The sequence below is a fragment of the Lycium barbarum genome, chromosome 11, assembly GCF_019175385.1.
Source record: "Lycium barbarum isolate Lr01 chromosome 11, ASM1917538v2, whole genome shotgun sequence".
In the NCBI taxonomy this organism is placed as follows: Eukaryota; Viridiplantae; Streptophyta; class Magnoliopsida; order Solanales; family Solanaceae; genus Lycium; species Lycium barbarum.
This window is the reverse complement of record NC_083347.1, coordinates 115,310,156-115,382,244: the sequence shown is the minus strand read 5'-3', so window position 1 is coordinate 115,382,244 and position 72,089 is coordinate 115,310,156. Positions and strand designations below refer to the sequence as shown.

Here is a 72,089-nt window from a genome sequence, read left to right as displayed (position 1 = left end):
TTGAAGCAAAAAAGGCCAAGAGATTACAAGCAGAGGAACAACATAATAAAAAGCAGACTAATGACAAAGGCAAACAAAAGCAAGAGGATGGAAACCAACAAGGATATGAAGGGAAAAAGAATTATGGAAAATACAATTATAGAGGATACAATAATTTATACAATTATTCTGCTAGAGTGTTGGCAGGTGGAAGAGTGTTAGGAAATTCGGGAAATTGGAATCCCATCAAAGACAACAGAAACTTCAATGCTGAGAAGGGAAGTGCAAATCATAGCAAACATAAAGAGACAACAGTCACTGCTACATGCAACAAATTTAACACCTTGGTGGACTTGGAGGAGGAACAAGAAAAACAAAATGAAACACAAGAAGGAAGCACACATAGTAGTAATCCTGTTAAAGAGACAGCTAGGCCATGGGTGGATGCTGCCTTTGGGAAACAAACAGAAAATAACAAAGTTATGAAAGAGCAGGGAAAGATAGATAGCAGACAAGAGCAAGATAATAAGAATGAGAAAGGGGTAGGGGATAATCAGTCAGAGGAGATAGCCATACAAGATTCAGAAAGAACAATTACAGATATCGTGGAAAATGATAACAAACAGATTACTGAAGGCCAAGACGTACTTCAACCCATAGAAGTACATGACAGTGTTAATTCAAGCTCATATCAGCAAGTGGAATCAGCTAGACAACAAGTGGATCAAATGAAGGACTTACCGGAAGAGCCTCCTCATACAAACAATATGGGTGAAGGAGATACAGCATCATCTACAAATAAGGAACAAAATAATGAAAGGGAAACACAAGCAAGGGATCAGAGAGATCAAAACAACAGAGATACAGCCATAGAAATGCAGGCAATTTCATGAAATCATAAGTATCAACTGGTAGCCAAAGATCATGAAAACACAACACAAGAAGAAGTGAATCAGAATAAAATAGATATTGGAGAGGAGGAAGCAGGTGAAACTATTAGTTCTGATTTAATGGAGGGCAACAATAAAGGAGATATTTCCCCTAAACACTTGACAAAAACTAAAAAAGGTCACAAGCCAAGAGATAAAAGTGTTCCTCCCAAGACAGTGGGAGGAGTACAAACAAGGATGGCATGTTCTAAAGGAGTTTCTCAATGAATAGCTCATTAATATGGAATATAAGGTCTGTAAACACTCAACAGGCCTTTGAGAGGGTAGTACTATTGCATATGTTGACACCCAGTTTTGTCCCGTCTCTCTGCCAAAATACCTATTTTTAAGCTTCTAATATTTTTTGAAAAAAATAAAAATATATATATTATGTTTACTAAATTATTAGCCTCTTATCAATACCGGCACTTTATTATTCTATTACAATTATTATTATTATTATTATTATTTATTACTATTGTTATAATTCATAATTTTTTATCATTTTGACATTTTACCAGCTTACGCACACACATCGCATCTATCTTTGCATAATTAAATAATAGCATTTTTGTTTCAGTGCGAATTTTTGAAATATTATTGCACGGCTATTACAACGCCATTTTTTTTTTATCCGAGCATTGATGATTGCATATTTTGTATTGAGCAGTATTTAACACAAATTGTTTAAACAGGTCTTTTATTTAAATTTAGAAGCCAAACTATTTTTTTTACACTCGGACCGTATTTTTGACTCACCGGACCCCAAATCAAAGTCCGATTAACTCCTAATATTTTTTTGATTAGCCCATATCGCTTATCTTAATTTTTAGACTAGTCCATATTTTAATTCACTAGTCCATTCTTTTAATACCCAATCTAAAAATTGACCCGGTCCGCAAATGGACCGGGTCCGATCCATTTTGCATCCAAATAAGGGAAACCCTTTTCAGGGTTTCCCATTTCACTTTCCTCTCCACCCATCTCCGCCTCCCTCTTCCCCTTTCCTCTTCTTCACCCGCCACCCATCGCCGTCTCCACCATCCCCTCCATCATCGCCTCCACCACACCACCATCTCCCCATCGTTCCCTTCCTCCCCTTCATCCTAAAACCTAGCCGCCACATCTCTCTGACACCACCCCCACTGCCACACCATTGATTCTCTCTCCACTCCTCACTGCCGCTCCACTATGTTTCTGACATCCCACTTCCTCCGCTCCACTCAACTTCACCACGTTACACCCACTCATCCTTGTTCCTCTGACACCTCCCGCGCCTCTCCCATACCGCTGCCATTTCCACTCACTTTGTCCCCCACGTTGACCACTGCCATCCACCACGCTTCTATTCCCTCCATCTTCGCTCGTCCCCGCCCCTCGCTCTCTCTCTTTCTTCAACACAAAACCTAAAAAATCCTATAAATAGTGGTGGAGTGGAATCGGGAGAGGGAGAGCAACGAAACCCCAAGAAAGTTCTTGAATCGCCAAATTTCCTCTAAAATATAGGTCTGTATTTGTTCCAGTTCCTCTTTTAAAAAACATCCGCTTTTAATTTTGCTATATATTGTCACAAAAATATTAGATCCCATTCTGTTTTTCTTCGAGTGTTCGTTCGAATTCGAGCACCCACGAGTTCGAATTTCAAAGTGTTTCGAGTAGATATCGAGACCTTCGCCTCATTTCGCTGCACCCCCAAAAGGTCAGTGATCCTCATTCTCCCTTTGCTTCGGTTCTGTTCTATGTAAACTTGTGTAGTCTGATTAGTTTAGTTTCGTATTGATTTCCGATTTAGCATGAGGATTAGTTATTTTGCTAAGTATGTTTACTGATTCAGTTTGCCCTAGATATAAGAATCATATCATGTGTAGTTTAATTTGCCTTAATAAAGTTATATGTGTTAGCTTATTTGATTGTTGAGCATAATCAGATAAATAATGCTCTCTACCTTATCTAGTAGTTAGACCTGTACGGTATTCCTGGATTAGCTTAAGATCAGTAGGTCCTATATGATCATTCCACTCCGCTAAGCATGATTATGCATTAGTTATCATAGTCTTCTTTGTTTGGAATGCTTAGGTGTGGGTTTGCTTAGTATGATTATCTGATAGCTGGGATTAATTATGTTCCAGCCAACATGTTCATGTTGGTTTAGTTTATTTTACACAGTCGAGATGATGTGACTTGAGAATCATCAATTTCCAGACCCTATTGCTAGCATATATTTAACTAAATTTCGTGTCTTGATTATCTGAAGTATATTCTACAAGATCTGGGTATGTTGTTAATTTATTCCTGTGGCAAATATTGGTCCTTATCATGTGTCAGTAGTATAATGAGGTTGTATGTATGAAGTCGAATTGGGGTTTAGATATGCATATAGGAGTTTGAATCAAAATTCCTACTTGGCCTTCCAACATGTTTAGCTCATTGTTTGACTCCATCATCAGATTAGTATTGCGTTACTTTCAAATTTCACTTCAGCCTTGCTCTACAAACTTGTTTGTTTTGTGTCTATATAATTTCCCATTTTTGGCATGGCTTGGTTCAATTTAAAACTTGTCCATGACTGCCTGTGTTGCTTGTTTATAAGTTTGTATTTAGCTTGTTTGAATATGGCTGAATATTCATTATGGTTCATGTGCTAATATTTTGCATATGGTGTTATTTGGCTTTAGCCCATGTTGAAACACTATTTGGTTGATAATTATAGGTGTCATTCTTATCTAATATAGACAAGTGATATTGGACATCGACATGTTTGTCTCTATTACTTAAGATAATCCTGTGGTATGAATGGTAATCTTGATACACATACACTTTGCCCAGATTTGTCAAATAAGATTATAATTGATCTCTGCTTCACTGCTTAGGACAGTGTCTGTTTTAAACTTTAATATATCGACTGGTTGTGTAATTAATTGGTCATCATATTGTGTTTGCTGAATGTTGAAGCTGATCATTTGTTTCTCTGGTAGTCATCAGTTGGTATGAATGAGAGTAAAGAGTAAATGGGTTTGTCTATCTGAATATGCAACATTACAAGATGAATATTTTCGGGTGTTCATTACTCATATGCTCCCCTCATCTCAAAATACCCAGAATCGACTGATCTGTTCTCTTAGGATATTGATTTGCTTAGGCTGTCTAAATGTTTAGTCCTCTTTATTGAGAAAGACGAAAGGATATGTTTGTCGGTCCTAATCGAAAACTACGAGATATACGTACAACCTGTTGGTTCTACCATTTGTGAATACCTTTTATTTCACCTTTGTTTTGGGTCATTATCTGGCAGAGGGATTCAGAATCCTGCCCTGCTCATTGTGGTGATATGTTCATATGTGATATTAGATGATTCGTAAATCATTCATAATTTGAAAATCCTCCGTTACTGCTACCGCGATGCAGATTCTTCGTCTTCGCGCATTTGTAGTTAGTTTTGCAGTGGTCATTGGCTGTTGTATGATTGATTGGAATATTCCCAATATACCTATAAGTGCCTTTTTTTATATATGTTCATTTTGTTAAGGCAGCGAGGTGGTATATCCATGTTTATGTGAAGTATATTCCAAATATACGTACAATCTACCTGCATGGCTAACTTGTTTGGGTATATCTAATGTGTTTGACCTCGTTTATTCGATTATATCCTAATCCTTTTCCTTTTATTTTTGCATGACTATCGCGTATGAGTCCAAGCGACTCGTCATCTCCCGCATTCAGCGTCGGGCCAAGGCCCAACAAACTCTCCTTCCGCGTCAGCCCAAATCTGCAGCCTGCAGGAATAAAAATGCATTGGGCCGAGGCCCAAACGACAGAATATATAGCAGCATATATTCAAAAGAAATAAATGAATTTTGGGCCAAAGCCCAATAGCGTGAACGGATCACAACAGCAGCATATATTCAAAAGAAATAAATGAATTTTGGGCCAAAGCCCAATAGCGTGAACGGATCACAACAGCCTGTCTTAAAATGGGCTGAGCCCCATTTAAATTATCTCTTCTTCTATTTTTCTTGTGCACTTAATTTATATCATGTAACTAACTCTTTTTTTATTAGTTTGGATAAATCGTGATTAATTAGTAGGTTTAGTTTTAGTCGCGGGTAGTTAATTTAAGTGAGGTATTAACATTAGTTTCATAAGTACCACTCCTTCCTTTTCATGTTAAAATCCCTTACAATGTCTAATATTTATTATGTTTTAAAAAATCAATTTACAAAATAGGATGGTTATATACATATATATATATATATATATATATATATATATATATATATATATATATATATATATATATATATATATATATATGTATGTATGTATGTATGTATGTATATATATATGTATGTATGTATGTATGTATATATATATATCCTTTTCATGTTAAAATCCCTTACAATGTCTAATATTTATTATGTTTTAAAAAATCAATTTACAAAATAGGATGGTTATATACATATATATATATATATATATATATATATATATATATATATATATGTATGTATGTATGTATGTATGTATGTATGTATATATATATGTATGTATGTATGTATGTATATATATATATGTATGTATGTATGTATGTATATCAAGTAAAGAGAATCATTTTATTCTTATTACCTAAACATTTCAAAACGTCGTCAATATGCAAATATAAATTCAAGTATATTTATAAACAACTCTTCAAATTTGGAGTCAATCATGCATACTTTTAACTGGGCATAATTAGTAAGAAAATTCACTTCCTTTTGAATCCTGTTATAAGTTCAGATTTTTTTTTTTTACTTTGCTACATTCACGTTATATTTTCTACAAGTCTTATTTTAAATAATAGTTACTATACTTCATATGAAATCTTAGCAACATTTTAAGCTTTATCTAAACAACATCTAAAATTCTCTTTTATGCAAACTATCTTTTCATAAGTTTTCATTTCCAAAATTAGCATTTCATTTAAAGCCGTAGTAATATTTATGAGTTTATTTAAAATAGCATTTAAAGTCCTCTTTTGTGTAAATCTTATTCCAACTAACATTATTTTCTTTCAAAAACTTCAGCAATATTTTAAAGTCATTTTCTAAATTTTATATTTAATTTTAATTAATTAACCTAAGTTGGTCGGATAACCGTAAGTTAACGGATTCTAAAGGATGCCTAACCCCTTCCCTTTAGGATAATATAGAGCCCTTACCTAGAATTACACTGGTTAAGCAGACTATTAACTGAGGTTTAGTTTTAACTTTGCCTTAGTTAACCTCTAGGTGTCCTAATTCACCGTTAAATTAATTAGGTGGCGACTCCTTAAAACAAAATAAACGGGAATCACCAATACGTCATACTCCTTAAATCAACCCGGTTAAAATGGGGTGTGACAGCATAGACAGAAACATTTTAATTATGTTGCCTTACTAGAGCCTTTCCAGCATGTTAGACATATTGACATGTACAAATTGTGGTTAAATATGGGGACATCATGGCATAATGTGAATGGGAAGATTTGGATTTTTGTGGATGCAGAAATTCAAGTAGAAATAATCAGAGATACAGAACAACTGTTATCCTGTAGATTCACTCATTTGGGTGATGGGCAAGAGTTGGTGCTTACAGTTGTTTATGCGAGTACTGATAGAAGTGGGAGAATAGCTCTATGGGAGGATCTATATGACATGTCTTCACACATCACCATCCCATGGCTTGTGGGTGGGGATTTTAATGTCATTACAGATGACATTGAGAAATTTGGGGGTCTTCCTGTACAGTTTGCAAAAACAGAGGATTTTAGACAATGTATAGACATTTGCCAACTGATGGATCTTGGTTTTACTGGAAGTATGTTCACATGGTGGAATGGGAGATCGGATGAGGCTTGTATATTTAAAAGACTGGACAGATGTTTGGGAAATCAGGCTCTGCAGAATTGTTTTCCTAATTTGGAGGTAGAGCATCTCATTAAACAAGGTTCTGACCACTCCCCCTTGCTGGTAAATATGAGAGCAGATAGTAGACCAATTAGGAAATCTTTCAGGTTTCTTAATTTTTGGGTGGAGCATGAATCTTTTCTAGATGTAATCAAAGAAAATTGGGTGGAATCTTATGGCTCAGACCCCTTCTTTAACTTTCATAATAAGTTAAAAAAGGTGGGAAGAGCTCTCTCTAAGTGGAGTAGGGACACTTATGGTGATATCTTCAAGCAAATTGCAACTCTAGAGGAAGTGGTGCAGGTGCATGAGCAAGAATTTGAACAGAATCCTACAGGGCTTAACAGGGAAAGGCTACAAAGGGTACAAGCTGATCTGATCAGGTTTTATGCTATTGAAGAAAAATTTTGGAGACAAAAAGCAGGGATGCTGTGGTTTCAGGATGGAGATAGGAACACAAAATTCTTTCATGCTCATGTCAATGGAAAGAGAAGAAAGCTACAATTACAGAGAATTCAAGATCATACAGGTACATGGCTGGACACTGAAGAGGAGATTGCACAGGAAGCAATCAGATTTTTCTCAGACCAATTCAAAGAGGAAAATATCCCTATAGATTTCTCTATGCTTGATAAGATTCCTAAAATGGTTACAGAAGAACAAAATCAACAACTCTATGAAATGCCAGATGAAGCAGAGGTGAAAAGAGCAGTTTTTGGTTTAAATGGAGACAGTGCAGGGGGTCCTGATGGTTTCACATGAAGATTTTTCCAAGCTTGTTGGGAAATTATTGCAAATGACTTGGTGACCATGGTGAGATCATTCTTCTGTGGGCATGAACTCCCAAGGTATGTAACTTGTACCAATTTGGTTTTGATACCAAAGAAGAAAGAAATTAATACATTTTCTGATATGAGGCCAATCAGCTTGAGTAACATCACTAGCAAAGTTATTTCAAGAATCATTCATGAAAGACTGATATATCTGCTACCTGAGATCATTTCACCTCAGCAATCAGGATTTGTTAAAGGCAGGAGTATTGTAGAAAACATTCTGTTGGCTCAGGAAATTGTACATGATATTAGGATTAGAGAAAAGCCTGCAAATGTTGTCATTAAGCTTGACATGGAAAAGGCTTATGACAGAGTATCATGGTTATTTCTAACTAAAGTCCTGAGGAGAATGGGGTTCGGTGAATTTACTATTGATCTGGTGTTTAGAGTTATCTCAAATAATTGGTATTCCATTCTGATTAATGGGCAACCTCATGGATTCTTCAAATCATCTAGAGGAGTAAAGCAAGGAGATCCACTGTCCCCTACTTTATTCATTTTGGCTGTAGAATGTTTGTCTAGGGCTCTCAATACACTGCATACTGAGGATGAGTACAAGGAATATGGGATGCCAAAATGGAGTCCATATGTCAATCATTTGGCATATGCAGATGATACTATCATTTTCACCTCTGCTAATGAACAGTATATGAGATTAGTGATGAAGACTTTGAGTAATTATGAGAAGGTGAGTGGTCAGAAGATCAACAAGCAGAAAAGTGTTGTTTATATGCATCATTTGACATCTCATAACATTAAGGAGCTGGTATTTTCTGTCACCCAGATTCCTAAAAAAGATTTTCCATTCACATATTTGGGTGTACCAATCTACTATGGGAGAAGAAGGAACATTCACTACAAGGAGATAATAGAAAAGATTCAGAATAGACTGAGCTCATGGACTGGTAAGCTGTTATCTATTGGAGGAAGGACAACACTGATTAAACATGTTTTACAGAGCATGCCTATACACCTACTATCCGCTTGTGACCCTCCTAGTGCTATACTTGCTCAGATTCATAGATTGTTTGCTAAGTTCTTTTGGAGCAACTCTGTGGGAAATTCAAGTAAGCACTGGGCAACTTGGACAACCTTATGTCACCCACAAGAAGAAGGTGGCATGGGGTTTAGAAGCCTACAAGATATATCTAAAGCCCTCTTTGCTAAACTGTGGTGGAACATGAGAACCAAACAATCCTTATGGAGAACTTTCATGAGTAATAAGTACTTAAAGAAGTTTCATGTTGTGATAGCCCCTAGCGGATCAGGTACTTATGTGTGGAAGAAGATGATTAAATACCGAGATGAGATGGAACATGAGATATGGTGGAAGCTTCAACAAGGTAATTCTTATTTTTGGTTTGATAATTGGACAGGACTGGGAGCCCTATACCATATTACTCCACCAGATTTTGAGTGTGATCCCACAATCATCCTTGTAAAAGAAACTGCAGAAGTGGGGCAATGGGATGAACAGTTGCTAAGAAGAATCCTTCCTGAGGATCTAGCATACCATATTGTGCAGCACATTAATCCACCAAATGAAAATGGCCAAGCAGATAAGGCTTTCTGGAAATTAGATTCGAGGGGGAAATTCACAATTGGGTCTGCATTTCAATTGCTCAGACAAAGAAAAGACCCCAGTAATTTGTATAAGCAGATGTGGATCAAAGGACTACCAATAAAGATATCTTTTTTTATGTGGAGATTTTGGAAGTTCAAGCTACCATTGGATGATAAGTTGAAGAAATGGGGACACCAATTCCCTTCCAGATGCTATTGTTGTCAACATCCAAAAGTGGAAGATACCTCCCATGTCTTTTTACACTCACCAACAGCTCAAGCCATCTGGAAGTATTTTTGTGGACCAGTGGAATTAAATACTGAGAATTTGCAAGTTACCCAAATAATTAACAGATGGTGGGATATGCCTAGTAGACTACATGCCAAATGCATCAACCAAGCTGTCCCTACTATTATTATTTGGGAACTCTGGAAGAGGAGAAACACTATGAGACATGAAGGGAAGGTGTCAATCACAAAACTCATTTACCAGGTGATGCATACTTTGATTCAATTCATGAAGGTGAGAAGGAGAAATTTTAGGTATGCACCATATAATTGGAGTGTGATTGTTGAGGCATTACAGAGATATTCTCCAAAGATAAGAGTAACACCAGTGACTTGGAGAACTCCAGATATTGGATGGATAAAAGTCAATACTGATGGAGCCTCAAGAGGAAACCCGGGTAGGAGTTCATGGGCCTTTTGTGTAAGGGATGAAAGGGGAGATGTGATACAAGCACAGGCCAGAGAAATAGAGGATCTTCAAAGCACCAACACCGAGGCAGAGGCCCTAGCCATTTTACAGGCTCTCAGGTATTTAAAAGACAGTCAATGGGATCAAATAAGGATAGAGACAGATTCACTTTTGCTGAAGAACTCTATTCAAAGGACATGGGAAATTCCTTGGCAAATCATTACTATGGTGGAAGAAATTTGGAGAATAAGTGAGGAAAAAGTGGTGGTGATAGAGCATATTTATAGGGAAGGAAATAAATTAGCAGATCACTTGGCTAATTTAGCTTTGGACACAGGGGACATACAATTCAATTCCTTTCATGACATGGAGAGCCACTGTAAAAGAATTGTGAACAGTGACAAATTACAGCTGCCCTGTCTAAGAATTAGATCATGTTAAGGAGACTGAATATAGGGGGAAGGTGGGATAAAAGGAGGTCCTCACACTCAAATCCTTTGGGAGGAGAATGTGAAGGATTTGGTTTACACTAACTGTTTGCTAATGGTTGCAGGTACACAAACTAACATAAATGGAGAATTTTAATTCAACAGGTACCACAGAACAACCACACTGAAGGAATACCAACAAGCAGCGAAACACAGTGTAATCAGGATGTTGAGAAGTTTTACCAGCATAAATTGCAACTGGTTGGAGGCACTTTTGACAAATGACATGAAGTGGAATTACTGCTCCAAATGATTGAGCACATGGAACACAACAGACCTCTTGAGTACACATGGGCATACAGTTTCTATTTAGTGGTTGTTTCTTAGTTGGTGGTATTAGCACCCCGGGATGCTCATCCTACTAAGAACTGGTCATTAGTTAGAAAATGTACTGCCTTGGTGCATATAGAGGGCCAAATATAGAGCATGTGAGATATAAAAACAGAAGTTCTTTATGGAGCAATTATTTCAAATTTCATTCTATTAGTAATTTTTTAACAATTTGTAATATCAAATTAAGACAAGTTATAAGTCTTAATTTGATCATTAGTTTAAATTTTGTATTTTCATTAGCCTTTTGGCTAGAGTTGTACAAACTTCTGGATTTTTTGATAAAATTTATAAAATTAGCCCTAGGCCAAAAGCCTAGTGGACTTTTATTAAAAAAAAAAAATGTTTCCCCTTGATATTTCAACTGTTGAATACTACCTTAGTTGTCAAAGGAAACAATGAGACTAATTTATGGCACTTACGTTTTGGACATTTGAATGTTAATGGGCTGAAACTTTTAGTTCAAAAAGATATGGTTGTTGGCTTGCCGAAAATTAGTGAACTTGACTTGTGTGAAGGATGTATTTATGGTAAGCAAACTAGAAGATCATTTCCAGTAGGAAGTCATGGAGGGCCACAACTTGTCATAAACTTGTGCATGCTGATTTGTGTGGGCCAATGAAACCAGAATCCCTCGGTGGAAGTCGGTATTTTTTGATGTTTACTGATGATTACAGCCGCTTCAGTTGGGTTTATTTCTTGAAATTCAAATCAGAAACCTTTGAGAATTTCAAGACATTTAAGGCATTTGTAGAGAATCAAAGCGACAACAAGATAAAATCACTTCGTATCGATAGAGGTGGTGAATTCTCGTCTAATGAATTTAATTTATTCTGTGATGAGAATGCAATTCGCGGGGAATTTACAGCGCCATACACACTGGAGCAGAATGGTGTCACTGAGCGGAAGAATAGGACGGTGGTAGAAATGGCTAGGATCTTACTAAAGCAAAGGGCCTACCAGATTACTTTTGGGGAGAAGCTGTTACAATCGCTGTTTATCTTCTAAATATCTCTCCAACAAAGGTTGTTTTGAACAGAACACCTCTTCAAGCCTGGAATGAGAAGAAGCCTCGGGTAAGCCACTTAAGAATCTTTGGTTGTATAGCATATGCTTTGGTTAATTTTCATTCTAAGCTTGATGAAAAATCTGAAAAAATGCATTTTCGTTGGCTATAGTCTTCAATCCAAAGCATATCGTCTATATAATCCCATAAGTGTGGGGTCCAGTCCCCTATCCCATATTTTAAGAAAGGAAGATTTTTCTTCCTTTGAAAAATTATACATTGGCAACAATTGTGGACTTGGCTAACAAGCCAATTTCTTTGTTTACATTTTCATGATGTAAGCGCTTACCTCATCATAATCGTGATGTAAGCGCTTACCTCACCATAGGAAATTCATTCCTATAAATAGGCAGCTTACGGTTCATTTGTAATATACCAAGATCATTTGCTATACACATCAAAAATCTCAGACAATACATCTGAGTGAGAGCAAAGTGAGGTATACCATAGACTATGTAAGAAAATAGTCTATGAAGAAAAATAGAGTGTGAGTGATATTGTAGTGAGGTGGGAAAATCAAAAGAGTGTTATTTCTTTTGAGGGTGTAGTGGTCTTAGGAGTATTTGTACTCGTTACTACACAGTGTAAAATTCCTCTATAGTGATATCAGCTGCTCCTCTTGGCCGTGGTTTTTCCCTTATTTAGAAGGGTTTCCACGTAAAATCTTGGTGTCGTTATTGCTGCATTTTATTCTTGCTGATTTAACCATAAGTTAGTGTTCCGCGTTTATCACTAATACCGTGAATATTATTTTTGCGGGTCTATTTTATTCCCATCAAGTGGTATCAGAGCCAAGGTTCTGTCTGAGTATGCTCTGTGGTTGCAGCACAGTCTGAACTTCCACATCAGAAAAGAATTACTTTGGTCTTCGAATAAAATAGTATTTGTATTTGTGATAAACAATGGAAGCCAACACTAGTAGAATGGTTACTTTGAGTGGCGTAAATTATGCCATTTGGAAGGGCAAAATGGAAGATTTGCTCTATGTCAAGAATTTTCATCAACCTGTCTTTGGAAATAAAAAGCCTGATAATAAATCAGATGAAGAGTGGAATTTGTTGCATCGGCAGGTTTGCGGCTTTATTAGACAGTGGGTTGACGATAATGCGTTGAACCATATTTCTGGAGAGACACATGCTCGGACCCTATGGGAGCATCTTGAAAGTTTGTATGCTCGAAAAACTGGTAACAACAAGATGTTTCTGATAAAGCAAATGCTGAGTTTAAAATACCACGATGGTTCCGCAATGACAGATCATCTGAATATTTTTCAGGGGATCATGAACCAGTTATCTGCTATGGGCATTAATTTTGATGAAGAAATTCAAGGCTTGTTTCTACTTGGTTCCCTACCAGATTCTTGGGAAATTATTAGAACTTCATTATCAAATTCTGCTCCGGATGGTGTGATCTCTATGGATCTTGCCAAGAGCAGTCTTTTAAATGAAGAGATGAGAAGAAAATCTCAAGGTTCCTCCTCATCAGATGTCTTGGTGACTGACACTAGGGGGAGAGGCAAGAATCGTGGTTCTCAAAATAGAGAACATCATAGAAGCAAATCCAGAAGCAGACTTAAAGATATATCATTGCGGGAAAAAAGGGCACACAAAGAAGTTCTGCCGGATTTTGAAAAAGGAAAATAGAGATAAGGAGGAAAAGAAAGAAGATGGCAATCGTGTTGCCGCTGTCACTACAGAAGATCTTGTTACTGTCCTTGATGCGGATCTGATAAACATTGCTTGTGATGAGTCAAGCTGGGTTGTGGACAGTGGTGCCGCATCTCATGTGACATCAAGGAAGGAATTTTTCTCATCCTATACTCCGGGTGACTTTGGAACTTTGAGTATGGGTAATGAGACTATATCTAGGGTGGCTGGTGTTGGAACGATTTGTTTGAAAACTAGTACTGGAACTAAACTAGTTTTAAACAATGTAAAGCATGCACCTGATGTTCGTTTGCACTTGATCTCTGTTGGTGTTTTGGATGATGAGGGATATGTCAGTACCAATGGTGCTGGAAAGTGGAAGCTTACTAAAGGTTCCATGATTGTGGCTCGTGGCGAAAAGCGTCGTGGTCTATACTGGACTACGGCCTCTACCTGTGTTGATATGGTGAATGCAGTTGAGAGCAATAGCTCTTCAACGTTATGGCATAAGAGGCTTAGCCACATTAGCGAGAAAGGACTAAATGTTCTGGCCAAAAAGAAATTATTGTCAAATTTTGAAAGTGCTAAATTAGAAAAGTGTGAGCACTGCTTGGCTGGAAAACAAAATAGAGTTTCTTTCAAATCTCATCCTCCTTCAAGAAAGACAGAGTTGCTTGAGTTGGTGCATTCAGATTTATGTGGTCCAATGAAGACAAGGACTTTGGGTGGTGCACTTTATTTTGCTACCTTTATTGATGATTGCTCAAGGAAACTTTGGGTCTACGTCTTAAAGACTAAAGACCAAGTGTTGGGTGTCTTTAAGCAGTTTCAGGCCTCAGTTGAAAGAGAAACTGGAAAGAAGCTGAAGTTCGTACTGATAACGGTGGTGAATATTGTGGACCGTTTGACGAATACTGCAAGAAACAGGGTATCAGACACCAGAAGACTCCTCCTAAGACTCCTCAGCTTAATGGTTTAGTAGAGAGGATGAACAGGACCTTGATGGAAAGAGTCAGATGTTTGCTTTCTGAAGCAAAGTTGCCGAATTCCTTTTGGGGTGAGGCTTTATTGACCGCTGCACATGTTATTAATCTATCCCCTGCGGTTGCTTTGCAAAGTGATGTTCCAAACAGAGTTTGGTATGGAAAGGATGTTTCCTATGACCACTTGAAAGTGTTTGGTTGTAAAGCTTTTGTACATGTGCCTAAAGATGAAAGGTCGAAATTAACTGCCAAGACAAGGCAGTGCATCTTCATTGGTTATGGCCTTGATGAGTTTGGTTACAGGCTATATGATCCAATTGAGAAGAAGGTTGTGAGAAGTCGTGATGTTATTTTCATGGAGGATCAAACCATTGAAGATATTAACAAAGCGGAGAAGATAAAATCTTCAAGTTCTGAAGGTTTAGTTAATCTTGATCAAGTTCCTCATACAAATGCTGATGAAGTTGGTGGGCTCGATGACGATGGTGATGCCCAGAATCATGTTCCAGATCAGCATGTTGATGATGATAACGATGCTGCTATTGATGAAGTAGATGCTCCTACTTATGAAGTCGTGGATGAGTCAGATATTCCACTTAGAAGGTCTACTAGACAGCATGTTCCTTCTTCCCGTTATTCACCTAATGAGTATGTATTACTTACTGATGGGGGAGAACTTGAATGTTATGAGGAGGCCATGGAAGATGAGCACAAGGATCAATGGATTGAAGCCATGCAAGATGAGATGAAATCTCTGCTTGAGAACTATACTTATGAGTTGGTGAACTTGCCTAAGGGCATGAGAGCTTTGAAAAACAAGTGGGTGTTCAAAGTTAAAGCCGAAGAACACAGCTTGAAGCCCAGATACAAAGCTAGATTGGTTGTTAAGGGATTTGGTCAAAGGAAAGGTATTGACTTTGACCAAATATTTTCTCCTGTCGTGAAAATGTCCTCCATTCGAACAGTTCTTGGTTTGACTACTAGTCTTGATTTGGAGATTGAGCAGATGGATGTGAAGACTGCTTTTCTTCACGGTGACTTAGAAGAGGAGATTTATATGAAACAACCTGAGGGCTTCAAGGCAAAAGGTAAAGAAAATCTTGTATGCAAACTCAAGAAGAGTCTATATGGATTGAAGCAAGCTCCCAGACAGTGGTACAAGAAGTTTGAGTCTGTTATGGGGGAGCAAGGCTACAAGAAGACTTCTTCAGATCACTGTGTGTTTGTACAAAGATTTTCTGATGATGACTTTATCATCCTTCTGCTATATGTGGATGATATGTTGATTGTAGGCAAAAATGCTTCCAGGATTGACGAGTTGAAGAAACAATTGAGTAAGTCTTTTGCAATGAAAGACTTGGGTCATGCTAAGCAGATTTTGGGCATGAGAATTACTCATTCGAGAGATGAAAAGAAGCTTTATTTGTCGCAGAAAAAGTACATAGAACGTGTACCAGAGCGCTTCAATATGAAGAGTGCTAAGTGGGTTAGCACACCTCTTCCTGGTCATCTGAAATTGAGCAAAAAGATGTGTCCTACAACAACAGAGGAAAAAGAGAGAATGGCCAAGATTCCTTATTCCTCTACCGTCGGAAGTTTAATGTATGCAATGGTATGCACTCGACCAGATATTGCTCATGCAGTCGGTGTTGTTAGCAGATTTCTCAAAAATCCAGGGAAAGAGCATTGGGAAGCTGTGAAGTGGATACTCAAGTATCTAAGAGGAAGCTCAGATGAATGCTTGTGTTTTGGAGAATCAAATCCAATTTTGAAGGGCTATACAGATTCTGATATGGCAGGTGACCTTGATAACAGAAAATCCACTACTGGATATTTGTTTACTTTTTCAGGGGGAGCTATATCATGGCAGTCAAAGTTGCAGAAGTGTGTCGCACTATCTACAACGGAAGCGGAGTATATTGCGGCTACTGAAGCTGGCAAAGAGATGATATGGCTCAAGAGATTCCTTCAAGAACTTGGATTGCAGCAAATGGAGTATGTTGTCTATTGTGACAGTCAGAGTGCAATAGACTTGAGCAAGAACTCCATGTACCATGCGAGAACAAAACACATTGATGTCAGATATCATTGGATTCGTGAGCAATTGGAAAGCGAATTGTTCCAAGTCAAGAAGATTCACACGAATGAAAATCCTGCAGATATGCTGACCAAGGCGGTACCGAGAGACAAGTTCGAATCGTGCAAAGAACTTGTCGGCATGCACTCAAATTAGAAGCCAGTGTACCCTCCTTCAGGTGAATGGGACTGGAGGGCGAGATTTGTGGGGTCCAGTCCCCTATCCCATATTTTAAGAAAGGAAGATTTTTCTTCATTTGACAAATTATACATTGGCAACAATTGTGGACTTGGCTAACAAGCCAATTTCTTTGTTCACATTTTCATGATGTAAGCGCTTACCTCATCATAATCGTGATGTAAGCGCTTACCTCACCATAGGAAATTCATTCCTATAAATAGGCAGCTTACGGTTCATTTGTAATATACCAAGATCATTTGCTATACACATCAAAAATCTCAGACAATACATCTGAGTGAGAGCAAAGTGAGGTATACCATAGACTATGTAAGAAAATAGTCTATGAAGAAAAATAGAGTGTGAGTGATATTGTAGTGAGGTGGGAAAATCAAAAGAGTGTTATTTCTTTTGAGGGTGTAGTGGTCTTAGGAGTATTTGTACTCGTTACTACACAGTGTAAAATTCCTCTATAGTGATATCAGCTGCTCCTCTTGGCCGTGGTTTTTCCCTTATTTAGAAGGGTTTCCACGTAAAATCTTGGTGTCGTTATTGCTGCATTTTATTCTTGCTGATTTAACCATAAGTTAGTGTTCCGCGTTTATCACTAATACCGTGAATATTATTTTTGCGGGTCTATTTTATTCCCATCAATAAGTGGCAAAGTGATTATAAGTATAAATGTTGTGTTTAATGAAGATGCAAGTTGGAACTTTAATTCTGGTAATGTGAGATCAGATATTCAATTATCATCTACTGATGAAGTTCTTGATGAAGAACCTGCAGCAGATCCTACTCCAGGAAACTCACCTGATTTTTCTCTTGTTAGCTTATCAATTGCACCGGCAACATGTGTACAGCTTAATGAGTCTTCAGTTGAGCCAATTCCACTAAGAAGATCAACAAGGGAAAAGAAACCAAATCCCAAATATTCTAAAAATGTAGATACTTCTTGTCAATTTGCTTTGCTTGTTTCAGATCCTGTTTGTTACGAAGAAGCAGCAGACCAATCTGAATGGAAGGATGCTATGATAGAAGAGATGCAAGCCATTGAAAGAAATTCTACATGGGATTTAGTTGATTTCCCTGAAGGAAAGAACGTAATAAGGCTCAAGTGGGTGTTTCGAACAAAGTACAATGCTGATGGAAGCATTCAAAAACACAAAGCTCGGCTCGTGGCGAAAGGATATTCACAGCAGCAAGGTATAGACTTTGAAGAAACTTTTTCTCCTGTTGCTTGATTTGAAACAGTGAGAGTTGTTTTGGCTTTGGCTGCGCAATTGTATTTGCCCGTGTATCAATTTGATATGAAGTCCGCATTCTTGAACGGCGATCTAGAAGCGGAAGTTTATGTTTCACAACCTCAAGGATTAGTTATTAATGGCAATGAGAACAAAGTCTACAGGTTAAGAAAAACTCTTTATGGGCTAACGCGTGCATGGCACAGCAAAATCGATTCATTCTTCCAAGATAGTAGATACACAAGAAGTGATAATGAGCCCACTTTGTACTTAAAGAAACAAGGTAATGGCGATTTTTTGATGGTTTGTCTCTACGCTGACGATATGATTTATATTGGTTCCTCATAGTCTTTGGTTGATGATTTTAAGTCGAGTATGATGAGAAACTTTGAGATGACAGATCTTGGCTTATTGAAATACTTTTTGGGGCTTGAGGTGAACCAAGATACAACAACAACAACAACAACCCAGTGAAATCCCACAACGTGGGGTCTGGGGAGGATAGAGTGTACGCAGACCTTACTCCTACCAAGGTAGGATGGCTGTTTCCGAGAGACCCTCGACTCAATAAAAACATAAAAAGAGGTCAGATACGGCTAAGAGATTCAAAGAGATATGGAAATGAAGTAACGCAAGCGACACAGATAACATAGAATAATCAAAGCACAGGAAATAACAGATAATAGCATAATAGCATAAATTAGAGCACAAGAAATTATACTACGATAATGCGACTATTAATAAGGCAGGGTAATGAGACTATCTACTAGCCTTCTACCCTAATATGGGTCCTCCAAACCCTCCTATCTAAGGTCATGTCCTCGGTAAGCTGTAACTGCGCCATGTCGTGTCTAATTACCTCTCCCCAATACTTCTTTGGCCTACCCCTACCTCGTCTGAAACCATCCATGGCCAACCTCTCACACCTCCGCACTGGGGCATCCGTGTCTCTCCTCTTCACATGCCCAAACCATCTCAATCTCGCTTCTCGCATCTTGTCTTCCACCGAGGCCATTGGAATTTTTATTTCTCGAAAGAAATATGCAGATGATCTTTTGAAAAAATTCCATATGATGAATTGTGAAGCAGCAGGTACACCTATGAATATCAATGAGAAGTTGCAGCGTGCAGATGGAACTGAGAAATCAAATTTGAGATTGTTTGGAAGTTTATTTGGTGGCTTAAATTATCTAATACACACTAGACCTGACATTGCTTTTTCTGTTAGTGTTGTGTCCAGATTTTTGCAAAGTCCATCAAAGCAACATTTTGGTGCTGCAAAAAGAATTCTTCGCTATGTTTTTGGAACACTAGACTTTGGTATTTGGTATTCTAAGAGTCAAATTTCAGATTGGTTGGCTTTACTGATAGCGATTATGCAAGCTGCTTGGATGATCGGAAGAGCACATCCGGTAGCTATTTCAGCTTTAGTTCTAGAGCTGTGACATGGAGTTCAAAGAAGCAGGAGATAGTAGCTTTGTCGTCATCGGAGGCGGAGTATATAGCAGCAACATTAGCAGCGCGTCAGGCTTTATGGCTCCGAAAACTTCTTGCAGATTTTAGTTACGAGCAAAAGGAGGCTACAAAGATTTTTTGTGATAACATATCAGCAATTGCTATGGCTGAGAATCCCTCTTTTCATGGAAGAACTAAGCATATTGATGTGCAATATCACTTCATTCGGAAGCTGGTAGCTGATGGAAGTATAGTGGTGAAGTTTTGTGGCACGAATGAGCAAGCAGCGGATATTTTTACGAAGTCTCTTCCTCAGGTGAAGTGTGAATTTTTCAGGTTGCAATTAGGAGTGTGTGATTTTGAATCAAGGGGGAGTGATAGTTGACTGATTCAAATCATCATGTCAGTATTTTTAGGAGCTTTTTATGTTTCTAGTTAACTAGCATTAGGAGTCCTAATTAGTTGATATAAGTAGTGGGTCAATTATCTAGCCAATATTTTAGGTCATGGGATAGTGTTAAACTAGTGCCCTATTTCTTCTCTAAGTTTGTTGCTATGCTAGTACTATTTCAGAAGCAATAAAAAAATTAAGTTTGTCTGCTTCTTCACATATTTCTTCTGTTTTGCCAACAGCATGTGTGTGTACATATTGGCCATTGCATTGCACGATATCCATCCCATTTGCATTGCATGTCTCATTATCACATCATACATCGATTTATTGTATTGTTGGCTATATTCGTGTTGTGGTTACTTTGAGAAATTATTAGGGACTTGGCAAACTTGTGGTGTAGGAGCTTCACCTTAGGCTTGACTTGGTTTTGTGATACCCTCTAACTCTTGATGGTTATTGTTGTCTATTTATTGACTTGTTGATTCTGTGTTTTCATATGTGTGAACTAAGCTTAGTCAGCCTATGATGCTCACTGATACATGTGTGTATTGATACTACTCTTGCTGCACTTTTTCTGAGTCCAGAGTTTGAGCCAGTATCTTCGTCGAGACCCCGATTCTAGCCTTGAGGTTGTTTCTGCAGAGATTCTGAGGGTGAGCTACCTGCCTGCCTGCAGCCCTAGAGTCTATCCTGATATTGTCTATTACCCATTTCATTAGACAGTGTTCCCTTATGTTTCAGACTTATGTATTATTCCTAGACATATTTGGATAGTTGTTCTTGTACTGTGATATATGGATAGTTGTTCTTGTATTGTGATATTTGGATAGTTGTTCTTGTACTATGACTTCAGTTCTTAGGGGATGTTTTATGACTTTGTATTTTCTGCACTTTCGTTATGTATGACATGACTTAGACTTATTAATGGTTGTTCTTATTATTTATGCTGATTCATAATTTGATTAAGTAAATGGCATAAGGAGATGGTACGCCTACCAGGGGGTTAGTGTGGGAGCCATCACGACTATGATATTTTGGGTCCAAATCAGGTGCTAGTTGATCACGAAGCTCACTTTTGACAAGCCCAATAAAATTCTTGCAAAATTCCACCCAAGATAGCCTTTTGAATTACCCAATTTGGCTTAAAATGAGAGCCTATACAGAACCTAAGAGTTTCTATAAGTTACTAAAGGATGCAGAAAAAAAGTTGTATCCAAATTGTGAAAAGTCCTCCAAAATCTTTGGGAAAGTTATCCAAACTCTCTTTTGTAATGCGTCTTTTCCAAATGAAGTGTACACATGGCTGGAGTAATACTTCATTTGACTCTTTGTTGAAATTATTGGGTGATGCTTTACCGAAAGAAAATGTGCTCCCGAATTCTATCTATGAAGTACAAAAGATAATAAAAGATTTGTGTTTAGATTATGTGAAGGTAGATGCATGTGTTAATAATTGCATCTTATATAGAAAGGAGCATGCAGATCTTGAGCAATGCCCTAAATGTGGTGAAAAAAGAAATGGACAACAAGAAAAAGAGAAGATGCTAATGATGAGGTTGCTTCAAGTAATTTGAATTAAAAAAAAAAAAAAAAAGGGAAAAGGCTCAAATATGCCATCAAACTATCAGAAATGACTCATTTACGCCACTCATCAATAGTTTAGCTCATCTATGGCATGACCCTCACCAAAATGGCTCATTTATGTCTCGTCGTTACCAAAATGGCTCATTCATGCCATTTTTCATTAACGCCGGATTAATAATACCAAATATGACACGTGGTCTCCAATTAGAGGTTCACATCGTTTAACTAAACCATCCCAATTTTAATTCCCAACTTAATAAAAATCCGACCCACACAGCCGACCCACCCAAATTCCTATTAACCCACAACCATAATCTTATTTCCCTCTCCCTCATTCATTATACGATTACAAAAACACCCTAATCTCACCCATCTCCTGATCCCTCTCCTTTTTCCACCGATTTCAAGACTCGTTTTTTAAGTCAATTATGGTTGTGGGTTAAAAGGAATTTGGATGAGTCGGGTGTATGGGTCGGATTTGTTTTATTAATTTGGGATTTAAAATTGGGCTAGTTTAGTTAAACGGTGTGGACCTCTAGTTGGAGACCACGTATTATATCTGGTATGTTAAAACCATCATTAATGAATCTGGTATGTTAAAACCATCATTAATGAAAAATGGCATAAATGACCGATTTTGGTAACAACGATGACATAAATGAGCCAAACTATTGACAAGTGCATAAATGAGCCAAACTATTGACAAGTGGCATAAATGAGCCATTTCCGATAGTTCGATGGCATATTTGAGCCTTTTTTTGTAAAAAAAAAATAAAGGAATTCCTAGAAAGATTCTTAGATACTTTCCTTTGATACCAAGATTACAATGATTGTTTATGACAAAACAAACGGCGGAAGAAATGATGGGGCATAAAAATAAGCGAGTTAATGGAGTGTTACGACACCCCCCTAACTTGTTGACATGGAAAAGTTTTTGATAAAAAAACATCTGAATTTTGCTTTAGATCCTTGTAATGTAAGACTTGGACTTGCTTCATATGGTTTTAATCCTTTTGGTTCGATGAGTAATGCCTATAGCATGTGGCCAGTAGTCTTGATTCCATATAACCCCCCCCCCCCCCCCCCCCCCTATGTATGAAACAGCCTAATCTTTTGTTGTCCTTTCTTACTCTTGGCCCAAAAGGCCCTGGTATGAATATTGATGTGTATCTCCAACCCTTGATTGATGATTTGAAAACCTTATGGGAGGATGGAATTGAGACTTATGATGCTTTTATGAAACAAAATCTTCACTTACGTGCTTTTTATTGTGGACAATTAATGACTTTCCAGCTTATGGCATTTTGTCTGGTTGGACAACTAAAGGTAAATTAACATGTCCAGTTTGTCATGTACATACTTGTTCCATTTACTTGAACATGGTCGAAAGCAATGCTATATGGGTCATGGTAGGTTCTTGGAGATAAATCATCCCTATCATTGAAATAAAAGTGCTTTTGATAACACAAAGGAAGAAAGACTAGCACCACAAGCTGAGTGGAGAAGATGTGCTTGTGCAACTTCATACATCCTCACAAGGGTCAGTTGATGGCAGCACACGAAAAAAGAAAAAGAGATACCAAAAGACGAGACAATTGGAAGAAGAAAAATATATTCTTTGAACTCCCATATTGGAGGAAGTGCGTTTACAATTTAGTTGACAGTCTTGAAGGTCTTTTTCTATGTTTCAAGAAGCCTCTTTTGGGATTTCCTTAGAATATCTGATATTTCTGGTTTATTAGTACATCTGCTAAGATTACCAGTTATATTTTGCCTCAGTTTGAGATATACATGCATCTAAATCTTAGTTTTGTTGGAGTTACTGATCTTGAAAAGTGATGTTCTGGTGTCCTTGTAATTAGCAGTCTTTCTAGACTTGGTTGTAGAATATATTTAGTTGACAGTCCAGGTTCTTTTTTGGTACAATGTAAAGTAAGTTATAATCCAGGTCGCAAATTGAAAGATGCATATAGTTCACTTCGTGCAAGTGTGGAATCAGTGCTAAACATAGCAATTTGCTTAATAGGTTCCATGGTTGGTTAATCTACTGTCGTCTTGACTGTAGTAGCCAATGCGGTAGATTTCTGTTTCTCTAAGAGTAAGATACTGACTATAAATCAGTGCATTCCTGCCTGTTGGATGAGCTTGGAGCAGCAGCTATGTTTCCCTCCTCCTTTATCTTTCGTGTACCTACTAGCTAAATAATGTCGGGTTACCATATCAGGTATTGTTGTTTCTGTAATGTGTTGTTTACAACCACTACTATGTAATGTTGTTGTACTCTGTTACCTCTACTAGAAATAAAAATGCTTGCTTCAACAATAAAAAATAAATGTGCACAAGAAAAATATTTGATTTATCGTAATTGTTGCTAAAAGCTTTCATAACAGATTCTTAACTGTCCATCTGCCAAGTTTTTGCAACAACTAATATTGTTGACAAAAAGTTAATCTATCGCAGCAACAATTTTTGTTGCAAAAAACTTTCTTAAGCCACAACTACATGGGTCTCTATCAACAACATCTAAATTTAAGGAAACAACTTTTTTTTGATGCGTTAAGTCAGTTTTTGGCAACAATATTTTTTGTTGTTGCATAAAATTTTTGCATCAGGACTTAATGCAATAACCCTTTTATTGTTGTCAAAAGTATTTTTCGCAGCAATATCTAATATTATGGTAACAAAAATTTTTGTTGGAAAATGTCTTCTTTCTTGCAGTAAGCTAACACTCAAAACTCCATATATGTACAAAGTACAGCCAGGATAAAAGGGAAGTGTTGCATTAAGTTGTTGGCCAGTGTAAACATAGTTAGTTATGTTTTCCTTTATTAGTGTAACATATTTTAATAGAAGAATTTCTCAAATTGCACACATATATATGTCCAAATACTGGAAATAATCTTTGCTTCATTATTAAAAGAATCTCTATAGAAACTTAATGTACTTGGATTCTAGGAATATAATAAACCAAAAGCTCATAGACTTATCTCTTAAAGCTTTTTCCTTTGGTTCTTACCTAGATCATTCCAAGACTTCTTCAACTATAAGGGATCGTTCGGTTCGAAGACAAGTTATACATGGATAAGTAATGCAGGGATTAGTATTATATATACATGGTAGCTTCTATTCTTGTTAGCACATAATAACAAACTTGAAGCAAAAAAAAAATATATATATATATATATATCAAAACAAGGAAAAACAGAAGAAATCTTTTGACAACCTCATCAGAAAACATAATTACAGGCAAGAAAACATTAAAAGAGAAAGTAAAATCAACTTTTCTTTCCTGTTGGTAATAGTTGTTTTATAAAACTAAACTAACTACACCATAAAAGTGGCCTATATATATGTTGCTATTGGTAAACCCACTTGCTTTGATACTCAATACTGTTGTTCCCTGAACTGAACTGGGGAGTTGTGATGGATATCGTATCAACATTACCCGAATCAATGTCAATTGGCACCATAGAAGGCCACACGAATGCTGGCTTGAATGGTGGAACGTCTGGCGCTGGCACTGACCCTGATATAATTTGAACTATAGTTTGTGTTTTAGGCCGTTCACTAGCAATCGGATGGCAACAAGCCAGAGCCAGTAGCAACAATCTCTTTGCTTCGTCAACGTTATAATCATCCCCGAGCCTCGTGTCAACAGATTCAAGGATTCTTCCATCGCGATGCAAATACCAAACCCAATCAATAAAGAGTTGAAAGCCGTTTACTTTGGTTCCAGGCCTCTGGCCACATACTACTTCAAGCAACACTGCCCCGAACGCATAGACATCAGAATGTTGAGTGGCTTTTCCCGTGTGGAAGCACTCTGGTGCGATGTACCTGTTGAAAATTGCTTCAGTTAGTGCTGATTTACTACAATAATAAGTCGTTTAGTTGTAGGAGGATTCTTTGTTTAAATTTAAATAATTTTGCTACTGCTTGGACATGTATTTAGTTGATACTTGAAAAAAAGAGTTCTTGAAGTTGTGTTGAAAAATAATTTTTGGAAGTTGAAGGTGTTTGGACATGCATTTTACTTGAATTTTTTTTTCTTGAAGTTTTGTGAGTGAAAGAAAAGATGCTCACCCAAAAACTGGTCCAAACAAGTTTTTGGAACTTGAAATTTTTTTCTTGAAAAACTGATCAAATTTCATGAACAAACAATGTTTTCAAATACTTTTTTTATTTTTTTGAAGAAACGTTTAAAAAAATTTACGTCCAAATGAGAGCTAAATAAAATTTTAGAAACAATTTCAATTATTTTTAATCCTTTTGCTGCTCCGCTCTATTTTAGAAAACCAACAGTACGCACCCCATCGTGCCAAGGACGCCCTCGGCCTCATCAGCATATGAGGTCTTCTCGTTGTCAATTGCTCGTGCCAGGCCAAAATCCCCAAGCCGTGCATTGAAGTTTGAGTCGAGCATGATGTTGTTCGCCTTGAGATCTCGATGGACCACCTTCTGCTCGTACTCATTGTGCAGATAGTGCAGGGCTGAGGCGACCCCCGATACAATCTTGTACCGGACATTCCAGCTGAGTGGCTCTTTTTCTGGCCCTGAAAAGAGATGTTTGTCTAGGCTACCATTTGGCATGTACTCATATACAAGAAGTAGCTTTCCATGCTTGTGGCTCCATCCTGTCACAATAATACGTGATTGTAAGATACTTATATATGCTAGATAGTAAATAAAAGTCTGCTATAAAGGTTGATAATACAAATGTTTCTGATACCATGCTAATAGTAGAAGTAATGTCATGTCATAAATGATAAGATTAACCTCAAAATCATACAACAGTTTAAAGAAACTATCAGGTCACTTAAATATAACTACAGGTAAACATTCATATAAAGGCGAGATTCGTAACCTAAAAAATAAAGCAAGTCACATGTTGTAACCAGGCGGAGCTGCCTATTGGGAAGGGATCCAATTGAACCCTTTTCATTATAAAATTAATGTGCTAAATAGGATAAAACAATTGTTGTATTATATATAAATTGTTGAATCTCCTAAACATAATCCCCTAAACATAGGAGAAGATCCTAATGTAGTAGTAAAACAAAAATAACTACGCTTCAGTTGCAAACAAGTTGGGGTCGACTATATGAATCCTCATTGACCATGTCTCCTCATTTAAGTTCAACTCATGTCATCATCATATAAAATAATATAAATATATAGTACTGTAATAATAATGATATTGGAAGCTCTCTATAGTTACTGGCGTATAAATCTTAGCGCAGTGGTAAAAGAGCTTCAAAAAGTACTTACAGGTCACTTTATATTTTCAGTACATAAACGATAAAAAAATGAATACAATAATAATGTTTTATAAATTTATCCAATCAATACTATTGAGGATATCAATCTTTATATGGCAAAAGAAGTAGGGTAGTAGTGTTCCAATCAACTTCTTATAGGACCTACAATTGGACCTGTCTCGATTATGATGACTTGTTGTAGGGTCTTATCTTAGCATTAATTGTAGTTGATTGCATTTTGAAGCAATTGTCCAATTCTATAACATTGAAGGTGATTTTCAGGGACCATTTCCTTATGAAAAGTATATTGTCCTAGGTGTAGAGGACCGCAACAATCCATCCCAAACTTGGTGGTTAAACACTAATAGGGTGGCGATGTTATACGGAAGGTCCTGCGGAAAAGAAGTTTGACGCCAGGACGATAAAAATGAAAATGGCAAAATGAAAAATCAAAAGGTCGTTTTATTCAAAACCCTTGATTGTGAAATTTCTTCTCTCCCACTCACACCTAGGAACACACCTTTCTTATATAGATAATCAGAGGGGGGCGCACCTTTGCCGATACCGGGTTCATATGAACCCCGTACTTTTGGCACGGGAATTTTTTTTTATGCGTAAGCAATTACTAAACATGCACTAGAAAGTAGATATGAATTCATAACTTTAAAATATAATAGGTTCAATGCTAAGATCCTTAAAAGTCGAACACATAAAGTTAAAATCCTAAATTCTTCTATGCAATAAACACATCACAAAAAAATAGGTTGAAAATGGCTGCTTATAATCATATCCATAGTTGAACAAAAGGGTGAAGCTCATTTCTTATATGTACATGATTGAATGTCCTTATAAACACATGATTTTCCAGGAAAGTGTTAAAGAAAAATCAGATAAACTAGAAAACCAAAGGGAGAATAAATGATGGGAGCAGCTCCGCTCCAATGATTGTTGCTTCAATAATTGTAAATACTAATGTAGATTATGTTAATAATCTAAGCTACTATTAATAGTTACTGAAGAAAATTCACAGGAGTAGAGCCGATCCCATGAATGATAACTCATTATATGAATTCAAGATTATCCCATGAATGATAACTCATTGTATTAATTCAAGAAAACATCACTATTTATAGGTGTTTGAAGAGAATAAAATAAGGAAATTATGCTATTTTCCTAATAGATCCTAAATTAAAAAAAAGTAAATATTCTATAATTGTTACATTTCCAAACGAAAAGAGAAATACATAGTTACGATTAACATAGATTCTAAAATGGTCCACTATAGAGCTAGGCCAGTAGAAGAAAGAAAGTAAAAATGTGCAAGTGAAAAGTGGGAATTATAAAAGTAGAAAGTCCAAATGTAATACATAAGCCGGGGGTAATTGTAAATGTAATAATTCTTTAACGGTTTAACGGCTAAATCGATAAGGAAAATAAGTAAACCGCACCGTGAAGCCATTAACTATAAAATTTCAAATTGTTTCCCATCCGTTAATTTGATCACCCGATACCAATAAACCAATTTCGCGGTTGGGTTATCGGTTACGCTTCGATTTTGAATAGCCCTAATAACAACATACCATTATAATTCCACAAGTGGGTTCTAGGAAAGGTAGAGTGTACACAGACCTTACCCATAACTTGAGAGGTAGAAAGGTTATTTCCGATAGACCATCGGCTTAGAATAAAGCAAAACTAAGCAAGTCAATAAAGGAAAAAGGAACAATAACTACAGTATGCACAATACGCTAAGCAAATAACAAAAGATAATAGATAGTAACAAAAATCAAATGATAAGAAACTACCTGAGAAATACTACGACTGCTGGTAAGAAAGGAAACAAAAATAAACAAAAATAAGGACAAGTATTTACGGATTTCACAAAATAAAAATCTTGATCAAAACCATGATTTCAAGACCTAACAATTCTATAATTGCTGTTTTCAAAGTTTAATAAAGATTAATCCTAGACAGGTTTTTTAAAGCTAGTTGCATTTAAATAAAAAGAGTCTGGGGCCTATGTTTGAAATTGCTGGCAGAGAAAACAAGAAAAGTTCAAAGGAAATGAACCAGTGCTCTTCTGTCTTCCAGCCAAGAATTTAACATTTATTAAATTTTGGATTTTTCGCCAAGAGGGCATTAATAATTAGTTACGCTGTCAAAAGTAGCCCTTTGCATTCGAGTGATCATACCCTACAAGGTATTAAAAAGTTTACTAAATAAATATAAATAATAATTTCCTAATTCATTGAATCAAATAAGTTGTGATATAACTTCAAATTCTAATCTATAATATTTAAATCCTGAAATCCGCCTCTAAATTTTAGATATATTTCATTTTCTAAGTTTTGGACCAGGAGCCAAAAATTTTAGCTTATGAATTTTGGATCACAACTTTTTCGCTTAATGTCTAAAAGTTATTTTTAAAATTATTGGATTCTGTCGAACGAACACGTACAATTTATTGGATTCTTTATTTCGCGTCAAAGAAAAACGCATCCAGTTTCTTGTTCTTCTATAATTGATCTTTCCGTCACTCCAAATCCTATCCCTTTATTGGCTTATTTTACAACTGAAAAGAATCAAATCCTCAGGAAAAAAATATTAGAGGCATAACTTAATTCTAAAAATATTTATCACTTTCAAACTATTGCACAAGGTGTGTGCCGCACACCATTTTTGACACTATCTTATACTCCATGTTGGATAACTGTTGGGACCATTCTCAAGTTGCAAGTGGACCTAATATGAGTCAAAATGGAACTCCTTAGCTCACATGAAATTCTTGGTACCATAGTAACAAATATTTAACTTTAAGCCTTTTTTCCGAACGAAGATGGAGGATAAACATTTGACAAAAAACGAGAAAAACATGGAAGCGATCACTATACTGGGGAAGAAGATGACTCACGACTTACTAAAAAAGTACCCGTAAAAAGACTGGAGGAATTGGAGATTAATGCCTATTCGTAATAAAGCACATGCAAGTATGAGTCTATTATATATTCTCTTCCTTTTTTATGGGATCTTTTTCGCACTAGAAGTAATGAAAAGAATTCTAGAATGGATTTTGCTTACCTATGCATAGATTGCAGATAAAATTTCTTCGACGACCTGGACTAATCTATCAATCAAGTATGCGCCAATCCAAATTAGTTAACTTCTCATAGATGAACTTTTATATCCATTCAAGAATTTAATTATTTTTTCGTTGGCTGTCAACTCAACATAAAATTCCTCCTTTATCCGGACTTGGACAAGACTATAAAAAAAAAAAAAAAAACAGAGGGGAAAAAAACTTACCAAGTAATTTGACAAGATGTTTATGCCTTAGACGGTTGATAATAGTCAGCTCAGCCAAGAAATCATCCTGACCCTTGATACTCTCCCTTGAAAACCACTTCACTGCAATTTCCAAATTTTCACCAACTAAATACCCTTTGTAAACCACTCCAAATCCCCCTTCACCAAGCTTATTCTTTTCATCAAAATTATTAGTAGCTTTTTTCAACTCCTTAAACTCAAAATCCCTAGGCATTCCAGGTAAACTCTTTAATGCCCCCAAAATATTTGATTGAGACCTAGCAGCCCTTTTCTTGTAGTAACAATACCCAAAATATGCTGACAAAATCAAGAACACAACAAATACTGACAACCCAACAGATAAACCAATTATAAACCCTTGATTTTTTTCTTGAAAATACTCAACTGTTAAGTTCCATCTTAACACACAGTTTAATTGATTAAAATGCCCTGTTGAAGCAGAGAAACCAAAGTGTGATTCTTGATTTACAAATTGTCTTAAATCAAGATTGTGAGTTAGTATTGGATCACTTGGCCTTTGTGGGGTGGACCCATTTTTCTTTGCTTGTTCAGCAATGTACACATCAAGAACTTTGTTTATACCATTATATTGTACCCAAATATTGTAAAATCTTGCACCCTTTGGAGCAAGTTCAATGCCACCTGGGGTTAAGGATTTAGACTTTATAGATTCAACGCTGTTAATATCGATGCCAATATGGTTGGCATCGATATCAAAATCTTGCTTGAAAGTGTCTAGCTCAACCGCGATAATTTTATTATTAGAATTTCCATCTGTGGTAGCATTTGTTAAGCCCAAATATTGGCCCTGGCTGTTTTGTGGCAGCTCGAAATCTGGGCAAATCAAGAAAGCTAACCCTTCGGCAGCAGTCTGATTTGTTGGCCTGCAAATAGGGGTGACAAAGTTAGCCCATAAAAATATAATATGCTCAATCCTTTCAAGAATGATCTGTCCAATTATTAGCTTAGCCCTTTTTAGCTTAATTCATGTCAGCTGGTCTAAAAATTGGATTAATAGTCCAAATTGACTCACAAAAATCTTCTCAAATTATTTTCAAAAAGAATAAACTATAATAAAGAAAAAATAATTTTATTAGGTGCTTAAAAATTTATAAAAGAACAAAGAAAGTAAGCTCTCGTTTGGATATAGATTTTTTTTTTTTTTTTGAAAACATTGTTTCATGGAATTTGATTAGTTTTTCAATTAAAATTGATTTTTTTTCAAGTTCCAAAAACTAGTTTGAGCCAGTTTTTGAGTGAATTTTTTTCTTCCACTAACAAAATTTCAAACTATTTTTCAAGGAAAAAGCATGTCCAAACACAACTTCAACTTTCAAATGAAACTCTTTTTTTGTCAAATTTCAACCAAATCTATATATAAGCGCAAGCTAAGACTTAATAAATATTGAATGGGCCAATTTCAGTAGCTCAAGTAACTTTGAGCAGGAGATTGACTTGTCAATTTATTAACTTAGTCCATTTTCAACCCGCCCAAATCTAATCCAACATGCACATTTGGCACCTCTACCTACCTGTAAATGTTGACGAGAAACGAAGTGTTGAAAGACGCCACCCTTGTGTCATTATCAGTGCTCTCCCACAACTTGAAGGGCCGTTTCAAGAGGATTCTGCCTGAGTTGTTGAACATTGGGTAATCTGAGGAAGCTGTGTCAGGGGTAATTTGAAGTGCCCCTAAGTTTATTTGTGCAGGGTGTTTGATTTCAAAGATTGGTCTATATGTATCGTCAAAAGGGTCTCCATATTGCTTGTCAAATTTCTTTATCTTGGCTTGAGATATGTGTTCAAGACAACACAAAAATATGAAGATTGTGATGATTTTTGCTGTTAACAATCCCATTTTTTCGTGAAGAGACACTAGAGAGAAGTGTAAGGATTTTTGAGGGATAAAAGAAGCTTTTTGAAGCACGTTGGGATTTGCTTTGTTTTGTTTGTTGTAGATTGTAAAATATTGGAGGAGGCAGAGTGGCTGACACACAGTTATAATAATATACTAGTATGGTGGAGGTTTGAACTTTGAAGTTTGAACAATCTTTGGTTTTTGGTCTCAGTGTCTTTTTATTGCATTACCAGGAACCTGCTCCCACGCCCCCCCACCCCCCCCCACCCCGTCCCGCCCCCTAAATATGCCTACAATTGGATTAGTATTTTATTGTGGGAATTGGAATGGCTGGCTCAAGCAACATATATTTAGGAGAAAATGGTCAAAAATACTCCTCACATCTTAGTAGGTATTTGGTCAAGAAAATCAAATATATTTTAATTTTTTTAAAATTTGAAGTTGAAATTGAAGATGGAATTGCATTTGGTTATAATTTTTGCAATAAATATTTAATAGACATTTGGCCATGAGAACCAAATATTTTTTACTTTTTTTTTTAATTTTGAAGATGGAGCGGTGTTTGAATATAATTTTTAAATAGAATATTTAATTATGAAAAAATAGAGATTTTTTAGCAGTGTTACACCATTTTCCACATCCCATGTAGTATATTGATCCCAACATTGAAGCAGCCATAGAGTCTCTTTTTTAACCCAAGTAGGAATTCTGTCCCGTATACCTTTTATAACAGGACAATGTACAACGAGGTAATCTCTTGGTTCGAAGTATATTATTTGTACTTCTTTCCCTAAAATTTTATCACATACACATTGATCTTAGGTAAAGTTAGTTCAGATCATGAACCTGTAACATATACACTATATCCCCCTTGTAAAGGACATATGAAATAGTTTACTAATTATAAGTACGAACTGTCTTAAAGTATAACACAAGATAAAATTAAAATCTTTGATATAATAGAGTGATAAATTTGAACCTTTTGTCTAATTTTAGTAGGCATTTAGCCATGCGATTAAAACTTGAATTCATATTTTAATTTCAAATCAGTGTTTATTTATGCAATTTGCACAAAATTTCAACTTCAACTTCATATCATGATTTCAAATATCCAAAATTGAATGATTTGGGATTTCAAATCATAATTTCAAATGTTATTAAATGTAAAATTTGACACACAAGTTTATATTTTGTAAAAAAGAGATCCATAATTTGATAGATGGGAAATGTTGATTCATCTTATCGGGAAATGCATGCTCGACGTAAAGAGATTGTCCTTACCATGTGAGAGGATTATATTAAAGAGTAGTTACACTACAACTCATGTTCAATTTTCCTTTTTATTAAACTAAAGTTTGATCAATTGATGTTGAATTTTTTAGAAAGACCTTCCAGTAGCATAGCATATTAATTCTGCTATAAACTATGATTTACTCATTTGGTAAAATTGTATAAGAATTGAGAAAGTTTTGATAATTTTTACAACTTATTGAATTTTTATATCAATGAAAAAAATATAACTTAAAATATTTAAATTACATACCCAAATAAAATTTTAATTTCAAATCATGTACAAACGGCTCCTTGGTACATTATGGCTTCCTATTCTCTCATTTCCTACTTATATAGAAAGAAGTTGGGCAGGTCGGCTGGTCTTGCCACCTTCCTTCCTTTTGTCTTTTTATTGGATAATAATAAAATAATGGATTTTTTTTATAATAAAATAATGGATGGTATTGGTTTGCCATATATATCCAAATTTGGATATTTTCGTTTTCCCAAGTATCTAATTCTAGATGGTATTATTAATTACTATCAGAGTCAAATTGTTTCCTTATTAGGATTTTTCATTTGACATTTCTAAACACAAAAGGTAAATTATATTTTTCAAGAAGTTAAGAATTTGAGGTTTGAATTCACACTAAAGCTAAATGCTTTGATCTCAGTACTCTAAAACCGACCGTTCATTTTAGGAAAAGGAATATTTGGTTATGAAAAAAAAAAAAAACATGTGACCCCTTTTCTTTTTAACATATGGTCACTCCATTTAATTTCATAAAATTCTTGAAAGCAAAACTAAAGTCCCATTATGCTATATAAAGGGAATGTTGAGTTGGAATTATTTAATTTAGAAACAACAAAGGCAAAGGATGCTTTAATTTTTCCCCGTGGGCAGCAGACGAATCCAAAATTTAAAGTTTATTGTTTTAATTTAGTAATTTGTAGATATTAGATAATTTTTCAAGACAAATATAAAACGGAAAAGGGCCAAATATACCCCTGTACTATTGATAAAGGGTCAACTATACTTTTCGTTATATTTTGGGTCTAAATATATCCCTATTGTTATACTTTGACATTAAATATACCCCTCCTCCGTTAAAATTATCCAAAGTGGACACCAAATCTGACGTGGCATGCCACCTCACCACCCAACTCATTTACCCCTCTCTTTCCCTTCTTCACCCACCATTATCATCTCCTCTCCCTTCACAAACCACCACCACCATTAGTACTACCATCTCCACCTTCACTCCCTTTGAGAAAACTTAATCCTAATTGATTAAATAAGTTTTGTACCTGTCTCTGTACAAAACTTCTCCAACCTTACCTTCTCTGTAACAGTAATTCCCATTTTTTTCAAAAACAAATACCGAATTACAGAGCTAATAAATTGAATTGAGATTTTCACAAAACACAATTAATAGAAGAAATGGAAAACAAACTTGTTACAACGAACTCTCATGCTCTTCAATCACAGTCTCATGCTCAGTACCAGATCCTTCAACATCCCATTCAAGGTTTTGCCTTTTCAATACTATATTTGGGGTTTACTAAAATTGTTTTGTTGGCTTAAAGTTGGAATATCAGTGGCCTAAGTTCGTTGGGGTTTTCTTTAATCAATTAGGATTAAGTTTTGTGTTAGTACATTTACTTATGCTCCTTTTTCTTAGAGGGGGTGAAGGTGGAGATGGTGGTACTAATGGTGGTGGTGGTTGTGAAGGGAGAGGAGATGATAATGGTGGGTGAAGAAGGGGAAAGAGAGGGGTAAATGAATTGAGTGGTGAGGTAGCATGCCACGTGGTGCCACGTCACCGAGTTGTTAGTGTCACGTCAGATTTTGTGTCCACCTTGGATAATTTTAATGGAGGAAGGGTATATTTGATCTCAAAGTATAACACTAGGGGTATATTTAGATCCAAAGTATAACGAAGGGTATATTTGACCCTTTTTCAATAGTACAGGGGTATATTTGGCCCTTTTCCAAATATAAAATTTAGAGTCTTCATACCAAAGTTACTGAATTCTAACGTACCCATACCTTGAACTCTACATCCGCCACTGGACAGGGGTTTTAACTTTTAAGGATAAACAAATCAACAAAAATGATTTTGATCCCTTTTGCAGCTACAGTTAAAAGATGGCTTACAAATTGTTGTATTCACCATTTTATTGGAATGCTATTCAATATTCCAAATTTTAAATTGAAGCCCATTTTTGCAGACTTGTACTCAACAGTATTGTCAAGCCCTCTCTCCAAACTGTTGAAAAAAGGCTTAATACATCGATAACCCCTTAAACTTGTAAGTAAATTTTATTTGGACACTCGAACTACTGCTTATTCCAATTGAGCACTTGAACACGTAATAAAATGTTTCTATTAGACACTTTCGGTTCATACTTTTGAAAACTTTTGCGGATGTTCTCAGACGTCTATTAGGTAGTTAAGTTTACCACATAAAATATGTCATCTCCTTTAATTATACAGAACAACCTCAGTTGGGACATGCCCGAGGTTTTAGGGCTTATTGAGGCTAATGCGTATAATTAAAGAAGGTGACATATTTTAAGTGGTATCTTATCTATTTAATGGACACTTGAGAGCCAGCGCAAAAATTTTTTCCAAAATTTGAACCGGAAATGTCTAATAGGAACACTTTATCATGTGTTCAGGTATTCAATTGAAACAAGCTGTAGTTTGAGTGTCTAAATGAAATTTATTGATAAGTTTAAGATGTTGTCGATGTATTGAGTGTTGAAAAAAAAAAGAATAAGGAATAACATTACTCTAATATAAAAGAATGGGCTGTATACTATGAAATTTGAAGTAACGTCAGTTGGTGCAAACTATTAAATATTTAAATTCGTCATATGCAGCTGCACTGCTACTTATCTTTTTTTTTTTTTTTTTGGACAAATTGCTACTTTTCTTATCACAGTTACCACAAAATTCCCATAAGAATATAATATAATTTTTTATATTTCTGAATAATTGGAATTTAAATTCCCACGCGGTTGACTCTCTACCAACTCCAACGTCCATGATGCCAGGCGCTTAAATCGCGCCATAAATTATTCTAATGTTTTACAAATGTTATAAAAATAATTACAGTTCATTTAATTTGTATATGAATTCTTATCGTTTATGTTGCTCAGTTTAAGAGATCAACACAATATTATGTCTTACTACAAATATTTAGAGTTAATTCCAATACGATTGTTGAATTAAAGGTTTATCACACTAAAATTATAAAATTACATTTTATAATTAAAAAGCACATTAATATCCTCATATTATGGTAGACACAGGCCACATGTTGAAACTTAGCCATTAGGAGTTTAGTATATTTCAGGGAATGAGTGGTTCACCAATTAAAGTCATATCTTACCAGTTTTTTTTTTTTTTCCACCCCATTTAGGAGGATTTATAGTGTTTCCACACTTTCCCTCAAGTATGACTCGAACCCAGGACCTACCGGTTGTGGGTGGAGGTGCTTAACCACTGAGTCATTCCTCACTTGTCATATCTTACCAGATTAGTTGTCGTTGTCGTTGTTTTTTTTTTTTTTAAAAAAAATTTTAAGTATAAAATTTATACAAGTTTTCATGCTGATTGGACCAGTTCACTATATGGTTTTGCATGAATTAGCGATTTTTATCCTTCTAATCCTGTTCTTGATCCAATAAGGCTAGGGATGACAACTAATCTATGTACAATATAAAATAACATTCCCAAATAAGCACCACTACATTATTAATACATATTTAAGTTCGATAAATTAATATAAACAAACCCCTTTTGTTTTCCTATGATTGGTTAACATGAAGCACTAATTTTATTGCTTCTTTATTATTTGGTTACATATACTTGTATAGTTGTATTTAATTATTTTCCTTTTATCTTGCCAACAAGAGCTCATACATCATTTTAAGTTCTGGTATTGGCTGGACATATATATTCTACGAATATGCAATTAAAGATCTTTGTGTCTGTCCAATGATTCAAAAAATCTTTTCTGGAAGCAAAAGGCAAAACGGATTATTCCATTGCATAAAATTAACATATAAATGTAATGAAAGTAGCTTTCAATTGTACTACTCAAATCTTCACTTTCTTCTAATCTATGTTTGCTTAATACCTAAATTAGGAACTTTGGCATAGTAAAATACAACTTTAAAAAGCAATTGCAATCACCAAAATATTATTAACCTTATAATTTCAGAAATTGATTCATGATTTGAGAAGATATTTTGCTTGTGTTACCGATAATACTGGCACATATGGAAAAAAATTAGAATGATCTTCTAATAGAATTAACAGCAAATAATAGCAAAGAAATATATATATGTGTATATATTTAAGGAGGAAAGACAAAGAATATCTATATGGTTTGATCAATATGACGTACATCCACACGTAGAGATGATCAATTTACTCTATTCACATATGGTATAATACATGGAGCGTGACAATATGTTCACTTTTGTTATGACTTCCATATATTGGTAAAAACAATACCATATTAATGACTTCCATGTATCGGTAAAAACAACACCACATTAGTAATCGATCGAACTTTAATATAACCTTTTTTGATCATCCTACTAAGAGCCAAGACCCCATATTATACCAGCAGCAACATAAGAGAGACGCATATATATATAATTCGCCTCTAATATATATAGAACTTAAACTCTTTTTAATTACCCGGTTTCATTCCATTTGATTAATCTTTAACCTGGCAGAAATCTCCTTAAATATTTTTTCTAGGGACAGTCAATTAGTTTGCAGCATAGGAATTAATCAGAATTAGAAAAAGAAAAAAAAAATGAGGGAAACTGGCTGGAAAAAACAAAAACCCTTTTTAAAAAATTTCTTTTGACTTTAAACAGAAGATTATTAAGGTAGTTTGCACGAGTAACTTGCCTGTAATAGATAAATAGTTTAACAGAATGATACAAGAAAGGACAAGTATAGTACATCAATTATTAATTTAATTAATCTATAGAGATGACTATATAAAGTTTTGAACGAAGAAAACATGCATGTCTTGGCTATTGACATTTAGAGTAAAAAATTAAGAAGGTTTTGGTGTATCTCTTAATTAGTTAGAAAGTCAGTCAATTTTGGTTTGTAAAAGTGAGAGCACCATAAAAAAATTAGTTCTCGTAAGCCGGGACAGAATTAGGAGCGAAAGGGGTTCATTCAAATCTTCTTCCCTGAAAAATTACATTATATATATAAAAAAAATTAAAAAAAATCATGCATGAATATAATAAATGTTGTTTTTTTTTTTTTTTTGTATTTACTTATTTATATTTAGAAAATTTTAGTAGAAGACCAAAGACATTTCTGCTGTTATCAAATTAAGATGGATCACATGGGCAGATATAGTAAATGTGATGCAACTAGCATCTTCACTTTCTGCTAATTTATTTCATATTCTTTATCTTACCTAAAGGCGGCTTAGGAACTGTGGCTTAATAAACTATACTTAACAGACTTTTTAAAAAGTAGTTGCAACTTGCAAGCATTGTTCTTTTTTTTCTTTTTTTTTTTTTTTGGTCAGCTTGCAAGCATTGCTAATTGTCAAAAGTAGATGAATGATTTGAGTAAGTGGGCCAAATATTATAGTATGGTTTTTTTTGGTACATGACAGATATTAAATGTACTAGTACATCATACGTTTTCTTTATTATGTGTTTCTATATATGTAGGGACCATTTTTTCCAAAAAACTTTTCATATATATACGTATGATCCATCAAAGAAGGTAAATATGATTAAATTTTACTGTCAAAATATTGGATCATCCGCCCCACCAAAGTTGGTGTATGCCATCCCAATTAGCAGCTTGAATATTATCAACTAGTACTCACCCTATGTGACACTATTTAATTTTTATTAATTAATCTAGAAAAGAATAATGTATTTTTATATTTGAAAATAATTATCTTTAATCTTTTATTTTTACCTTAACGCGAAGCTTTATAGCTATATAAATATTATGACATATGTTTAAGACTATAAATTTTAATAGTTTTATAGTCACATAAATTTTATGACATGTTTGAGACTACATTGAGTCAAAATATATTACATAAATCCAAATAGAGGTACTTTTTTTTTGTCACCAAGTTAGTACTAGAGGTGGACATAGATTGGGCCGAATTGAAACCCGATTTTTTGTTTTGAGTTTTCGGGTTACTAATTGGATTTCGGATTTAGTTTTAAAATTTTTTGGATTTGGATTAGATTGCAGATTTGGGACTTCAAATTTTTGGATATTTGAAAATCTATTTTTTTAAATTGATTATAAGAATACTTTCTTACTATATTGGACCTATTAAATCCCATGCCTTAATGCTGCAATTGCTAGGAATTTCCATGATATAGTCTCATTATTTTCATGAATACTGTATTTGGATGACTGGTGAAAATGAGGAACTATTAAGGCAATTTGATATGAATACTTTATTTGGGATGTTAACTTTATCAAGAGAACATGTCATAAGATCACACTTAAGTGAAAAAAAAAACATAATTTACACGCTGAATTTCCAGAGATAAAGTGAAAAGCGGACAAAGAGAACATTATGGTACAATACTGTCATCCTCAAGTCAATTGACAAAATATGTAGCTCGTAAATTTTTTATTTTTTTTATTTTTTTACAAATTAGCCATGAAAATGATAGTCTAGTGCACTAAGCTCCCACAATACGCGAAGTTGGGGGAAGAGTCGAACCACACTGCATCCATTGTATGTAGCATTAACTTGCACTTCTTTAAGAGGTTGTTTTTCATGACTTGAATCTGTGACCTCCTGGTAACACGGCAACAACTCTTAACATTGCGCCAAGGCTCCCCTCAGATAATATAACAAGCAGCTACTGAAAAGTATTCAAGACAGGATATACATGAAGTATGTACACCAAAGCGTCAACGCGATTGATGCCACGGCGTAATTCCAGAACATGATAACAGAACATTCAGTCTCACCAATTTCGAACAACTGAGTGATAGTACCTGCAAAACATTAATCCATCAAAACACCCTCATAAGCAAAACAGAATGACAGTTCAACAATGGTTAGTCACTTCACTCATTGATCCGACACACACCAGCAATACTTTTGAAGAGTCTGAGCAACATAGTTTATAGAAATTTAAGATCAATTAGGGATCATCACAAGTGGACTTTACCTATGGCCATTGCAGGTGGAACCGCATATTGCAAGAGAATAACAAAGTGATATAAAGGATCTGATCCCACCATGCCTAGATTTTTTGCAGCCGTAATAACAGCAACGCCAATGATTGGCAAGAAAATGAATCGGACTACAATGATCCCAAAAAGAAGTGAAACTCCCACTCCTGATCGCTTGAAACCTGAATGAGTACATAAATAGTTGAAATGATATTACAGAAAATGTAGAAAATCAATGCATGCAATTGTATAGGATACTAAGTTCAAAATACAACTTACCTCTTAGAAGATTTGCACCCATTATAATGGTCATGGATGGAATTGCTGCCTCCCTGCAGTAAATAAAATCACGTAACACAATGGCCGTTTTGAGAAAACATGCTAAGCGTACTTTCTTTTTCTTCCCTTTTTTGTTAGGCCATGGTTGAGTTTGCCTTAAGATCCCACTTACATTAAGACCTGCTTACTCTTTGTAAATTTGTTGAACTATGCTCCTCCTAATTTTGAGAATCCTTTCCGTTGAAAAAAAAAAAAAAAGAGAGAGAGAGAGAGAGAAAGAAAAAGAAAACTGGTACTATATTGTTTAATTTCCTTTTTTGTTAGAACATAGTTGAGTTCGTCTTTAGGTCCTAGATCTTAAACTCGGGTTACTTTTCGTTGTTTCTAAATTAGCAGCAGCAGAAGACTTATAGCCTGTTTGATCAAACTTCCTAAATCTGTTTATCTTGAAAAATGCTTTTTGTTACAAGTTTTTTCGAGAAGAGACTTTTGAAGAATAGCCGTCTATGTTTGGCTAATCAATTTGAAAACACAGTTGCCAATATTAGAACAAGAATTTGTGTTTGGACAAGGTTCCAAAAGTGCTTATGGGGAAAAGCACTACTTAAAAAATTATTCTTCCCCTAAAAGCTTGGCTAAACACCTCAACTCTAGGAAAATAAGCATTAAAAAAAAAAAATCGGAATAACTCGGACAAACAGTATGTCATTCTTATCTTATGTCATTCTTATCTTCAAGTTCCACCAATACATTTCTGTTGGTGAAGAGGTATGAGGATTTAAGCAACAGATATGATACCCTCCTACAAGTAACTCAAGTAGCATTGGGAAAAAATAGTCGCAAGAGGAATCATACCCTAGCAAAACAACGGAACTCTCGATGAAACGAAGTGGAGCACCAGAGCCAACCAAGATATCTTGGATTGGAGAGACTGAAGCAATGATAATGCCAACAATCTACAAGAAACATAAGCCACATAAAAAGAAAGAATTAAACAAACATGCACAAGTGCGTGCTTGTTTGGAAACTATTTGGGATGACATTGTAACAAGCACCATTGCCATACCGTTGCAATTGTAGGGGGTCTGAAAACCACACTCAGGTCGATATATTCCACCAACGATTTCACCTTTTTCTCAATGACAGCACGTAACGAAACCTGTTATTTTGAGTTAGTGTTTGTATTTGATTTTTTGAAACATCAAACAACTTGAAAAGTAATACATGAGAACAATATTGATAGTTATACACTGAAGGAGCTGTGGTAGGCCTTTCAGTGCACACTTGTTATTTCCAAAGTACATTGGCAGGGTAGATGAAAATTAATGGAAGAAACTATAATTGTTATAAGACTTGCTTGATTATTGCATCAAGTTGGTGAAGATATTTTCTATTGATTAGGAAGACGATTGCATGGAACATCGTACTAGGAGTTTCACAGATGTAAACCAGACAAAAGAAAAGAGGAATTAAGATATTTAATGATCTTACTGAAGCTTCATCGACCTTCGAGTTACTACTTGGTAGCAGTGTTCTTGTAGTACTGTCCAAGGATTGTTTTGACGTTTCACCATGCTGATTTTCTCTTAATCTAGAGTAGGCTGAGACATCCCCATCCTCCTTCTTTCCATATGCCCGTACGATATTATATACATACGACCAGACACCAATAGCTCCTATCTGGAAACAGGAAAAAAAACCAGGCTGAAGGTCATCATATCCAAGACGGAATTACTTATGTTTTAGCACGTATAAAATGAAGTCATTGCATTACCCCCATAGAGAGGGATACATAACCCATTCCATTTTTAGAGCACGTAAATGGATCTCCAAACGGATTGTTTTTCTCGGCACAGATGGCTGGGATTATAATGACAGGCAAGTTCCCCATGTTTCCTGTGATGATCATTTTTCAGAAACTAATGAGTACATATGGTGATATGGGCTTCATGACTTGAGAAGAAAAACTTGAACTTTTTAAGAAAAGCCATTAAAGAATGTACTCCCTCTGTCCCAATTTATGTGATACACTTTCCTTTTTAGTCTGTCCAACAAGAATGATACATCTCTATATTTAGAAATAATTCAACTTTTTTTTTTTTTTGGTAACTATTGATATATATTACCAGGGTAAATATTTACACAGTTCATGATCAGGACCCTCTAGAGTTGGACATTGAGCCCCAACTTCTAGTTCATCAATCACAAAAACAAAGATAATTCTGCTCATTACATGCTCCTGTTAGCTATAGCTTATGGATAAAAGTTCAGCTCTCTTAGTCTCTTTGCAATTCTTGGCTTCTTCTCTCCTTTGGTGTGTATGTCTTGTATAATCTGTTTAACCAGTGCTGCTGTAATTCAACTTGAAACTTCCCTTTTTACCCTTAATGAAATGTTTTACAGCCACACAAATATCTATGGCTTGTTTTAAACCACAAGTTTCAAAAGTATTTTTTCTTTCTTAAACTCCGTGCCTAGTCAAACTATATCACATAAATTGAGACGGAGGGAGTATATAGACTTCATTCTTACTCGTGTACGTAGCCATATTTAGGTAGCAGATTTGTAGGAATTGAATCCTTCTTTATTTATTTGTTTAATCAGCACCTATACTGTATTTATGCATTGCTTACCTATTGGAATAAGACAAGTTCTTTCATTCGATTACATGGTATCAAAGCCAGGTCCGTCCCTGTTTGAGCCCCCATGTTATACTGTTCACGCTTGAGTTGGCAGTCTGGGCGTTCAGGGTGGGTGGGTGGGTTCTTTGCGTAGAATTAAAGGCTATACACAAAAGCACTAAAAGCAACTAGATTTTCAAGATGGTACCTTTCTCTTAAATTCAGTATATTTCATTTAGAGCGGCAAGAAGATTGGTCTGTGGTACTATAATTATGTGAGGACATATAAGGTAACCGCACAGGTTCATTTGTTGACCCGAAAAGCTAATCAGTTTCATATTTTTTACCCAAAATCTTAAGCTGATATTGTTGAGTGGTGAGGAAACCATGTGTAAACAGTTTGTGTTTAGATCACAGAGCTAAATATTTCTGAAAATCAAAACATTATACCCTATTAAAGGAAAACGACAAAGTTCTGTTTACATACCTCCCGCGCAACAACCGATAACAAGGCCATGCAAATGGTGAGGCGTTCTAGTGATTTTGACAAGTATCCAACCGAGAGCTGATCCAACAAGAAACGTAATAAGAATACTCATTGGGACAAACCACCTGTACTTGAAAAAAAAAAATGTACCAGAAACACAAGAAACGTTGAAAACTAAGGAAAACGTAAAATGCATTTAAGGAAAGGGTAGAAACAAGAATGCACCTACAAAGAAAATATGCCGGTCACTGTACTTGAACTGATGAGACCACTAGCACAAAGTGATGGAAAGAAGACGTAGAATACAAGCTGCCCAAATCATAAACATAAGATCCTCTTTAGTCCATGCAAGGTCGGTTAGATGACAAGACTACTTCTTTTCCCTTTTCTGTTTTCAACTTATTATTTTCTTTAAGGCAGTTATATATTTGTTTGTAACGGAAGATAAGATGACTTGAAGATAAGAGGAAGATATAAATGGATAAAAGGCTACATATAACCACCCGTCTTTCAATTTCATGCTTAAATGTAACTTGGACTATTCAAAAATGTCGACCCGGTGCCCATCGGATCCTCCAAAAGTAGTGCTTTCTTAGAGAATTTGACACGTGTGCAGCGACATTTTTGGAGAGTCCGAGAGACTACCAAGAAGACAACAAAGTTAACCTTATGTTACACCCATCTTTCTGAGTGACACAAGTAGATAATTGAACTTAATAAAGATGGACCAATTCACAGAAATAACGACTCTCCCCAAAAAAGCAGAACTTTTGAGCACATCACCCGTACACATGAGAAATCCTAGTACTGAGGGAAATGCACTCAATAACATTTAACAGTGGATTATTTGTAAAAAACCATAATATCAGCACACCTATGACAGGACAAATGATGTAACGAATGACAATGATCGTTTGAAACCTGAATGAATGCATAGACTAACAACGCAAGTGTGAAGGATAATATACCCCTTATAGAATTTGCACCCATTATCTGTAAGTTACCTTTGAATTTGCTAGCATTTAGTTTTAAAATTTACCTTTGAGGAGCATGAATTTTATACATGTAGACATTCTAAATGGTTCAATAAGCAATACAGTTGAAATTCTTTCTCTGAAGATTTAATGGCAGATTAAAAGAAAACATGCAGGCAGAAACCAGTATTATAGTCAATTTTCCCATTTATGGTACACATGAGACTTGCAAACAGATAATATTTGATGGCATAATCTTTCATTCACTACTTTAAAAACAGGAATTAGCGACGGACAAATTCTGTAGCTAAACAGCAAAATCCGTCAAAAAACCAATTTAGGGAAAGATTATCAAAAAGTTATGTTTAGCTACTAGGTATTTAACGACAGATTCACGATGCACTTTGTAGCTAATTCCAATTTTTTTGTAGTGATTTTCATTCATAGCTATGCGCAAAAAGGATTAGCAGTCTGGAGTCCAAGCACAACAGTATATAAAGAAATGCTTCACTCAAATATATCTGATAAGCAGTGTCATCTCAACTTACATTGTTCAGATGGTGCCGTCCTTCTGCAGTCAAAATACTCACACGATCTAAGGCAAGAAATAAGCCAACAACCGCAATCAACAGCGTTTTTAGAACAGGCATTAATGCCAGCATAAACAATTCCTGAATGTTCATAGTAAATATTCTTCCACAACCTCAGAAATGGCGTCCTGCAAGTCGATATGCATCTAAAGATTAGGAAATAAAGTAAATTAGGATTACGTAGCATGTCAGCCAAATAAGTAGAAACTATTATATCCTAAATTCTGAAGACTGATTTTACACAATGGGTTTTGGTTTTTGTCCACTGATTTTACACTATAAGGATATGTAAAAGCAAATTATTAAACTTGAGTTGGTAACTTAAACAACTGGCTAAATTACACTGGTAGTGTAATATTTTCGCATTGTCAGTGTGTATAACTTAAATTCTTAAACACTAACAAAGAGCCATGATTTTATCTTATTATCTAAGAATTTCCACGTGAGAGCTCATCCAAGGTGCATGTATAACCATATATGATATGTAAATGTCAGTCAAACTTTGTTTCTTTTTTTACAAGCAGCAAGAAACATGTTCACATTCTCAAAACTCGAATTTGTTGAATACATAATGAAGTAAGTAAAAATTTGCTCTCTCTAACCGCTTAAGCATTTAGATGAGGTGGTCACACAATCTAACAAGATTCAGCCATAACAACAAAGATCGCAAAGCTCTTTTTTCAAGCTAACAATTCGAAAACAACAAGACCTTTTGAGGGGTTAATTACACCGATGGTCACTAAGCTTACTCTTTGTAACAATAAAGTCACAAACTTTTTATAGAGAACTTTGCAGAAGTTTACAAAGGAATTGACTGAGCTCTCGCCTAAGACAAGAGTTTCATAAAGCAGAGAGGGATTTTCCAACAACAAAAAAAGCTTTTCTCCCCAACAGAGGTGTAACAGTAAAGTCACTAAACTAACTATTCGTAACACCAAAGTAACAAAACTAATTTTTTGTGACAATAAAGTCACTAACCAATGTGTTAGTTGCAGATAAAATACAAATCACCGGAAGTAAAATTGTTGGCACCGGAAAATGGCACCCTAAAATTAAATGCTTAACTTTCCATACTCTTTCACTTCAAATAAACTCCCTACTCTATGAACAATGTCAAGAAAAGAACATGAGCTCTCATTGACACAAATCATCATGAATGCTAGCTGCAGCTGCAGCTAATAGCTTAAACTTTCTATTTTATTTCATTAAAGAATAAGGAAGTACCTAATTATTTAGAGAATTTTCCCCAAAAACAATCAATCAACTACATATAGCTCAATTCCAAATTAGTTAGGGTCAGCACCCAAAGGTGTGACCTAGTGGTCGATGATGTGGGTTGAGCACTATGAGATTTCATGTTTAAATCCCAGCCTAAATAAAATACTAGGTGATTTCTTTCCATCTGTCTTAGCCTTGGTGGACAGAGTTATCTGGTACCTGTTGCGAGTGGCAGGTATCTCATGCAATTAGCTAGTCGAGGTGCGCACAAGCTAGCCCGAACATCACAGTTATAAAAAAAAGGGTGAGATCATGTTCAAAGCAATTGAGAGAGAAATTAATATTGACCCTTGGATGACTGAAAGCAGAAAATCATCAAACTTCATTTCACTTTATGTTCTAACAAAAGTTGCACAACATTTTAAAGAATCATTACTAAAGGAGACCTGAACCTTTCTTGAAGATCCAAAAATAAATTAAAAAACAAAATCAAGAATCTAGAATTCGACTATGAAAGCAAACTGAACATGATGGAAAACAAAAAAAAATAAAATTAAAGGGCATTTGAAGGAAATATTTTATGAAATTTGGAGTTAAAAAGTGAAGTGACTTACAAGTTATAACTGCTTCCCGCGCAAAAATCTTTAACTTTCCAAATTGGTACTATGGAAGTTGGAACATTGATTCAAGAATCAGTTGTTTCAGATATAGGACTTTGAAGTGTTTCAGTTATTTTCACATCAGACCCCTCAGTTTCTCCATTTCTAACATACTTGACCCCACATTTCCTTTTCACATCAGACTGTGGAGATCCATACATTATTTACTGTGATTGGTACAGAGTGAAGTCATTTTCATGGATTTTTTTTCTTTTTTGACATTTGATTGGTGAGAGTTTTGATGGATCTTTTTTTTTTTTAGTAATAATGATTAGTTAAAATAGTAGTCGGAGTAAGTAACAGTACCCGTGTTAATTTATGTGTCTTATTTTTTTTTTTGTCCGTCTTAAAATGATTGTCTCTTTCTATTTAGTAAGTGTTCCAATTTTATCATTCTATATGGCAAGTTTAAGACTATAAGATCTAAAGAACTACACACATCTTTAATTTAAGATCATCAAATTTAAAAATCTCTCTTTATTTTTTAAATTGGGACGGAGGGAGTATAAAGTTAATAGTCAAGACATAAGAAAATAACTTTTGTCAAGAAGTGAGAGAAGTTATTTTTGCACTTAAGGTGTGATCGTAGTCGTCAATAAAGTGATTTGCGAATTATCAGATTTAAGAATCAAATTATGGAAATAAGAAATACTTGGTGACTCTTTCTCCAAATTCTCGTGGAATTAGTAGAGGTGTGCGTAAGTTGGATCAGGCACTACACTAATTTTAAAAAGCGAGGAAAGTTAATTTTCTCCTATCAATAACCAAAACACCAGAAAATGATTTTATCATAGAAAATATCTTTGTTAAAAAAATAACTTCCATCGTTCCAATTGGACCCAGAACTCTAAATGGACTTGGAATTTAAAAGTCCTTATGGAGGTTTGTATCATGCTTTGTAGAACTCATCAACTGTATTTAACCTTTAATCATAGTCTTACTTCCCAAAAAAAAAAAAAGATAGTAAGATATGCCACGGCTCTTTTGTAAGTCATCCATTTTGTGTAGTAGGTAAAGGATGAAAATAAGCTATATATAATTAAAGTCTTTTTCACATAATTTTTTAATACGTTAAGTTAAGAAAATGGAAACCGAGTGGCAGAGTATAGACTATATAAATTATGAAATGATTGCGTATTATCTGTAGACTGCATAAGTTATTTAAAATACTTTATTGTACTTATCAATGTTATCATCTCTAGTCGTGGATTGCACAAACTCTTTAAAATAAAAATTAAAAAGGTATCGGTGAGTACTTTATAAAGGAATATTATAGAATTGCCCTTTCATGAAGTTGGGGGTCACTCTCAGTTTGACTAAGAAGTGGATTAATTCGTGATTTAAATTTTACATGTTCGAATTAGATGTTCTATTATCCTTATTGATTATAGATTTAAAGTTTATTATTTATATTCATTTACTAAAATCTTAACATATAAACGAGATGCGAATTAAATTTATTGAATTCGGATGAGCCTGTAACTTCTATGAGTCCGGAACCTAAATGCCCAAAAAAAAAAAAAATCATTTTGAACCAAAATACCCCAACAAAAAAAAAGTTACAAAACTACCTTTAGCGCAGTATTTTACTACGCTAAAGCACTTAACTGTAACGGATCCGTTAAGTGCTTTAGCGCAGTAAAATACTGCGCTATAGCAATTCATCTCTCTCCTATAGCGCAGTATTTTACTGCGCTATAGCGCTCCACTTTAAACCCATCGGGTTCCACCACTGGTCCCTCCAGTGGCCAAAAAAAAAAAAAACGAAAACGCCATTGGAGGCGAATCCGAGGTGGTCCCCACATCCAAAAACGTCATTTTTTATTAAATTTCGTCCGTGAAAGTTTAGATTCTCGGTATTTTCAAGTCAAGGAGCAAGAATCTAAGTTCGAATTTTGGGAAAAAGCGGCGTACAACTTGATTAAAATAACTCTACAAAAAATCTTCGATTAAGGTTTTCTATTATGAACTTTTGTTATTATTTTGTTATATACATTATATTCTAAGCATGCTTAACATTTAATCCTTGCCATTTTCCAAAAAAAAAAAACATTTTTTTTTTGTTCTTGTGCGACTGGGCAGTGGCTTTTGCCACTGTTCCGATTTTTTTTTTGTTTAATTCATTATTTGTTAAATGTTTATGAATTGTTAATTTGTTAAATGTTTATGAATTGTTAATTTGTTATATGTTTATGAGTTGTTAATTTGTTAATTATTTATGAATTGTTAATGGATTATTATTTTGTTAATTGATTATTTGTTAAATATTGATTATGAATTTATTAGTTGTTAAATATTGTTTATGAATTGAAAGAAGTTGATTGGTAATGAATTATTATGTTGTTAACACTTTGTTTGGATGATTGATATGTATTGTTTTGACATTTATCGTATTGTGTTGTATTGTATAGGACCAAATCAGTGGTTACATAAAATAGGACCTTTCGTCGTTACATAATAATAAAATTAAAGTAACAATCAAAGCAAACATTGTATTTAAACTAACAACATAATATAATACAATAGGTAACAACCATCCAAACAAGTTGTAAATGATTATGAATTTTTAATCTATATAATTTTAAAAGCGTGAATATATATGTTAAATAAAAAAAGATTATCTTAAGAATAGTTAAAGTTCTTCTTTTCATAAATACATAAGCTAACGAAAAAATGTAAAGTTTGTAGGAAAATATGTGGTCGACGAATATACTCTTTTAGTTTAATTTTATCGTAGTTGTGTTGGCTATTTGGTCAACTAAAAATATATCACATATTCAAAATAGAGTTCTAAACAAATATTACTGCTGAATTTCGATTCCTAAACTAATTAACTTAACAAGTCTTTGCTATCACATAATTCAAAAGTAATTAACTTAAAAATCTTTGTCATCACATATGTGTCCTTACTATCACATATTAAATTTACTGCATATCCCATGTTAATTATTCACAAGATATAATACTACATAATTCACATATTCCCTACAAATTATTAATTAGTTAATATAATTTATCTTTCATTTTAAGAATAATGACTAATTTAGTTTGTACAGACCGGACTCTTTCATGGATCTGAATGTTCCCCCGGCGTCTGATGCTCACCCAGGGCCCGATGAGCACCCGGGGCCCGCTGATAGATCAGTATTGTCTTTGCAAGACAATCATAGGTCAGAGTTATTATGGGCCGGTACTATAGGGGTATCTACTAGGCTCCGTCCTCGTAGGCTGCAGAGAGCATGGACTCTTTTACGTGAGCACCTCCCACACCCTCGCGTGTTGGAGATATTGTTTCGGGGCGACATCTACCGTTGCGTGTCCGTTGGTCGGGTACAGCATAATTGGGCGCTCATCACGGCCAGAGATTACGTGAGCACCCCCCACACCCTCGCGTGTTGGAGATATTGTTTCGGGGCGGCATCTACCGTTGCGTGTCCGTTGGTCGGGTACAGCATAATTGGGCGCTCATCACGGCCATGGTTGAGCGGTGGAGGCCAGAGACACATACCTTCCATCTTCGCACTGGTGAGGCCACGATTACACTTCAAGATGTGGAAGTCCTCTTGGATTTCGGGTAGATGGAAAGCCACTACACACTCGGTACGAGCCTCCTCCTGGTCAGACGTGGGCGACAGAGTTGACTAGGCTCACCCACTTCGTGCCTGATGCCGAGGGCCAGATTTTGGGACAGAGTCGGGTTAAGATTAGTGCACTCTGCACTTATTTTGAGGGTCTGGATCCGGTTGACGACGGCACCCCGCAGGACGATGTTGATCGTCATGCCGTTTGTACCGGCTTATTATATTCGGGGGTATCTTGTTCCGAACTCATCGAGTGCCTTTGTCAGCTTACGTTATTTGGTTTTCTTGGAGCATCTGGACCGCCTGGGAGACTACAGCTGGGGTGGTGCTGTTTTGGCATATCTTTACAGATGCCTGTGCCGAGCGTCTGTTGGTGTTGTCAGAGATGTGTGTGGATTTTTTGCTCTTCTCCAGGTAATATTTTAAGTGTGCCTTCCTTTAATGCAGACAAACCTCTTGAAATGACGACTTAAAAATCGTATTTTCTAATATCGCTTACAGTAATGGGCGTGGGAGAGGATGCTGCCTTTTCAGCCCGTACCTAGGCATCACCTCGAGATTGACATGCCTTATGCGAGGAGGTGGACAGCAGGTTTTGACCGAGATGTGGATACGCACCACAGTATTCTTCCATTCCGGGACCAACTTGATCACATGTCGGATGATGCGGTAAAACTATTTAAATTTACATTAATAATTTAATTAAACGTCTTTTCTACTTGGTGATCACTGATTTGTATTTATATGTTATGCAACTATTTATATGGACGCATACGCTGTTATTTTAGATGGTTTGCCGCCTTTCTGTAAGGCAGGTCAGGGGGTTTGGAGGTCGCGGTGTCCATTGATACACCTGGACATCATAGAGGAGCACATGCCCGAGCGTGTCTTACGACAATTTGGGTGTCTTCTCATGAGACTACCGAGGCGCATGTAAGTTTTTTACTTAAAACGAATTTTATTCAATATAAGGTAAATATTTATTTAATTTTTATAATCTTTACTTGGACCTCGAACAACATCTCATCCAGGAGACTACCTCATATTCACCACCACACCCATTTCAGGAGCCTACTCAGGCGCCTGTTGACACACAAGTTTGATTAAATAAATAACGTTAATGTATTCAATATAAATAAGAAATGGTACTAATTATTATATATTTTTTAGGTTCATCCTTCGGCGCCCGCGGTGGCAACTCCTGACGACGAAGAGTCTGAGTTTCCAGACCCAGGTCATCATGAGGTTCTGCTCGTGCGAGCGGGACCAGATCCCAAGAAGAAGCACATTCTAGTCAAGGGCGCACGGGCCAAGGGAAGAGATGATGATCATGACTTAGAGCGCCTGGTTATTAAGAGGAAAAAGGGAGATGGAGACGATGGCGAGGCCGGTGGGGATGGTATGAGCCTTAGGCCTAGGGATAGTCTCCAGTATACTACATGTGGGACCCATCCTCGATAGTGTATATACATTAGTGTTGTACAATTTATCGTAAGTATTATCTATGTTTTGCATATTTATAAATATTATCTTAGTCTTTATTATTGTTTATAGTTTCACATCCTAAATTGATAATAAAAAAAAAAGTGACACATTCGAAATAAAGTTAAGCATTAATTTAAAAATAAGACGAAACCCTAAAAGATAAATAACTTAAAGCTAATGACTACAAGTCTTCAAACAAAAAAGGACTTCGAGCACTTTTCAACCACTAAAATGACAATCCAAAGTATTGCGTATTCTTGATGTATTGAGCCTATTTTCTTAATTGTACAAATATAAGTAGGGTTCTACAAAAACAAAAATTGAAGTTCCGAAATCTCAAAACATGATTAATATACGGCTAAACTACGTAAAAAGGAGTGAAAATGTAATAAGAGGCTGGTTTTGGGAAATGGCGGAGCGATATAGCGCAGTAAAATAATGCGCTATAGGTGAGAGACAAATTTCTATAGCGCAGTAAAATACTGCGCTAAAGCAGTCAACGGGTCCGTTACGATTAACTCCTATAGCGCAGTAAAATACTGCGCTAAAGGTAGTTTTGTAACATTTTTTTGTTGTTGAGGTATTTTGGTTCAAAATGATTTTTTTGGGGACATTTTGGTTCCGGACTCTAACTTCTATACTACATCCACCCTTGATGTGACTAACGGTCATGTCTAATTTTAGATTGCGTGCTAATCTTGACAAGGAAGGTTGTTATCAACTGATAGTCGATATAACAGTGGTTTGAGTATGTATGACAAATTATTTGGATAGTGAATTCATATATAGCTTAAGGGATATATGTGTTTTGTACGATCAATTTTAAATAATCTGATATAATTTGCTTAAGGAGCCAATGGCAGAGACACTTAAATTCAAGTGTTGTCATCTTGATATTTAAATCACTGGAAAATTAAATTACTATATTACTTGACAAATAATGTGAAGTAAACATCAGTTTGAGTTATGTATGAAGTAAAAATCTTTGAACCTCACATTCACAACTCAAACTATGTACAAGTCAAATTGAGATAATAGATCGATATTACTGTACAAATCTGCGTAATCCGTTGGAAGGAGCTCACAAGTATGAACACAATCAGAAATTGCTCTTTGGACATTTTGCAAGGATCAACTTGTCAAGTTACTCAATTGTCACAAAAAAATAAAGATATTGTTGAAAGATATATAACAATTGACTCTAATTAATTCTTGCAAATATAGCTTTATATTTAATCACGTTTTCCTCAGCATGAGATACACCATGTGTATATTCTATTTGGCAACAAAAAGCTAGAAGAATAGAATGTACATACATTTGAAAAATCTCCTACTTTTCGATTAGAAAATTTTATATTTATAAATTATTATCCTTCATTAGAAAGTATTTCACTTCCTCGATCACTTCATACACTAATAAAAAACTGGCAAAAATCCACGGAAAAACTGACGGACTCCGAGGAACTGCATCGGTTATTTTTCGCGCACGAAAAATATAAATATTTTTATATTATTTTCTAAAATAAACAGACGGACTCCGTTCGATTTTTTAATTTTTTTAATTAAAAAACCGACAGACTCCGTCAGTTTTTGAGCGAAAAACAGTATAAATTAAATCAATGTAAGTATTTGATCAAAGAATATGAGTGGTCTAATGGTAGAGCCCTTTAATGCCACGGGACATACCCGGGTTCGATTCCAAATTGCTACATGTCATTGTTTTATTTAAAAAAAAAAAAACTGACGGAGGAAAAGCGATGTAACGTAAACCGACCGACCATTTGGTCGGTTTTTCGGTGAAAATCGACGCAGTCTATCGGTTTTGGCCGTCAATTTTTGCCTTTTTTTAGTAGTGATAGGATTTTAATTTCTTTTCCAATGGCTTTCAACGAATCCTTTGTACATCCTTAAACATTTCAACAATTTGATCTTTTGTTCAAACAAACATATGTATATCTTCACTCACACAAAATAATATATATAAACTACATAATCCCAAGAATAAATATATCAAGCATTAATGTAAGACTAATTTATAATCTTCCACATATTTCATGCATGCTTCCAAGTTGTATATCAACTTATCATTTTTATGTTATGCACATAAAATATATATTTGAGACCATCACATAATAAACATCTACCCTAATTGTCACGACCCAACCCCGTGGGCCGCGACTAGTGTCCGTGCTGGACACCCGTACGTACCCAATAACCCAAGCTAGCATGTAAACAGAATATACAGATATAAACGTCGAAAGGCATTACTAATTATCGCAGATAAACAGATATAGCGCATGGAAGCCGATAAGGCTATCATAAGACATAGCAACCCAAAACATATACACAACCCACATGTATGTCTACAGACCTCTACAGATAGCAACAGAAACATAAGACGGGACAGGGCCCCGTCGTACCCCTGAATAATATATACATATGTACAACAGAAAGGTCTATACCAAAATGTAGGCTCCGAACAAGAGAGCACTCCAAGATAGCAGAGTAGAAGCCTAAGCGGGCGGGTCAGCAAAACGGGCGTCAGTACCTGTGTGGCATGAAACGCAGCCCCCGGAGAAAGGGGGTCAGTACGAAATATGTACTGAATATGTAAAGCATAGGATACAGTAATGAAATCATAATCGGAATAAAATGTACAGAAAATGAGGATGATGTCCAATATGTCCAAAATGCGTATTTTCAAAACATGAACAGTGTATGCAAAGACATATGCCATATCCGGCCCCGTTAAGGGACTCGGTGAACAGAACGTGGTCGCCACCCCGTCACTGGCACCACAACACAGCATAACTCCAGAGTAGGGAATAGCTCCGTAGCATATCATAACATGTCATAACATAACAATGGCCATATCATATCAGATCATCACATATCAGAATATAGGTACATGGCACAGCATAACTCCAGAACCCATGTACCGGTCATACCTGCCCCCTCACATCGGGGCGCGGCGAACAATGCAGAGAAATACGCATGACAACATATCCTGGCCCGGGCTCAGTGAAGGAAACATTGAGGCATCCACGAGTGGAGTAGTGAGAAACTAATGCAGTATAAAACATAGTACATTTTACAAGGACTCGATGAAGTATCTCGAATAACAATCTTATTAATAAAACCGCACGATGGTCATAATGCGTGTATTTCGGATGTCAAAATAGATTATGTGATAATAACCTTCCTGGGGTCATTTTCATATTCCAAAATAGTTTACAAGGCTCAATAGAATATTTAAGATAAGTGTCATTTAGTAGTTAGAAGAGTAGTTAAGACGTTTCCTTTAAAATCGCTCGAAGACAAGTTAAAGATACAATAAGGGTGAAACCGGGAATAGTGGGCCCACCTCGGGTCAACTAAAGTGATGGGCTCAAATTACGTACATTAAGCCTATAGATTCATCCATGGAGGTCCTAGGGTAGTTCCTTAACTTTCTAGGCAATTTGTAGAAGCTTGCACAATTCTTTCAACAAAACATGCTTATAGGATTCAATTCTATTGAATGAAAAAGGGACATTTCCAAACTCGGATTTCTATGGACAGAATGTTCCCCGAGGCTCAAATCCAAACCTAGTACACCTAGGACATGCCAAGAGAAGGAAAGGGACAACTTTACATACCTTATTCGTTCCTTACGCTTCTCCAAACTCACTTCCCGTTTCGTCCAAAATCTACAATTGGTCACAATTACCAAATATTAATTACAAACATCTAAAAATTCAATCTTAACTCATACTTGTCTACAGAAATTTGGGCAGCATCTCCCCTATACATAAAGCATCCCCGAGATTTAACTCGGCTCCAAATGTCAACAACCATACCGACAACAATACCAACAATCAAGGTAAAATGCATGTTAACATAAATAGTCTTCTTTCCTATATAATGCGACAACTTCCAAGCTAACTTCGCATTTCCAACCAACATCAATGTTTTCATATTCATTACTAATCAAGATCATTCCAATTCAATTCGGGAGCATTTCATATCATTCTACACAATATTTACAAAATATACCAAAATTTCCACAAAACTATAATTCTTCCGAAACCTCAAATTTTCAACATAAATATTCCTAACACGTTTTCGTCTCCTCATTTCATTAACAATAACCATAGTTTACACCTTAACAATTCACTTTCATAATATCATAAAATCATACTAAAATGACATAATCTTCTCCAATCAATTTCAATGCCAACTTAACCCATTTACCTTCATTTACATGATAAGGATCACAATAACACAACTAACATATTAAACAAAATTAATTCACCTCCATTATACCTCCCACACCACACGGCTCCTTGCTCCATTTTACAACTTCAACCAAATTCATTCAACTTTCATTTTCAATATCAAGTCCACAATAACCACAACTAGAATACTACATAAACTTCAACTCCTCCTACCTATATGACATTACACACACACGGCCACATGCACACATACACACCCACCATGCAAACTTCCATATTTCCATAAGTTCTACTCACTTCTACATACTACAACATAAACAAACCTTCATAACATAATAAAGAGGAATTAATTCTTACCTTTTTCTCCTAACTTCTTCACTTGACCAAGTTGTTAAATTGATGAAACAAGCGCTCTATCTTCCGAAATAACTACACCACGTTGTAGAGGGTCCTTGAATTAGTAAGAATACCACAAGAAAATATTTTTTGGAACAAGATTTTGAGGGGTGATTTTCCCTTGGTCTTGGCCGAATGGCCTTCAAGTTTTGCTCTTCTTCTTTTGTTTTCTTTTTCTCCAATTTTGTCTTGAAGCTTCTAAGGATAATGACCCTCTCTACCTTATTTATCACATGGAAAATTAATTAAAACCATGGGTTGGGCCATGTATGGCCGGCCACCCTCACTTTTGGGCCTAATTTTTTTTTTGAGCCCAATTAATTAAGAATCTCATTTTGCAATTCCCGAAATTAATTTCCGAAATTCCAATTTTTCCCTTGGCCTTCCTCCGTGTTTCCACATCAATATTTTTCATGAACTACATATATATTAAATAAATTCAACATGTGACCTTATTTCTCACAAGTCAAAATTATTTCAAATTTTCCGAATATGCGAAAATACGGGGTATAACACTAATATTAATAGAAATTGGATTTCATAAATCACATAGGATAGAAAAACTAAAGAGTTTGAGTAAAGAAAATAAACCCAGATTTGTTGCTCTTTTTCTTTTCCTTTACAATATGATGGCCTTCGAAATAGTACTAATTGAGAAGGAACACCTTCATCTTTGAGTAATGAGATTTGAAATCCTACAAATCTCTGATGCATAATTAATTTATTCTCAGTCATGCATCGAACCCACTATGTCAAACACATCTTCCGATTTTCCTCTTTTGGTTTACACAATCAGTAATCAATTATCGAGTAAACAAGAAAGGAGATGTTTTGCAACTCTTCCTTCGTTATTGACTTTTTTTCAGAATCGTCAAACTAGTTCCACGTTCATTACACCATATGGAGTAATACACAGCGACACTTGCAGTGATTAAAAACCAGCAGTGACAGTGTATTGTTACTCCACCTACCACTTTTTCCAGTGTGTCATATTGTTAGAAAAATAGGTTCCAGAATTTTTCCAGGATTTTACAAAGTCTATGAAATTCAAGTTTCACTAATAAACTTGAATTTCCCACAAGAACAAAATTGTGTTTTGTAATGAGTATTTAGAGAACAAGAGAAGAAATCTGTAATTGTACATCCTTTGTTTTGAATCAGTACCAGGTACTTATAATGCCTTAAGAATTTGTTTGCAGCAGATGCGTCTGTTCAAAGATGACTTTTCGTAATGGACACATCCTTTAGGAATATGCACTACGTTTTAATTAGTTTTAGACTTAACCACAAAGTTTTAATATCTCAAAAGAGTTAACTTTCTTTTCTTTCCAAAGTTCATTCTCTCACATACTCCATCGACACTAACTATTTCAACAGGATGTACAAAGACCTTATTCCTACCTTTGTGGGGAGGGGAAGCTATTTCCAACAGACCCTCGGCTCGAGAACTAATTCTCCGCACAAATATTAATTGATAATCTTTTAAAAAAAAAGGAAAGTAATTTTCGATAAAAGAACAAAATACACTAATACTATAAAATTATTTATATTGTTCCAGCACGAAAAAGATACTAACAAACAAAATAAAAGAAAATAGAACGAATACAAGTTGCAAACGCATGCAATTTAATCTTGGAGATTAGCATTGCAGAGTTTTCCCAATGGGAAGAGGTTTTCTACATGGCAAAAAATGCCATCGAACTCACTCTTTACATAAAGTGTTCCAACTTCAAATTCTCTCCAGCTTTCTCTCGTGATATTATAACAGATATAGATGTAAGAACCTGACTTCGTAATACTTTCAAATTTAATCTCCCCATCACAAGAAGAACAGATAAAACTCGAATATGATTTCAGTTTAACATCAATGCCTTCCCATTGTGAAGGACAGGGAATAATGTGCCTCTTCCAATCGTCGTTTTGAGCTTTTCCGAAAACCCACAACTGTAAGTCTTCGCTGGAATAGTTCAAGACGCCTAATTTTCCCTTCACTTCTATCAGGTTATAATGGATGTAGTCATTGAATGGTAAAGTAGGTGAAAACGTGAAAGTGCTGAAAGTTTCAGCTTTGACATCAAATGCAACTATTTGGAACAGCGAATCGCGATAGCCATAACTGAACATAAAGATTACTCCATTAAAACAAACTCTCTTCCTGGTTGGGAAAAAACGGGCATTGCATTTAGTCTGTCTCCATGATTTATCTAGGTCTAATGTGAACACCCAATTTCTTGTGTACCCATCAGTGAGATGAAGTGTCAACCAAAGTTTATACTTTTGTTCTTCTGGTTCAAAACCAATTGAACACACTGGGTAATCTTCGTTAACAAACTCTTTCGGGCACCGAATAAATCTTACTTCTCTTGTACCGAAATTGCAAATTGGAACATGATTCTCATCTCTCCATCCGCAAACAAAACCGTCAACACACATTAAACAGGAAGTGGAGAGATATCTATGGAGTGGATTGAAATTTTCAATAGGAAGATGGGAGGCTTTCCATCTTCCTTCAGCTTGGTAGTGTAGAATACACCCTTTTTGTACATGAGGTATTTTCTTCCACCAGGACGAGTCATAGAGCGGCGGTGATGGATGTCCATAAATTTGATGCAGATACAAGAGAATTATAAAATTTGGAAACACACCTGTAACGCAGTAAAGACATAATTGGAAGCCATGAGATTATGTCCACGATTAAATCTTGGGGAATTGACTTTGTTTGCGCAGACTTCAACTTCTTATGATGTTTTGTTGAAAACCCTACTCCCAGCCTAAGTAATAATGAATCAAATAGTAGGAGTAGTGTATATAATATATTTTTGGTTTCTCCCTTTTCCTTGCCCTTATAATATTGGGTAGTTTCTTCACTTCAAATATGGACTAGTATTTAGAACAAGAATACATAGAAACCCTATTTGAGTAGAATAGGGTTTAAGGTATATATATTTGACACCATAAAGATTGTTTTTAATTTCAATAATATTTAAATTTTAGTTCATAGTAATATTAATTATTATTTTAAATGAATTATTAATTAATATTTTTTGAGAAACTTATTTATAATTATATAATAAAAGATCTGATTGTATAAATAATAAGTGCACCGTCTTGCGCTGAACTTAAACGAAAATAAAAATTGCCATGTTTTTCTTTAATTAGACAGACAAACTATTTTTGGTCCAAATTTGAGCAAAGCTTGATTCCATAATAAATCTTAAACAAGTTTTTTTTTTTTGTAAAGTAATGTACACACCAAACCTTGGTACTTGGGTTTGGCTAACTGTCGATATTTCTTCTTTGTTTTGTCATGTTAATATTTTATTGCATATATTTTCTTTATATGAATGTGAATTCACTTGCGTTTTTTATGAAACCAATTTTCTCATTTACCATTAACATCTTTTCGTTCCCTTCTAGAATGAGTATATTTCTTATTTTCGTACGGGCTCGTCAAATGTACAGAGGACCTAGACCTAGTCCTTTTCACCGAAACTGACTCAAAAAGAATAATACAACAACAACAAAATACCCAGCAAAATCTCACCAGGTGGGTCTGGAGAGGGTAGATCTGTGTACGCAGATCTTACTTCTACTATGTGACGAATATGAGGGTTGTTTCCGATAGACCCCCGGCTCAAAGAGAAAAGAAAAGAGAGATGAAAAAGCATCGGTACTAAACATAATGGTGTCACTTATTTTGTTTCTTGTATTCTTTTTTTAATACAAGAAACAAAATAAGTGACACTATTATGTTTAAGGATGTGCATAATTTGTTTTATACCTTTTTCGTTCCTTTTATTTCATCCCTACAGATTTACAAGGAACAGAGGCTATGTCCAACCTCTGCACTAGTTTACAATTCTCCTACAAGCTAAAGAATGAAAGGGTGTATAATGACAGGTGTTCTCTCTAAAACAAAAAAATCAGCTCTCCGAATATGATACAATTAATACATATTATATTGGCTCTTCCTTTGTGTCTTATGGAGGCCATATTTTCCTTGTCAAGAGTATGTCCCAGCGCGCCGCATATCTGGGGAGATCCTTAGCCTCAAAAATTGTCCATCTTGCTCCACAGTGATTGGCCAAGGCATCCGCAACTTGATTAGTTTCTCTATAGCAATGTTGTATAACATGTTTTGAAATTAAAGAGGGAGAAATTATCTAGTTTCTTGGATCGGTACATGTTAAGTTGCTTGAGGAAATAATTTGAGCTATGGGCCCAAACCTGTCCAAATTGGGGCAATTTGCAGGATTGGCCTTCGCTGGGTGGTCTTTAATTTTTGTCCCTTAAATTGGTGGTCTTTAATTTTTACCCTTCACTAAAAATCTCTTGATTTCGGGTTCAAATTCCCGCTAAGTCAATTTTTTTTTTTTAAAATAGCAAGGTAGAGTTTGGATTCGCAAGACAACTCTACCTTAAGGAAGAGTTTTTCCTGCTTCAGGCAGAGTTTTAGAAGGCAAAACTCTGCCTTGTGATTCTTTTTACAGAGTTAAGGTTCGAACCCAGAACGTCAGGTTATTAGGCGAAGGGAAAAAATTAAAGACCACCAATTTGAGGGGAAAAATTAAAGACCACCCCAAAGGAAGGGCAATCCGCGCAAAACAAGTCCAAATTGATACCAATAATTTTGATGTTCGCTAGATGGTATTATTCAATATGGTATCTGCTTTAAAAAAAAAAAGTTAAAAATATTCGGTATGGTATCTAATATTTAGATGATTGCGCATTGAAATATGTAGTTTGAACTTACATAATATACATATTTAAAGATTATAACCATGTCATATTTGTCATTGTCACCAGAAAACTGATATGTTTGCATTAACATTAAGACTGATGACACTAACCTGCTTGATGAATCTCGGTGATACATTGTGATGATGAGAAATTGTATTAAAACTTTGAATTATGTTTAATTTGTTTTCCTCAATGTGAAAGATCGGTCCAATTCGGGTTACATCCAGATCAACTGCAAATTTTGTTTTGTATAATGTTTTGAAGTTTTATATTTAATTTATTTCAGAACTGACGGTACTATTGTTCAAAAGTTCATGTATGACCATACATGTTTCTATCCTCTGACTCACACACTCTAGAAAATGAAAAGTTTCAGAAAGCGCTTTCTTTGAATTAGAGTTTTGTCCAATTATTTTGTTAAAAACTTAAAGACAGAAGAAAGTTATAATTCTTTGTTCAAACCGAATAAATCGAAGTTACGGAACTGAATGAGCTGAACCGAAAGGAGAAAAATTGAACCTCACCGAATTTAATTAGGTAAGCTATTGATATCTTATTTTAAGAAATCAAAGATTGAAAATATCGAACCAAAATATTTAAAAGCCCTATCATATATAGGGACCAATGAACACCCGTATTCATGCTTGAAGAAGATGACCTACATTTGCTGACTAGATTGTACGACAGTTCCATTATTTAAAACAACAGTTAACAAAATTGTGTCTACAATGGTTAATAACATAAAGAGTAAGATGACAATAGGTCTTGTCATGTCATTTGCAAACTTTTCAGCGCTCTAATCCATAAAATTAAGGTAGAACACTTAAAGACCCTCTTAAATTAGCACCAATTATTACTTACAACGTTTTTTTTTTTTGTCTTTAACACTAAAAAGATATATTATTATTATCCTTTACATATTTTTGCTAGAAAACATTTTCAATAACGAACCAAACTCTGAGACATATTTTCACAAGGAAAACACATCTATATAGGAAAATGATAATTTTTAATAGGGAAATAAAAACAAAGATAGAACAAAGATCAATGGTGATGATCCAAATTGTTATTGATGCAATGATGCCTATATGTAAGTAAACAAATTCTCAAATTCAATGATGCAAGTATAAAGTAAAAGAAATGCCTATATGTAAGAATCTACAACTGATGAATAAATGATAGGAGGAAAAAAAAGTTGGAGGATAATATGCAACAAATGAAAAAGAAAAAAGGAGAGAGCGACAAGAAGTAAGAATATCTAGCGAAGAAATAATTTTTTTTTTTTTTAGGATAATAGATACGATCAATGGAAGAAAGTGAAAGAAGAAATAAGATAGGTGTTCGCAGCTTTTAAAAAGTAAACCCTAAGAACAAAAAGTAAAGTTATCGTACGGATTTAGTAGCTCGGTTACCTGAACTTTCACCTTATTGGTGAGGGTTCGAATCCCCACGTTATAACCCCTCCCGCATTTCCCCTTCCCCTACCACTATGTAATAAAATAATTAAAAAACAAAAAAAGTAAAGTTGACTTTAAAAAATAACATTAGCACCTAGAAGTAATTAATTAAAAAGTTTAACATTATTTTAAATTTTTTGTGAGGACTACAATAGCTCTTGGTTCTCCCTTATATATAGTAGTAATAACATAAAAAAAGTAAGATGACAATAGGTCGTGTCATGTCATTTGCAAACTTTTCAGTAATCTAATCCATCAAATTAAGGCAGAAGACCTAAAGACCTTCTTAAATTGATACGAATTATTACTTACTACGTCTTTTTTGTCTTTAACACTAAAAAAAGATATTATTATTGACCTTTACATATTTTTTCTGGAAACATTTTAAAAAACGAACCAAACTCCGAGACATATTTTCACAAGGAAAACATCTATATAGGAAAACGATAGGGAAACAAAAAGAAAGATCGAACAAAGATCAAAGGTGATGATCCAAATTGTTATTGATGCTGATTTCAAGATAATTAATTTGTGTCAAACATATTCTCACCTTGACTTTCATGTTGTTAAAGGGATTATCGATTGCTTCCTCTTGCGCTTGAGTGTGGGCCTCCAAAAATATAAAGAATCCAAACATATCGAAACTACGAAAATATGCACTTGGGCCTCACCTATTGTAACGAAATGTTGCCGTTTAGGATAATAGAAGAAAAGTCCATTTTCATACCTTTGAAAGAGAAGTTCACCATTTTTGTGCAATACAAGAGCTTGTTAGCTAGTACAAAATTTTTGCAAATAGTTGGCAAGTTGCAAAGGGTCATTAACCGTTCCCACCCATCTTGTTTCATAATCCATATGTTTAATTCTTTACTCCTGATTTTCCCTCCATATAAACTAAGGCAACCTTTCACAGTAGTCAAAACAAAGAACTCGTCCTCACCTACAAAATCTAAATTTGGTTTTGAATATTTTTTCACTTCATCTAGAGTCACGTCAAAGTATAAGATTGTAGAAGTTGTACATATGAACCCGTCGATTTTCTCATTCAGAGACCAAAATAAACAATCTTGAGTGCTAATCCCCTGTGAACGCCAAAATGTACGTGGTAGTACTAGATAATCTGAACATGTTTTCTCTATCCAAGAATTGTTAGAGAAAGAGTATACAACATAAAACAAGCTATAGATCAATATAACCTTGTAATCGTCGATCCTAGAATCATAACACAAACCACAAGCATTTGGAGGTTCAATTCGTCTCTGTATTTGTATTTCACATAAGGACTTTCAAGAATTCGATATTCTCTGGCACTACAACAAATTTGATTATCAGTGACGAATTATTTTATCACTTAAAATTTATATTTCGTCACAAAATATTTTTCGTGACGAAAAAAAAATCGTCAATCGTTCGTCCCTAAAAGTGGGTCGCTAAATGTATACAAAGACAATTTAGTGTTTCGTCGCTAAATAAAGTTGCATTAACTACGAAATTCATTTTTGTCCCAAAATGCATAATATTTATGACAAACTCATTCGTCAAGAAAAGTATAAAAAATTTGTAGCTGATAGTATGTTTTCGTCACTAAAAAGGTTATTAATACCGACAAAACTTCCTCATCACTAATTTTTCAATTTAATTAGTGACAACGCCAATTGTCACTAAAGTTATATATATTTCGCAGTTAAAAAATAATAATTTCGTCAGCAAAGACAACCTTTTATATACGAAAAGGTATTCCGTCTCCAAATGTATAAATTAGTGACAACTTTGCTTTACAGAAAAGGCTTATAATTTTGTAGTTGAAACCAATCATGTCGTCACTAAAGATACTTTTTTTTACTGACACAACAAAATTGTCACTATAAATTATCGTGATTAGTGACAATAACAATTATGATAAAACACAAATTTAATTTGTAGTTAAAGAATGAATCATATTATTAATCATAAGGCAATTCTAGGACAAATACTATGTTTTATCACAAATATAATCAATTAATGACAAAATAATAAGTCTTGTGATAAAAATGTGATTATCTTGAAAAATACAATGTAATTTAATCATAACGTCTCTCCTATCTTGTGAGCTCCTTCCACTTGTTTCGAGCGAAAGAAAATTTTGAGCTGCCATTTTCAACCTATTGATAACACACTCAAGAGTATTGCTACACAACTCCTGCATAAAGAAAATGAAAGAGAAGTTACACAACTTCATTATTAAGCTTCCAGGAAACTCATGTCTAGTTTACAGTACGTGGAACATTTAAGCTTACTTGGGGACTGTGCAGTTTGGATAAAACAGGTTTAGAAATGAAAAAAATTCTAACCATTTATTGCTTGGATTTTCATCATATGAAACTCGCAATGTCGAAGTAAATGACAGAAAATCTTGGAGCAATCTAGCAAATACATTGTCTCAGCATGGTGCTCGTCATTATGAATGGAGTAGCCGACTTGAGACAGTGGTAACTAATTGAAGTAGATTTTCCAAAGGGATAAGCATTATATAGAAATAAAATATAAGAGCAAATTATTGATTATGTTTAGCTCCATGATATGAAGCCTCGGGATGCTTATCAATTAAAATGCTTACTTTGTCAAAATAAAAATAAAAAGAGAAGAAGAGAGAAAAGAACTAACCTGAGTTATTGCATTAACCACACCAGCAAGGAAAAAAGATTTTTGTCCAAATTCGGAAGGGCTGCCACTTCCCAATTGAGGGGAGCAATCAAATCTTAGGATACCTGGGCTATAATTACCACCAAATGAATAAGGACCAATCAACTATCACAAGCCTAATCATTTTTTTGTAGGCAAAAGCCTTATGAAAAAGAACTTGAGATCGTGGAAAAAGAAGAAACATTAACATGTTGAAATGTAAGAGAACACAACCAGAGAATGGGGCTTTTCTATTTGCCTTTTTAAACATGGTTGCATTTGCTTTTCATCAAAATGAAAAAATCTCATTAGTAACTAAGTAAGCAAAAGTTTATCACTGAATTAATTTTATTATTAATGACAGAGAATGGAACTTTTCTATTTGCCTTTCTATAACTGTAGCTACCAGTAACTTTTTTCTAGTTTCACCAAGAATGTGGTAGCTCTTAGAGCTATGATTATCTTTCCTCTAAGTATGGAGATGAAATAATGGTATTTAGTCAACTTCATAGATGAAGTGAGGAGATTTTTCCCAATTAAATGTCATGTCTTGCTCTATCTGAAGGTGATCAGCAGTAGTGGACGTTTCATCTGTTTCTGAATATGCTACTTATGCTCCAACAATGAAGCCACAAAAATAGATATTGATCAATAAGGACTTCGATTCATAGCAATGGTGATGGGATTAGTGAATGAAAGAAAATAAATAAGAAGGTGATGATGGAGGAGAAGAAATAAACAAAGAGAAATCAAATAGAAGCTCTGCTCCTTTGATTCATGAAGAAAAGAACCCATAAAAAGTCTATAACCACAAACTTGCAACTATCAACACCATCCTGAAATCCTCAATCTAGAACCTTGGTAAAAATATAGAAAATCCCAACCAATACAATCACAGAGTCCATCTATGGTAACAGAATAGAGGAATAAAACAAATTTTGGTGTCTATGTGAATACCTTAATGGATTCGTGATCCAGGTTAGAAGTTTGGTTATTGATGATTTGGCTCCTAAATTAGCCAAAGCTGAAGCATGCGAGTTCCAAGAATTTACAATAGTAATATCAATAGTTAAGGATATCGTCACCTATTAATCAAGCAAAATTTAGCATCAGCACATAAATAAAAGATATCAACTTTAAGCTTTTGAATAGCCCATTCTCACCACCTAATAGGTTCCAAAAGCTGAAAGAGTCCCATAAGCTATAACATTTTTGAATTCAAAGCAGCAAGAGCAGTCAATATAGCCCAATGGGCATGTAATATATATTTCATTAAATGCTAAAATCACCAGTATAACTGGAGAGTTGCAAAATCAGAGGAGATGAGGGTGAAAAACTGCGAAAGAATGAGCAAGAAGCATTAAAAGTATCCAGCTGATACGTGTCTATTTAGTTTCAGCGAAAAAAGCCAAGTTGCATTTAGGTATGTTAAAAGACTAAAATGCCCTCAAATTGAAATTAAACGACATTAACCTAAAATATCGATCCCAAATCATAACTCACTCTTCTAATATAGTAGAAACATACTGGAGAAAGAGAGAGATGAAAGTGACACAAGTAAAATAAGCACCATAGAAACATAAGATATAAGATCCAAATCACCTTCACCATCTTGCTATGACTTTACCAGTACGACTTCCCTCAACTTTCAACCCTTGGATTAGTGATCATGTTGAGAATTCCATCAAGAATTTAATCTTGTTGAACATAATGCAACTTAGAAACTTAAAATATAACTAAGGAAATAACTATTTTATAACATTCAAAAAACTAATAAACTAAATACTAACTATTGAGCTTGTCTTCAAATAAGTTGTTGGAAAGTACCAGGTTACAAGGTAGCACAAGTTTATTTTAGCCGAATATTATTAAGCAAGATATATCAAGCAATAAAAAATCCAAAGTCTGGACTTGTTTGAAATTGAGATTCTAACACAAGAGGCTTACACTTGTTTTGAGCCTGACTTTGTACTGAATGAAAGGCTCATCGTAATATGACAGAGACGACAGTCACAAGTGAAAGAGTAGCCATTGATCTCCAAAGGACCTAATGAGTGATGCAATTTGAATAAGAGTACACACTCCACGTAATCGATATGAAAATCTCCTCAACTTAAATATGCAAATTGTACCTGAGCAATTGATAATATACTCAATTTCTTCTATTGCGAAATATACACTACCAAAAGTGAAGCAAGCACACAACTAAATAAAGATCACTTACTCTTTGACAATTAAGACAACATCATCAATCATCTGACCATACCTCAACCACGTGATTAAATACCAAAACTCAGATTTAATTACGTAGTACAAGTGGGTAATACACTAGTTAGATGCACATAATACCATTTAAGGATTAATACTGACCAGCACTATTGTGCAAATCATCGTACAATACAAATTATTAGAATAATAAGCTTAACATAACCACCTTACATTTAGCCATGCATACACGTTCAGGTGATGAAATATCTTCTTCTTTAGTGAGAGTCTTTGTTTTTGTTTTTTTTAATAAGCAAAAGAAATAAATGACATGCTATTTTCTCTTTTTTGTTTTTACACTACTGCAGCTACATGTTGCCAAAGGAGAAAGCTTTGAATGTTACATTTGATAAGACTGTAATATATCAATCCTTCCTAAATATTTAGTCATATGATTCAACTAAATATCATTTACTCTTAGATATCAAGAACAATGAAGGGATCCAAAGCACAATCACATAACATAACACACAACTAATTAAAGATCAAGTCACAATACCTTGGACAACTCATTTAACCTTGATTTAAAACAATTGCAGCTGACTGACCCTCACTAGGACTTAAAAAAGCTATCCATTTTTTAATAAAGCACTTAAAGAAACTACGTTTGCAGATCTACTAGAATAAAGAAAAAAAGAATAACATATTAGAACTACTAGAATAAAGAAAAAAGAATACCATTAAATACAGTTAAATATTGGTTTCATTTTTGATACCCCAAATTCCTAGTATAAGAAGTAAACATAATAGTATCTTTTTCTATTTCTTATGAGTTCCTAAGTAGTAATTTAAAATGTTTTTTCAGAGTTGCGTTAAGCCAAGACCTCTAACTGGGACTTTGACAATTCCAAATTGGACCTGCAATAAGCTAACATAATTGTCTCAGATTAGCATGATTCCATTATCCCTTATCTGTATATTGAACATACACTTCTTTAAGCAACAACAATAAATTTGGGGGATTGATAATTATGCAGTCCACTTCAGCTAGATATATACTGGCAAGAAATGTATTTTTTTGTTGAAAAGGAGAAACCCCATCATAGAAAAATAACGAGCAGCATGAAGTTGCAGTGATCACTCATTCAAGCATTCAATCGAAAAGCTGGAGGGCAAGCTGCATTGGTGCCCAATATTAACATGGAGGGATTCTCTAAAAAGACAAGCATTTGGCAGTCCCATATGTGTTTATGCCAGATTAACAACTAGCAATCAAAGAAAATTCCTCCGATTCAAGCCAAAATCTCAACCAAAAGTTGTAAATTTAGAATTTCTTTCGGATAAGTCTAAATTCAGAAATTAACTAATCAGCTTCAGATGGGAAGAAAAAGGAAAAAGGAAAAGGGGAACAGATTCAGAACATCAGAAGAATTGGCCTAAAACCCTTCTTTGACACGTAAAGAAGTAGTAAAAGACCCCTGTGGGTAATATCTGGTTGATATAGTCCAACTTATACTGCTTGTAGATGTCGCCAAGATAATTCAGTCCCAATTTATCAAGCTCTAGTTTTAATATCAATTTTCAGTTAAAAAAAAAACGGGAAAAACAGAAGAACTAAGAAGAAATAAAAAGGTAAGGAAGAGAAAGAACCTAGTAATTGATTTGTATATCAATCTGTAACCGAAGCAGAAATAATTAGAGATAGGGAATCAAAATCATAAACTATAAACAATTAAAACTAGAGGGGAAGGAGCTTACAATTTGAAACCCTAATTCTGGTTTGGGATAAGGCCAATGCTCGTTCATACCTAATTCGAAGCTCCAGCCACTGGACTGAAACGTTGATGGGATTGGGATGGTGATTCTAAAAGATAAAACCTAAAGGTCGTGTGAAGATAAGAGGGAAGGATTTGGGGGAAAACCGTAAAAGGAGAAAATGAGGGAAAATTTTGCCGCGATAGCTTTTCCCTCAAATTTGAAAAAGATTAATGATTTTTAGAACACAAATTCCAGTTAAAATATATATATATATATTACTCCCGTCCGTCGCAATTTTAACGTCTTAATTTTCTTTTTGGTCTGTCCCAAAAAGAGTATCATTTTCTATATTTAGTAAATTGATAATTCAAACATCCGTCATGACAAGTTTAAAATCACAAGATTCAAAGGACATTTTCGTACATTATGCACATATTTAATTTCGGACCACAACATTTAAAAGTCTCCTTTTATTCCTTAAACTTTATGTTTAGTTAAACTAAGACACTTAAAATGGGACGGAGGGAGTACATATTTTAGCAACAACAGTGATACTTTTGGCGACAATAAAAGTCTATTAATGTTAATGTATTTATATTTAAATTTATTATATTAACCAGTAATATATGGCAACAAGATTACAAGATCTGGTAACAAGAAAAAACTCATTATTTAAAAAAAAATTGAGTTGTTGCCATTTATCGAAATTAACCTACATTTTGTGGTTGTTCCTAAAAAGTCGTTGCCAATTCTATGTTTTATTATAGCGACAATGTACAATGCCGTTATAACTGCTCTTTCATCTCTTGAATATTCATTTTAAAAGTTCAATATATTGTTAGTCATGTAAGAAAGCATATAATATATTATAGAAATTATGCAGTCTAATATTAAAAAATTTGCGACCGTGTATTTTGCAATTTGAAGTATCCAAGACATTCCAAGTTTATCAGAATATATAATTACTGTATGTTTCTTCAAAACTAGCTTGCATACGAAATAAAATTATTTTTATGTTGGTCAGTTGAATTAACACTTATATACAAAATATCAATCTAACAATCACACTTGAGACTAATTGTAATATCACAAAGATACTAGTCCCTATTTTCTGTAGTGTCATATGTCAAATTTTTTTTTTTTTTTTTTTTTTTTTTGCTTCAACCATACTTTCGACCTAATACAGTTAAAGACTTTACAATAAAAATATGGAATAGTAGCTTCTTCTATAGAAGTGTTCCATTCCTACTTCTAAATGTATTCAGCTTTAAAATTCTAATTTCAAAAAGTATATCAACACAACAAAAAAATGATTTTACCATTTAAGTTTATATCTTTTTAACTTCTACTAAATTTTCCCGATGACCTGGGTCTAAATTACATTAAATTCTAATTACATTCAATCAGGATTAGTCTAAATTACATTAAATTCTAATTACATTCAATCAGGATTAGTTTTTCTTCTTATCGTCTTTTTTCTTTTATTCAAATAATAAAATTATTTTAAAACTAATTAGACTCGAAGTAAAAGTCTACAAATCTTATCTCACCACGAAAGAGAATGGTGCAGAGATTTCAAACTCAAAGCCCGAGAAATAATTGTTGCTATTACTAAACAATAAATAGAATTAATCTTTGACAGACAATTCATGTGATGAAAGTAAGTTACATTACCCGTAGATACATATATTTTGTGTGTAATGCGGTGTACGGATTCGAATGACACTAGAACTTCAATTGAAAGATTGATTGATATCGGGTGAGTATATAATTATGTTAAATTAGTATGTATATCTTCATATTTTATATTTTAACGAGCAAAATCTATAAACAATTGATAATGCTAAGATAATAAAAAAGGATATTGACCAACACAATCAAGAACGGAGAGAGATGATATAACTGGAAAAAGTTTTTAGAAACTTTTTTTATTTTAATGCTTGAATCACCCACCACAGATTCAAAAAGAAAAAATAAATTATTGATTTTACTTACCTCTAAAGTAAAACAAACATAATCAGAATTGGAAAAAAAAGGCAATAATTTATTTAACATAAAATAAATACCAAGCAAAATTTTACTTACCTCTAAAGTAAAACAAACATAATCAGAATTGGAAAAAACATGGAAATAATTTATTTAACATAAATAAATACCAAGCAAAATCAATTTATAGTGGCAAAAGTCAAGAAACAGTACGTGAGAAAAGAAGAAGACCTCTCTAGACGTTCTAACATGTGAGCTATTTTTATTGTGCTATAAAATTAAAATAAGGAAAAAATTTGTACAAAATATAATTCTATTGATTGAAATCCTAAATTTTAGGATTTCTTATGTGGTTCAAATAAGGAAAACTTTAATAACTAAAATTTAAGTTGATTTCGATGTCCTAAATATTAGACAGTAACAATAAGTTACAATTTTGCTTAATATAAAACGGAAAATGGCTAAAATAAATCCTAAACTATGA

General features: G+C 34.8%; 3 protein-coding genes and 1 long non-coding RNA gene across 9 annotated transcripts; all 4 read right to left on the bottom strand.

Moving 5' to 3' along the window:
* Positions 1–24,508: 24,508 nt before the first annotated feature.
* LOC132617698 (probable L-type lectin-domain containing receptor kinase S.5) lies at positions 24,509–32,038 on the bottom strand. The gene is made up of 4 exons (XM_060332763.1): positions 31,478–32,038; positions 29,925–30,829; positions 25,673–25,997; positions 24,509–25,200 (listed from the first exon to the last, which is right to left on the bottom strand). Exons 1-4 carry the CDS (start codon positions 31,801–31,803, stop codon positions 24,720–24,722), a joined length of 2,037 nt encoding a protein of 678 aa, XP_060188746.1. The 5' UTR covers positions 31,804–32,038; the 3' UTR covers positions 24,509–24,719.
* Positions 32,039–39,592: 7,554 nt separating this feature from the next.
* Positions 39,593–47,371, bottom strand: LOC132618585 (protein PIN-LIKES 1-like). 3 transcript variants are annotated; one of them, XM_060333612.1, is made up of 11 exons: positions 47,075–47,371; positions 45,201–45,370; positions 43,908–43,987; positions 43,679–43,803; positions 42,345–42,466; positions 42,077–42,250; positions 41,637–41,729; positions 41,426–41,526; positions 40,571–40,623; positions 40,288–40,473; positions 39,593–40,111 (listed from the first exon to the last, which is right to left on the bottom strand). In XM_060333612.1, exons 2-11 carry the CDS (start codon positions 45,333–45,335, stop codon positions 39,987–39,989), a joined length of 1,194 nt encoding a protein of 397 aa, XP_060189595.1. In that variant the 5' UTR covers positions 45,336–45,370; positions 47,075–47,371; the 3' UTR covers positions 39,593–39,986. The 3 variants fall into 3 exon arrangements, with proteins under 3 accessions (XP_060189595.1, XP_060189594.1, XP_060189593.1); XM_060333611.1 differs by having other exon boundaries at positions 42,062–42,250; positions 45,201–45,388; positions 47,075–47,365; XM_060333610.1 differs by having other exon boundaries at positions 42,062–42,250; positions 47,075–47,363.
* Positions 47,372–58,424: 11,053 nt separating this feature from the next.
* On the bottom strand, positions 58,425–59,231 carry LOC132620162 (putative F-box protein At1g55070). The gene has a single exon (XM_060334859.1). It carries the CDS (start codon positions 59,229–59,231, stop codon positions 58,425–58,427), a length of 807 nt encoding a protein of 268 aa, XP_060190842.1.
* A 5,722-nt stretch (positions 59,232–64,953) lies between these two features.
* LOC132620333 (uncharacterized) lies at positions 64,954–69,777 on the bottom strand. Of its 4 annotated transcripts, XR_009574781.1 has the most exons (5): positions 69,620–69,777; positions 69,512–69,535; positions 67,259–69,423; positions 65,639–66,741; positions 64,954–65,174 (listed from the first exon to the last, which is right to left on the bottom strand). It is a non-coding gene; the product is annotated as an uncharacterized LOC132620333 (long non-coding RNA). The 4 variants fall into 4 exon arrangements; XR_009574780.1 differs by having other exon boundaries at positions 67,259–69,535; XR_009574779.1 differs by lacking the exon at positions 69,512–69,535 and having other exon boundaries at positions 67,259–67,788.
* Positions 69,778–72,089: the final 2,312 nt, after the last annotated feature.

Excerpts from the sequence above, each read along its gene's own strand:
- LOC132617698 (XM_060332763.1), bottom strand. The coding sequence starts at position 31,803 with ATGGGATTGTTAACAGCAAAAATCATCACAATCTTCATATTTTTGTGT. Across the intron at positions 30,830-31,477 it reads TTTCTCGTCAACATTTACAG|GCCAACAAATCAGACTGCTG; the intron begins GTAGGTAGAGGT and ends CCCTATTTGCAG. Across the intron at positions 25,998-29,924 it reads ACATCTTGTCAAATTACTTG|GATGGAGCCACAAGCATGGA; the intron begins GTAAGTTTTTTT and ends TTATTGTGACAG.
- LOC132618585 (XM_060333611.1), bottom strand. The coding sequence starts at position 45,335 with ATGAACATTCAGGAATTGTTTATGCTGGCATTAATGCCTGTTCTAAAA. Across the intron at positions 43,988-45,200 it reads GACGGCACCATCTGAACAAT|CTTGTATTCTACGTCTTCTT; the intron begins GTAAGTTGAGAT and ends TGATTTGGGCAG. Across the intron at positions 40,624-41,425 it reads AGTTCCGTTGTTTTGCTAGG|GGAGGCAGCAATTCCATCCA; the intron begins GTATGATTCCTC and ends TATTTACTGCAG.
- LOC132620162 (XM_060334859.1), bottom strand. The coding sequence starts at position 59,231 with ATGTGTGTTGACGGTTTTGTTTGCGGATGGAGAGATGAGAATCATGTT.